We start from the raw sequence: 72,089 nt of genomic DNA on the forward strand, positions 1-72,089 counted from the left end.
CCAGCATTGTAAAGATCTGCCTTGTAGTTGACATTTTCAGACTGTAAACAGGAATCTTGTTTACAGTTTTTTGACACCATGATTTTGACATTTATGTTGTTATAGTTCCTGTTTAAAATGGCCTATAAGCCTCAATGAAGTCCAGTGTTCCTAGGTAAAATAAAAGAATCTGTGATGTCACCTGTGTTAAAGCAGAAAATACATGAGCTTTGATCAGCCATGATGTTGGGGCTCTTTTGGAAGTAAAATCAATTTTATTGAAAACACTGAAGATCTGTGAAGATGATTCCATGAACAGGCATTTTTTTATGAGGAAATATGAAGGTCTGAGTTTGAATTCCTAACAACCACATAAGGGTCAGCACCAAAACAATCACTGGAACTCACTGGCCAGCCAGTCTAGAAAACCAGTGTGTTCTGGTTCTGAGAGAAACATTGTTTCAAAAGGAAAATAAATGGACAGTGGTATAGTATGATAACTGATACCAAGATCTAGCCTGCATGCCTCTGGCCTTTAAAGGCACCTGCAGAACACACCTGCCCACCCATATACCTACACCCCCCCACAAGACTACGCACTCACACATCACACAAAAAGAAAAGGAATGAAATAAATGTTAATGAACCATTGCTATAGATAAAATAGATCCTCCTTAATCATCACTGTGTATAAAGCAAGGCTATTTATGAATCAGCAAATTAATATGCTATAACAAGAAACATAGAGAAACTTATTGAATTATTAGGGAATTTTCTAATTCAATATTCTATAGGTCTTCTGCAGAACAAAAACCTAGCAGGAATAATGAGAAAAATTGTTACAACAGTGATAGATTATAACTTGATAAGTAAAATATGAATCTTTTAATGTATGAAATAAAATTAATTGAAAGCTTGAAGGAAAGACTGCTGTACTTCCTCAATCTTAGAGTGGGTTCCTATCAGTTTTCACTAACTGAGAGCACATGCTGCTTTTTATGATGCAATAAGAATATGAGCTCTTATCTGTGATGATCCTATAACATGTAGTGATGAAATGCCAGGTGGCCTAGAAAGCCTCAAGTTTACAAAAGGTAGAGAATAAACCATACAAATTGCCCTATCTGGATCATATTGAAACTGAAACAAACACTTTTTGAGTAAGCAATACCAAAGTATGGCCTGAGGAACATGGCAGTACTTTCCTGGTTTGAACATCAGACTTTGTGTCTTCATTGCAGTTACATCGAGGTGTTTGTGTATAGGAGAATTCAGTTAATCATTTTCTTCTCTCAAATACTTCAGAAGAAATGGATTGTTTATATTATACTTCTAACTGTGCTTTAAGCTTGAGATGTTTTAAAAAATAAATTGTTATACTAGAACATGAATGGTTTCATGTCTAAACACATCAAATTATGTATTGTATACTGTTTATGCATTAATTTTAAGACAATGAAGTTATTAAAATACATGCCTATTGGTTTAGGTCCAAAATAGGTACATGCCATGCTTTCTACAACAAAAGAATCAAATGCACTGGCATTATCCCTTTGTCTTGAATGGTCAGTCGGAATTTTGTGTCCTGATAAATCCCATATGATTTTGTAAGGCTCTTTTGATTATATTATCATTCTGAAAATTTTTGTAACATACCCAGCGATTTGGGGCATTAGCTATTATTCTATGACCCCCCAGTTTCTTGTGGACATTTCTGAAACTATTCTTTTAACTTTGAGCTTTCTTGTGATTCACTAGTTTTCAATATCCTACTTCCACGGTTCATTTCAAAGGAAGTTTGATATAAACATTCCTATGTATATCATTGCTTCATGACATGGGAGACATTCAGTCATTCCCAGACACAAAGATCCTGATAGCATCTCCTAAACACTCTTTTTTTCAGGTTGTACCTATGAATAATAAATTCATAGTTTTTCCTATCAAATTTCTTAGCTCTCTGCAATCTTCACTGGACAAAACAGTATGAAATGCTCAGGCAACTTTCTGTATGCTCTGTGTAGTACCAACTGCATTTTCTTGGACATGTGGGCTTTGCTCCTTGGGGTCACTTAAAAAAAGGATCTGCAGAAATATAAAAACATTCACATCACCTAGGTTATTGTTAGTGCTCCATTCTGAAATGAGAATCTTGTGCTAATTTATTTGAGAAGGCTTCCATCCCCTAAACATTTGTTCAACTGCATTCCCCAATGAATTCTTTTTAGGAACCAGGAAATATAAATGACATTTGAATTAAATGTAATCATAGCATCTCTGCCAGTTGGGCATAAAAATTTAAACTTGAAAAATGCCATTGACTGATGTTGAGAATGACATTTTTCTCGGGTCTTTTTAGTTCTTCACATTCTTCTGTTGAGTAGATTTACCTCCATCTATTCAATTTTTATGATAGAAAAGCAATTTCCAAATCTTTTTTTTTCTTTATCATGCATAATGATTATTACTCTTAGTCTCTGAGGTATTTTGATAGTTGCTCCTTTTCAATAAATTTAGTATTTATTACAATATTTTATTTATTTTAGTTTTTATAAAACAAAACATATAACATTACATATTGAAAACTAAAGAATTAAAGTGAATCATTTATCATAGACCTTGCTTACTTTACTTTAACAGCATGTGTATAAGTTATGATGGTCAAGATTTGTGTTTCCAGTTTGAACTACAACTAAAACTTTCTTGGTATGCCTGCCCAACTCACAATAATCTCTTGTTGTGGGAGTCATGGAGCTGTGTATGATTGCTTGTCATACACTGAGTCAGGAGAGCAACTTGTACCCCAAATGAGCCATAACTGTCATACTTCTAGAAATTTAGAATTGCAATTAAGAAAAATAATATCATTCTTATCAGGATACATCAACAGGAGGGAATATGAACACATTTGACTTGGATTGAGCATGAAAACATTAAGGTATGGATTGAACATGAAAATATTTAAGCATGGAAAAATAAATCTGATATGCAATAAGAAGTTGACACAAATGAAGGGTTGACAGAGATTCCTGGGTTCCTGATAAAATTGTTGTCCTTGAAGCATATGAGATTTCCTACCTGCTCCTCTCTGCAGCTAAAGCCATCTCAAAATATTTTTCTTCCATTTTAAAGATAGAGTTATTACAATATGAAATTGTTTATAACACTTGAATCTCGACCTAAGGATGTCAGAAAAAAGGAAACTGAGAAAATAAGACTCATCCTCACCCAAGTTCCTGGCAACACTTATCCATGAAGTCAGATACAATGCTAAGAGAGAGGATGTAGGAAGAGTAGGATTGCAGAGAAAAATGATGTAAATATAAGCACAGTATGTAGGGTTAAGCCAGCCCCTTTAGGGGGCGGGTTTGCCTCAGGCGAATGCATATGGATAAATTGGGTGCACGCGGGAGGCGGCTCATCCCTTTTTCCTGCCTCCTGTGAAATGGCTTCACGGGAACCTCGGTTCTGTAAGTTTATTTAACATTAAAGCTGTATATATTCTTAAAAAAAAAAAAAAAGAACTGTGGAGAGGACCCTGCCCTGCAGTCTCCTGCGGCCCTCATTCTCACCTCCCACACCAGTAGACACCACAAGTCAAATTATTTTTTGACAAAAAGAAAGAAAAAACATTTCTGTAATGACTTTGCACATAATTCACATGTATACACAGGGTAATGTGCAATATGTCTGTGTGTTTAAACAGTTTGCATGTTGTGTATTCATGTTGTGCATATATTCATATATATATGTGTGTGTGTGTGTGTGTGTGTGTATATATAAATTAAATGTGTCCTCATGCACTTCTCTAATAATATTTACAAATACCAGTATATGCATGTGCCTGGAACAACTGCAAAAAATGCTCAACGAACTCAGAAAGTATTAATGTTAAGTGATAAATGTTCTTGTTTCCCAAGTCTACACTGCATTAAGTTATGACAATATAATATAGTACTAAATTCTTAAACTGTAAATTTAAAACAAAAATAAATCATCAGACCTGCATATTATGAATTTTCTGACCTCTACATTTTAAGAACCGAAATGTCTCTGATTTTGCCCCGCTCTTGCCTGATCTTATTGCGTCTTGTTTTGTTATGCTCGACTGTCATCTCTTGGAGGCCTGCTCTTTTCTAAAGAATGAACAGACGGGAGAGGATCTGGGGAGAGAGAAAGTGGTGGTGACCTAGGAGGACTTGAGGGAAAGGAATTTGTGGTCTGGATATGTTGTATGAGTGAAGAATTTATTTTTAACTTTAAAAATGTACTACAATATCCTTCATACAGTCCACAAAAAACTTTAAAAATCAAAACTTAATTCTATCCAGGTATAAAATATGTTTGTATTGTTTTGAAATGTTATTTAAAAATAAGATTTTTTGATGATTGAAATTGTCAAATTCTCATATTTCGTGAAGTCACAGGCTCTTTCCCAATAAAATGGTCTCTTTTTTAAAAAAAAAATCACAGACTACATATAAAGCTACTTATCTGATGAGATACATAAATTTGATTCATAAATTACATATAAAGTTACTTATTTGATGAGATACATGAGTTTCAGATCTCAATTTAATGGCCAGAACCTATGAAGATCTCCTTTCATTTTTCTGAGAAAAAGATTTCACAAAAATTTCAACAGAATATTTTCAACCTAAACAGTGAAAGAACACTGATCTATTTCAGCAACAATACACTGACATATAAAACATAATAGCAGAAAGAAAAAAAACAGTAGGAATTGTTTACCAAGTTTAAAATCTAGAAAAATAAACAACTGAACGTGGCATGGTACAAAACAAGTCTTTATCAAAGTTTACATGGATATATGTAGTACAAAAAATATGGCAGCTCATGAACTTAATTTAGTCAGGGACTTAATCAATACCCAATTTTCAAACAGCATCTGAACTTTAGTTCATTTCAGATCTAGTCAAGCTGACAACTACAAATAGCCATTGCAGTGTGATACTACTACACCCTTAGGGATATTGTGCCAACCTGGTTGCTGATGAGATTCATAGGGGTCATGGCTGGGTAGAGCTATTGATTCTTCCTTCCTTTGAAAGCTTACATGATGCCTTCTAGTGCCATAGAGTTAGTCCTACAGAAGGAGACTTCCAGGTCATCCATCTCTGGTCCAGTGGTCCCTGTGTGCTACATGTATAGTATCTTCATAAATAGAGACTTAATTTCTACTTCATAAAGGCAATCAAAGTCATTATCAAAAGCCTATAATGTCTTTGGATTCTTTTGGATAACCCCAACCAACAACTCAAAAGAGACCTTCTCATATCTGATGTTGTGGTTTTTCTTAGATGGTCTTTGGCTCTTGGCAGAGTGTTTTCAGCCCAGATGAGAAAATGTCATTTAAATTATATATGTATACACTGAATTACATGTATTATAGGTATTTTAATTAGGTAGTTAATAACGTGATTCTTTATGATTTTTTGACCTTTTATCTTTTTTCTATATTAATTTTTGTATTTATGTTGATCACCATCTCTAATTAGAGTCCTACCCTATTTTTTACATTTTCCCCTTCTGACCCTTATGCTCTGCTATTCCCCTGTCTATTGCCACACCCAAACACACACACACACACACACACACACACACACACACACAAATGGTTCTTTATTACTTTCCTTGTTTCTATAGTTACTATAGGTTATATACTCACATCTGAAGAACTAGATCTAGGAACCTCAGAATCTCCATAAAGAACATGTGATATTGGTCATTCTGGGTCAGAGTTACTTCTTCAATTCTAATTGCTTACAACTAGTATATAAAAATCACATCAGCTCCCATATTATAATGGTTATTGGTCTGGACTCTGAATCCAAAGAACCGAATTTGAATCTCAGTGGGACCTGCTCCTTCAGGAAGAGACCTGGTCAGTCATCCTCACCACCTCAAACGATGAAACCCAATAGAAATGGGCTGCTCATGCACGCGTTAGCACTGCCGGGGCATGTTTCCCTTTTGTGTCAGTGCATAAAATCTGTTTACTTTAGTTTTGATACGTGAAAAGTAGATTTTGCAAACACACCAGTTTGTGATTCGTGCTTTGATAGTTTTCACCTGTCCCATTTCCAATAGAAAGCAGGGGACAGCAGGTGGAATAATGATTTTCAGATCTTGTGCTGTTTGACAGCAGAAAACAACCCTGGAGGAAGCCAATGTGAGCAACAACATTGCTTGGCTGACCTCCAGGGAGGAACTTCGGGGAAACACCGTAGATAAAGAAGAATAAAACAGATTTTACAGCATTTATTACTTTATGGAAACCAGTCAATTTGGTGAGAAGTTGGATGGAATCTGTGCAGAAGACTCCCAGAGAGGTAGGAAAGTAAAAGAAAGATTTGAAGATTAAAACAGGGAGATCTTTAAGTCACTAACACTGATCCATGCCAAGTACCATGAAATGGCACAGGACTGCACAGAACAAGGTTGAATACTTCGTTCTTCTATCTAAGTATCTGAAGGGTTCTCCTGGGATAAAGACTGCCTTATGATGGCAAAGTCAAAACAGACCACCCTAATACAGAGAACTCTGGGTGGAGTCCAGAGCTTTGAAAGTACATGCTAATTAGCCTTTGAATAAAAACCTCTGTTGATTCAACAATCAAAAAGGAAAAAGAAAGAAAGAAAGAAAGAAAAGAAAGAAAGAAAGAAAAGAAAGAAAGAGAGAAAAAAGAAAATGCAGACATATCAACCTAATTCTAAGAAGTGTCCCGGAGCAAAATATAACCTCAACATTGTTAGGTTTACCAAACAAGGGGTAAATTTATAGTATTTTGAAAGCCATAATTAGCACTAGACATGTAAAGTAGAAAAACAAGGTTCAAAAAGGAAGAAAAGCAAACATACTCAGAAATATGGTAAAATTAACAAGGGTATTAGAAATATATTTATTATAAATATGCTTCTATTCCAAGAAGATAAAGAGAATATGAACGTGATAGGAGAGAAATGAACGAGTCCCAGCTGATATGCAATACACAGTGGAAGACAGAGTACCTTAGTTCAAGGTAGAGACTGGGTCTGGGCTGTTGCCTAGAGCCAGGTCTTCGTTGGAGGCCCTGAAGCAGCAGTAGGGGCCTGTGTTGATGTCTGTGGCTCCTGTTGCCACTGAGGGCCATGTGGAAACCTGTGGTTCAAGCCCCCAACTGGGGCCATGTTTGTGTCTGAGGGATATGGTGCTGCGAGAGCCATGCCAATCTGGGTGTCCTGCACTGCCACCCAGGACCATGGTGGCATTCTGCCTCCGGCTGCTGCTGAGGACACATCTGGGTCCATGGTCCTACCACAGCCAGGGTCTGAGTTAAAGACCCTGAACCGTGATGCCACCAAAGGCCACATGGAAACCCAGGGTCTAGGCTGCTATCTGTGACCATGTTTGTTTTTGCTGCTGCCAGGGCCAAGCTGATTTGAGTGGCCAGTGCTATCACCTGGGGCAATGGTATCATGTAGACCAGGGCTGCTGCCGAAGACCATATATGGTCTGTGGTCCTGTCGCAGCTAGGGTCTGTGTTAATGTCCGTAGCTCCTGAGACCATCAAAGGCCATGCCAATGCCAGGGATCTGGAATGTATCCTGTGGCCATGAGGGGGTCTGAGGATCATGGTGTCCTCAGGGCCAGCACTGCTGCCGAGGGCCGTGTCTGGGTCCATGGCCCCGTAGCAGCCAGGATCTGAGTTGATATCCCTGACTCCTGTTACACAATGGGTAGTAAAAATGACCTGGGTCTGGTCAGCCACTTGAAACTATGATGAGTGTCTGAGGTCCATGTTGCTGCCAGGTCCATACTGATCTAAGTGACTGATGCTGCCACCTTGGGCCATGGAGATATCTTGGCCAGGGCTGCTGCCAAGTGCCATGCCTAGATCCATGGTCTTACTACAGCTGGAGTCTACAATGATGTCGTGGACCATGTGTGGGGGGGAGGGGATCATTGGAACCATGCTGTGCTGAGCTAGCTCTGCACTTCACTGACCCAGAGATCACTGTCCCCCTGCCCCTTGCTGTATGCTGCAACAGTAGAGCTTCCTCCTGGGCCCCTGTACTCTGTAAAGATGACCCAACCCCTCACCACAGGTGTGCAGCTCACCTTGGCAGCACTCTAGAACTGACCCTGTGATACAGAAGACGGGTGAGCAGACCTTGGAGGCAAGAAAGCAGGATAGCCGACCATGTCCTCCCCCTCATATGCCTTGGGTGCATAGGTGAGGGAAAAATTCCTTTGCTACATGCCAGAGCTGGCCCCAGGATCATGAAAGTGAGAGAGCAAGCCCTGTCCCTCAGCAGCAGCAGCACACAGGAGACACGACCCTGCACCCCACCTGGACAGCACAGTATAGCTGATCTTGTTGTGGGGTAAACAGGTGAGCAAGGCCTGAAGGCTTGAGAGTGGGAGAGTTGACCCCACCCTCCCTACTCTATGACCTCTACAACAATGGAGAAAAAGGGCTCTGCACCTGGCCTGGGCAAAACAGTAGAGCTGGCCCTGGAGTTGGAAATGTGGGTGAGCCAGATCTGCAAACCTTAGAGCTGGAGAACTGGCCAGCTCCTTGCTGCCTGCTACATTGGGAGAGCAAGGAGAGGCAATGCTGGAGAGCTTGCTCAGGTAGTAATGATGAGGAAAAGCTGGTGGGCTGACCAACCCAGCCACCTCTCACGCCCGTTACAAGGGCTATGAGTTGTCCTACCCCAAATGCAATGAATCTGTGAACAGTTGGAGCAGGTGAAGGGGAGAAACCTACAGATCCAAAACAGCAGGATCTCTATGACACAGGACAATAACAGGGCATTTAAGAGGAGCTCCAGTGGGAGACCATTAGGTGGTATACCAGAAGCCAGAGTGCTCAAGCCAGACTAATGAGTTGTGCAATGAACACTTGCAAGAAAACATGAGAGGAACAAGGGTAAAGTCGTGACTCGATGGGTCACACTGCAGCTTCCACAGCAAGGTGCTTTTCTGGTTCTCTCTTTTGAGCTTGTTTTGTTTCTTTGTTTGGTTTTGGGGTTTTCTTTTCAATTTGATTTTGTTTGGGAGGGGGAGTTGGCAACGGCAAAGGGTGGATGCCAGGGGACAGGGAGATGAGTAGGATGGGAATGCATGATGTGAAGACCATAAAAGTTTTTTTTTTTTAAGTCCTTTTCAAGTATTAGGTCACTGCATTTCTCTAAGAGCAGTAAACTTTATGTGTACAAGGAAACATTTCAAATCACAATCATCATCATGTTTGAAATCTGAGCCAAGGTGTTTTGTTTCACGCAAGTTGGTTGCTAGTACGTGGTGTCATCATGCACAGAACATGGTGTGTAGATCCTGTGTTCGGAACCGGTGCTACTGTGAAATCACAGTGCGGTGGACAGAAAAGAGTTCTGCCAGAAACACCTCAGATTTATTGCTTGTTTGATTTTTGAGTTATTAGCAGTCTTGCACATTCAGAAATGTTAAACTGTGGCCAAACTCTTCATGGCTCCCACATTCAGTTATGAGATGCTACATGGGTTCACAGCTCGCACTTAAAAGGGCTATAATCTAGATCATGTGCTCCACCAGTGAGCCTAGATGCGCATGGACACAGAGGACAAAGGACAAAGCAAAATCAGTGGTTTGGGTGAGGCAGCCAGCATTTCATTATTACATTGCAAACATTTTGCCATCTTTTTTTTTCCTTTTTGTTTTTCTGAGACAGGGTTTCTCTGTAGGTTTGGAGCCTGTCCTGGAACTAGCTCTAGTAGACCAGGCTGATCATTGAACTCACAGAGATCTGCATGGCCCTGCCTCCTGAGTGCTGGGATTAAAGACATGTGCCACCACTGCCCGGCTTCATTTTTCCATCTTTAAGTAAAGAAGAACACAGATACAATATAGACTATACTTCATGAGTTACTATAATGTTTTGGAAACTTTGTTTTAGTTTGAAAGAATAAAAAATTGTAGTACGAGGCAGAGCGGGCGGCTTGCCGCTGCCCGGCTAGCTTAAACCCTGAAATAGCCACACAGAAATTGTATTAATTAAATCACTGCCTGCCCCATTATTTCTAGCCTCTTATTGGCTAACTCACACATATTTGTTTAACCCATCTCCATTAACGTGGTTTACCGGCATGAGTCTAACCAGCATCTTTCTCAGGAGGGGGAATCATGGCATCTGCCACACTTCCCTTCTTCCCAGCATTCTGTTCTGTCTATTTGCCCACCTAAGGGCTGCCCTATCAAAAGTACAAGGCAATTTCTTTATTCAACCAATGAAAGCAACACATAGACAGAAGAACCTCCATACATCAAAAAATAAATCCAAAAAGATCATAAAACAGTGTCTCAGGAAAAGAATATATCAAAGATTTGAAGGTTGATTATTTTTAATATTATCCTAGCCATGTCATTATAAAATGTATTAAAGAAAGATATTAGCCCACCTCCCAATGTACAGATAAATAGCTATGATATACTTATATAGCCAGTCCAAATTCGTGGAGAAAACAAATTAGTATAGCATGAATTATCAGCTCAGATGTTCACTATTTGGGCTATGAACACTTTAAAATATTGTCAGTTTTATGTAAATGACAAATACAAATCATAATTTAGGTTAGTTCAGTTACATCCCAAATAATGTTTCAATATTTTTCTAAATGATTGAAGGTTGGCAACCATTAATTAGAGTATATGATAGAAATTTATTTGTAAAGGTTAATTTCCAGTACATGTTAATCATTGCCTATAAATTATCATGTGCAAACAGCTATGCCTTGAGCAGTTTCCTGAAAGCCTATTTTAGCAAGTTAAGATTAAATTCTTTTTTCCACTTTCCTCTAGTCTGTGATCTCTCCTACTATTCCTTCCCCCTTCCCTCCACCCTACACACACAAACAAACACACACACACACACACACACAGACAAACACACCTACACCCACATACATACACACAAGCATAAATTCTGGCCATTACACTTCCACTGTCTCAAAAAAAAATAAACAGAAAACCTATATCATTAGTAATTCTACTCTGTTATAATATTTATCATCCTATCAAATAACCAAGATTAATCCATATAATATTCTAAATGTACCAAACCTAGCTCCATGCTAGGTACTGCTAACATAGTACATTACTATTATTGTACTTAATGACAGATTTTTATATAAATTTCATAACTCTTTCTTTAATCTAGCAGTCAAGGAGCAATAAACCAACTTATGTGAAATACTTAGCCCAACTTTTGTTAAGTAAATACTTAAGTATTTGCTTGTGGTTTATCTTTGAGTATTGTATACAATGTATTTTGATTATATTACTCCCTTCCCCCAACTCCTTTCATATCTACCTGCACTGAATTCCTGCACAACTCACCCAACTGTGTGTCCCCTTATTTTTTCATCCATCAGGTCCAATTTCTGTTGCCAATATATTCATAAGTATGTGAGCAAGTTGCCAAGGGCAACGCTCTTAGAGAAAACAAGCTATCCTTCTCCCGGAGAGCTATCAATTGGCAGCAGCTCATAAGGTAGTGATGAGACTCCATGTTCACCTCCCCTCTCCATGTTGGGACTTGGACTGTCTTGAACTTGCCCAGATCTTGTGCATGCTGTCACAGCCACCACAACAGGACTTGTCCTGTTCTACCCAGAAGACATTGTTTCCTTGTAGGCATACACCAGCACTGGTTCTGACCCTCTTTCCACACCCTCTGCCAGGAGCACACAGAAAGGACTGGTTATGTACGACATGCATATCCCACATAAGGCTGGGTGCTCTACAATCTCCTATCACTGCCTTAATCCCCATCTAATGAGAAAAGAAGCTTCTGTGATAAGCATTAAGAGATGCGCTAATCTATGGGCACAGCCACTCCTAATGACTTTGTCATTATTTTCTATTTTAAGTATTTTAAGTACATATATGATACTTACATTATAACTGAATAAATTTAAAAATCTAGAATAATCTTTTCAAGCAAAAATTCATTAAATAAGAAGCTCTGCTATCTTTTTTATTTGAAGATGCTGCCTTTTTGTTTTGTTTGTGCTTTTTTTCTTTTCTTTTCTTTTCTTTTCACAAAACTTGTTTCCCACTCTACCCATCAGGAATTCAGGCTATCCTTGCTTTGGAATTTCAGGGTGGGAGGTATTCCATAAGGTCTTTATTTGCAGCTATATGAAATACAATAGATAAATCTCAATTGTATTCAAGACAAAATTTGGGTGATTATAAGAGTCTGAGAATTGATATTGTTGGTCTATAATCAGCATTTTCAGAGTGAATGTCTACTGATCTTTAGAATGATTCGATCCGTCCTACTGCTCCATTTGACTTGTAAGAAGAGCTGAAAATTGCACAGGATGAAATGTTTTGCACGGTGCCAAAGACTTTATAACCGTAAGGAAGATTAAAGAGCTGTTTCTTTCTGGAGGATCAACCTAAACAAACCCCTGAACTATTTTCCTGCTTCTCTGACCTCAGACAGAGCTGGGTAGCTCAACCTCCTACTGAGCCAGTGGTTCCCACTCCTTACTGAGGGGCAGAATTAATTAGTGCCTCTGAAGCTTTTCCAAACTACTGTCCAAAGGACATAGATAACAGTGGCCCCTCAAGCATAATCATCCTGTCAACCTTTCCCACCCGGCGGTGCATTTTTTCAGAACTGATGTTTTAGCACGCATAGTCCTGCAGTAAATTTAACACAGCAGTGTGAAAAGTGCTATTTCTCTCTAGGGAGGGAATATTTAATAATTTTTTTCTTTTGCAGATTAGTAGCCCTAGATTTATTCTTTCGATCCAGCTACTGAGAATAGCCTTGTATTTTGGCACGTAACCTGAACCGAACTGTTTGCCTCGGCCTTTGAAACACCAGCAGAACAGTTTCTAAGCAAGGGCACCCAAATGGACGCCTGACGGGAGAGAAGATCATAGCTGCAAAGGGATTGAAGACCACAGCTTGCACACTATTCATCATGTTGCTGTCTGTGGCTCAGACTGGGCAGTTTGTCGCCCCTGCTGCTCCCGGGAGTAAGAGCCTATCAATCTAAGCGTTTCAGCAGTGTCTGTTGGGCCTTTCCCTCTCCACTCGCTTGCAGATCTGCAGCTTTTCTGCAGATGATCCCTGCCCTTCCATCTGCTTTAGCATCTGTGCTAGGAGCAAGAGTAGAGCTTCACAGCTGTGGTTGCCTTGGCCCAGACTCCAAGACCAGCTCTGCAGATGCTCTAAGTGCAATATAATTGGGGTAGTCTTTCAACCGCTGCTCACATGTTCCTTTTGAGTTATGCAGAGGAGAAAATAAAACCCATCCATCAGAAGTGATCCAGCAAAAGGAAGACTATTTTTTCCTCTTTACACAGAGAGCCACAGCAAATTACCTAGGTAAATGATTAATCAAGATTTCTGCCAAAGATGAGTCAAGTCATTGATGGTCTGTAGTGAGAAAAGTGTGAAAACCGTGTGGGACTAAAAGTAAACAGGAATCAAGTCTATTTGGTTTATAAATTTGTAATTTTATAATGTGTTTGTCTGTTCATTGGTTTTTAAGATTGTATAACACAACACCATAGCCTGCGTAATTTGGAAAGAGCAGAAATTTATTTCTCATACACCCAGAGGCTGGAAAGTTCAAGGTCACGGAACCAGGGTCTGGTGAAGGCCAGTGTGCAGAATGAAATCGAGAGCAAACACACATAGACATAACGACAATACTAATTCATTCTTGAGGACAGAACCCTTGTGACCTTGCCCTTCCCAGCACTGTAAAAGGATCAAAGGATAACAGTTTAAGCAGCTTATTTAGCTCACAGCTAAAGATGCTCAAGAAAATGAAGCTGTTGTCAGCTCAGCTTCAGTAAGGACTTAACTGAGGATGGCAACGTGATCGTTGTAATGCATATGAAAAGAAGCAGTCTCATAGTGAGACAGGAAGCCATTCAACACTCTCTCTCACTCTTTGTATCTCTTTTCTGTGGGAATTATTCAATGTCCTATTTGCCTCCCACGTAGGCTCTTACACAGGTCTCACCACCTTTTAAAATGACTGCAAGACCCCTACCTTCCAACATATCAACTCTTAACAGAGAAGTTACAACTAAAAATAACATTTGGTATGGCAGGTAGGGAACCAATAGCTCCAAATACATTTGATCTACACAGTACCCAAGAGATCATCAGAGATCCATGAGAGGATCTCAAGGTTCATTCCATTGGCGGCAAACTCTGACTACCATCTGCATTCTTCTAGAAGATGCTCATTGATCTTTTGCTTAAATAGATTCTGATAAGCCTATGGAGTCTAATATATCCCAGAATTCAACCAACAGAAACCCACATCAATTTTTCTTTTATCAAAAAAAGTGAAGATATATTGATCCGAATATTTGCATGTTCCAACACTACTTCTCCAAAACTTAGACTACTCTTCTCTTATCTAGCTCTTCCTTAGAAAAGTCAGAGCGATCATGGGTGTCCACTAGACTCTCAGAGCTGTGTGTGTTCTCTACTTTGTTTTCTAGGCTTCTATCTCTAAATTCCCAAACACCTAAATATTACCATTTCCTGTGACACATTCTTCCACTAAATGATATTTGCAGATGACTTTTAAAAACTGGCTTTGACTTCTCCCGAACAACACACTCACCATATCACAAAAGCTGTGATTTATTAAATTGAAAACAAAATCTTACACACACTCTAGCAATACAAATGTTTTTACATTGCTGTGAGAGTGGCTAAGAGTTGGCTACAATTATTGAGCCATCTCAGTCAGTGTGATGTAAGTAAGCAAAGATCACTTCTAATATTGAAATGCATACAATAGTTACTCAGTATCTATGAAACTGGTAAATTGTTAAAGCTGATAGGAATTAGTCTTTCATTTTCTTCTGAGAAAGTGTGTTTGGAATTGAAGAAATGCTTCATCAGCAATGACATACCCAGCTTACAGTGCTCTGGCAATCTTGGATTTTAGGCTTCAAAAAGAATCAACCTTAAAAATATATTATTTTTTTGTTGATTTCAACTCCATTTATTGTTTCTGTTAATAGGTATTTATCACACACACAGCCAAATGCAGCCAAAAAATTATAAACCATTAATTTATTAAATAATTTTTTCATAAGAATGGTTTTTGGATATTTACATTAAAGATGAAGTAGAAGAAATACTTGAAGAATATTTTTAAATAGAAGATTTTATTATTAAAACATTTATCTTTCCAGGAACAAATAAAACATTAGTGCCAAGCATAGTAGAAGTGCCTCCCACATGGCAGCTTCCCAACTCTCTCCTGTTGTGGAATTCATAACATGTCCAAGGGGTAGCATGATTCTGGTTTTGAGTTGTGATGCTTTCTAGACATTGTGAATATTAGTCTCCTTAATTTTTCTCAGTACTCACTCACGCCAAACAGGACTTTCTTGGCTGGGAATTATCTAGTTTTCTGGAAGAGACATACGGTCATGCTAAGTTCAAAGAGAAAGGGGCTGGTTACTAGAAGGTTATTGGGAAATTACAAGAAATGCCAATGAAGCCCATGAAACGGTACCTGGATTTTCATGCTCATTTCCCCTTGCTTTTCTATAAATGTCTCTGATTTATTTACTTTTATTTTTCTATGGAAACCATCTTTGCTGTCCCCGGATTGACCTAATACAGATTAAATATCCTAATAAGAATGCTTCATAAACTCAGATCAAATTACTGGGAGACTGAACCTGATTAGGTGCTTGAAAGCCAGAAGGTAAATTCCTGTGATCAGGACATCTGTCATTGAATGATGTTGTTGATCTTTCTAGGGTTATGGAGGTCGTTTGAGTCATGAGTGCTTCTCTTAGGATCTGTACTTTCCACTACAGGATGGAGCTGTCATTAGCACTGTTATTGGACATAAAGATCTCATCCAACTTCCTCTGTGCGCATTGATTACGATGTAAATCCTCTGTGCCCTTCCCGTTCATTCTCTTGTATTAGTCAACTATCCCTCACTGTGACAACGTAACTGATACTATCTATTTCAAAAACAAGAGAAAAAATTTATTTTATCTCATGGCACTGGAACTTTTGGGCCGTAGTTTCTTGGTACCATTGTTTTTTGTTTTGTTTTTTTGTTTTTTGTTTTTTGTTTTTGTTTTTGTTTTTGTTTTTGTTTTTTTTTTTTGGTTTTTCGAGACAGGGTTTCTCTGTGGTTTTGGAGCCTGTCCTGGAACTAGCTCTTGTAGACCAGGCTGGTCTCGAACTCACAGAGATCCGCCTGCCTCTGCCTCCCGAGTGCTGGGATTAAAGGCATGCGCCACCACCGCCCGGCGGTACCATTGTTTTTGACCTGTAGCAACTTCATACATCATTCCTGGAAGCAAGCACATAGTGAGGAAATGCTGGCAGCCAGGAAACACAGAGAGGAAGAGGAGGATCCTAAAATCCCAAAGTCTTTGTATTTAAAGTTATGTCTTAATTGTCTAAATACAAAGAGTGAATGTTACCTAAAACCAATAAAAGAAAGTATTTACTAAGGAACTTAGTACAACTATCGCATTATATACAATGTACATTTTCTCAGTACAAGAAAATGAGATGAGAATCTTATATTCATGATATAAAAACACCTCAAAATTTGGCCAAGATTGTGGTTTTTATAAACACTAAGGGTGGTGTTCTATTCTTAATAGCTAGTAATCATGATGGTGAAGACAAATAAAAGCAATAAGCCTGTTTTGTAGAGCTTTTCAGCTTCTGAGCTATAAACTATTCATCTCCCCAAGAACAATTTCAAGCTACCAATAACCATGATGACTGAAGACAGAATAAGAAACTGACATCCCAAATCTCCTCTCAGGACAGCATAGGGTAAGGCCATGATTCAGAAGCAGAACAAGTCCGCAGCCCACTGTAGTATAGTGTCTGAACTCAGACTTGACTGTAAAGGGGGAGGGAAATTGTTTAAATGTATTTAAGAGAGGAAGCCTTAAAAAAATAAAAGCTAAGATGAGAGACTGCCCCAACACTACATGCACAGAAAGGTCCAATAATAACTGAACATTTTTACTCCAAATTTCATCAGTTATTTGTGAAAAGGAATGAAAATTAAAGCAAAATTTTATGTGATATTTTACACATATATATTTTATATACATTTGTGCATATAAATACAGATAAATATAAACATGTTTTAGATATGTGTGTATATGACAATGATTGTTATATTTTATAAGAATGGTTTGGGCTAAAGATTTAAAAAGAGATCCACATATTTTTTATTATGTGTTACATTGTACTATGGGTTATATTACACTACATATTGCACATGTAATAGACATGAAATTCTTTGAAATGCCTTCCAACCAAACTACAGTGGCTGTCCTCATATGTCACCTTGACTTGATAACATATAATTTAATTCTGGATGTTTTATGAGTTGCTTTGGGTGAGATTGATATTTGAGTCTATGGAACCAATGGGAATTCTTCACACTGGCCAAGCTGCCTCTAGTACAGCCTTTTCTGAGTCAGGGACTTGTTGACTTAAAATTCCCTGAACTCTCAGACCTTTGCTTTTGACTATCAATTAACTTTTCTTCATACCATTTACTTGTAGCCACTAGCTTTGCCATCAAGTGAGTTACCCAATCAGCAATGTCATCTAAAATTTTTTTCTCTAATTTTTTTTCAAAATTGCATTACTTTAAAAGTGATAAGAAGTAGTAGAAATATTTATTAGACTTTTGCTTGAAAATCAGACACATCTGGAGCCAAAAGAGCAGCAGGAATTGATCAAGGTGAGCCTTTAGACAAGCTAAGATCATGCATCTTGGGACTGTATTACAAGGGAGCAACAGTGTAGATTTGTCCTGCTGATGATCTCTGAAGCCTGGCCTGTAGTCATACCTAACTGCTAAACTTTGCTGCTGTTTCAGATGAAATCTTAGTTCCTTCCTGCCATCTGCTCTTTTTGCTGTTTCCAAACAGCTAAGAATTTATTCTATTGATTAGTAGCATAAAGATTACCATGACACAAGTTAATTGTCAGATGAAGAAATGGATATTATATTCAGGCAATACATGAAATCTGCCTGAGGATAAGCCTTATGATAGACACAACAGATGGATGGAAGAGCCAGGCTTACAGTCTTAGTATAGAGTGCAGTATGGAAATCAACCAGTTCTTACAAATAAATTTCTCCCCCTGGAAAACATCTACCTATGTCCGTTTCTAATATATTTGCATGGCAATTATCTGACAGCTACTGTCCATTCAGAATAAATTTCTTCATTTTCAATGCTATTAACAGGTTGTGCTATTATAGCAGATCTAATTAAGAAGATAGCTCTGGACCAGAGTGTAAGCCACTTCACAGAGATCAGCCTTCTAGTATAGATGCATACAAACAAGGTAGAATGGGAAATTGCAGGTAAATGATAAGAGAAATGTAATTTTGTAGATAGAAACAAAATTGTCAAAGTGGCTATTTCTTTGTTTTAGACATTTTTGTGAATTTTTTAAAACTCATTACCCTCAAGATAAAGAGGATTTGGAACCAATATTCTAAAAAAGATTGAAAGAAAAACTGCATAATGCAAACGAACCCTTGGGTACAGAATAGAGTACTCATCTCTGGAGTTTCAGATCCTAACCATCAGGAGAGCTGGGGACTTTCTTATGTGCCACTTTCTTCACCCCTGACTGAATTCAACACTTAATTATGAACCTCCAACCATCTACAAAGGAGATGTTGATTTCTCTAATTGATAGAACCAGAGAATTTTAGGCATATCTTTAACGGTTTTAGATATATCTTTAAACTATTTTTATTGAAAACTTTTTCCATGAACTATAATATGATGAAGTTTTTCCCTCCTCCAATTCTGATACTCCCTACTTCCCTACCAACCCAACCTCTCTCTCTCTCTCTCTCTCTCTCTCTCTCTCTCTCTCTCTCTCACACACACACACACACACACACACACACACACACACACACCTGTCTCTCTTTACATCAAATAAAAATAATTTAAGAAGAACATAGAAATCAAAATAAACAAGCAAAAGACTAGTAAAATATGAGCTGAAATTTCAAAAGAAAGTTAATTAGGAAGAAGAAGTGTTTATGTTCACCTGATAATTCTTCCTAGGATCAGTAGTTAGGGTCACAACAATACTGAAATGACCTTACAGATTTTGCTCCAACTTTTTTAATAAGATGAATGAGGCTGGCAACCTACAGCAGAACTTCTTCCCATGTCTTTTTCTTGTCATTGATCAGGTTCCATTTCACACTGTTCTTATCATTAGACTTCAGAAGCCTTAAAAATCATTGAAGAAAGTATTTGCTTCTCTACCCATAAATCTCTTGTTTTGATTTTCTTTCTCTCTCTCATTTCCCAAAATTTCCCAACATTGAAGATTTTTTTTTATAAATATTAGTCCTGACCACAGGATAAGACAAATGTTAATCTCAGAGAGCTCAACGTGCCCACCATCTTAGATCTAGAAAAACGCCTGGATAGAGGAAACAGGTTCAATTTCACACTATTAGTTTCTTCCACAAATGGGAAAAAAAAAAACTCCTAGAAGGTTTTAAAGCACATCTGACTGACAGACTTGCAGTTATCATCGCCCCCCTCCCAATGTAGTTTATGCCTTCCTTTTGTGTATCTGTGGTTTTCTGTCCTTTAGTCTAAACTAAAGTAAAATGTCTACAAGTAGAATAAGCAGAAGTTGTCATTTGGCACCATGAACATCACCCCCCTTCACATTGATTCTTCAAATGAATTGATCTCAATACAGAATACAGAAGAAACTTTGCATGCTGAATGTGAGGGACGTGGGCTTCTGTGTTAAAGTCCCTATCTGGTAGCCTTCTACTGTTTCTTCATTCTATCTCACACATAAATGGCTTTTGAACTGGAGTGTAGAAGTTGTTTTTCTACAATTTTCTAATCTTTCAAAAACACTCTGAACACTAGTTGTACTTGTCATCAATGTTGCCTTGGTCTAAGTTAAATATAATGGGTTAGTGACTTGGATGGTGCTTACTACTCTGAAGACCACACGTAATGGAGCCCAAGTGATATTTCACTGTTGGCAGTCATCCTAGAATTAAATACTGGCAGCTACTGAGCATGACATCACAGAGGAATTAACAGGCAGGGTATCAGCATCACCATTAAAAGGCAAGTACAATGATAATGTGCACTCTTAACTCATACAGTGGGCAGTAAAGGGTCATAGGATAAGTGCTGAGGTAGCAGTCTGAACTAGGTTCACAAGGTTGAATTTTTTCCTCTGGGTCTGCTGCTTGGAAAATATTGGAAGTGGCAGCTTACTGAACATCCAAGACAAAAGTTCTTTTCTTTTTTGTCTGACTTGTTTCTTTCTTGTAGTTGATCCCTGCCTGGTGGCACTGAGGAAAATAAGACCTGCCCCACCAAATGGTAGTTATTTTTTTTCTGCAATCCTGTTTATGTTCAAATTGATAATAGTCAAGAGTTTCAGAATAAAGGATTACAATTACAATTCCCAGAGAGAAGAATCAAGATGGAAAATGGCTAAAAGTCAAGGATATTCTGTGCCTGGTGCGGAGTGAAGAAAGTGAGAGAGAAATATAATTCAAATCATTGAAGTCTTGCTGACTCCATGGTATGCTGCATGTGGGCTATAACTCAAGGAACACAGAGGATATGCCCCTTCCCTTTCAATGCATGTATTTGTCTGAGATGATAAGCACTTTTGATAGGTAGAACACATGTACCTTCACACACACACAGAGAGAGGCCACAGCTGCACAATAGTAATAATAAATTAAATGGTACTTACTGAAAATGACATTTGAGATACACTAACAATGAAGATAATGGCAGCAAAACCATTTTCTTTTAGGGTCAAAAATAATAATCAGAAAATAAAATGATTTGAATTTTTTTCTCATTTTCAGAAACTTAATGTTAGTTGCATTAATTCAAAACTTACAATAATCAACAGATGGAGTCATATTTAAATGTTGGGAGGTAATGAACTCAGTAAAAATGTCATTAGGTCCATGCCTTAAAGAGTATCTCTTGGGTCTAGTTCTTTCGTCTTTTTCTGCTTCCTGGCTGCCAGTATGTGAGCAATTTTGCTGTCACCCTATGTTATGCCTTACCACAGATCCACATACAGTGGCGCCAGACAGCATTGCTGAAACCTTACAACCACAAGTTTAGAAACACCCTTCCTTTTAAATTGTTTTCTCACATTGTTAAAAGTATCCGATGATTGCATAGTCCCAATTCTTCAACAGTAGAATTCTAGATGTAAGATTGTAGACAGGCTCTAATCAGAAGTGATGTTGCTCCTGCTATGTTAGCTTAGACTAACAAACACTGAGGTTCTCATAGACAGTTCTATTTACCCAAAAGGAAAGAAAAATCAAATACTTTGAGAAACACATAGCAAAGGATGAACTAATCAATGTTCCAAGTATACTTTCTGCTTTCTCCTTGCATTATCTATTAACATATATACAACAGACTTAAGTAAACTGGAGAAGTTATACATAGATAATAATGTTAAAAATCATAATTTACTTAATGCAACCATTTATCAAGTTTAGTGCTGCATATTTTGCATAAACTTCATTATTTCTCAAAGGCTAATTTGGGGTTAAAGTCTCTTAGGTTTTGTATCTTTGAGATGCAGACATCTAATCTGCAGGAAAGTATCATGTTCAGAAGACAGTCAATAAGAAGACAGAATAGTCCACTTTGAGCACAACAATATATTCTTTTACCTTCCCCCGTGCCTATTTTAGTAAAACTGAACAACTGCAGTTTTACCTTTGTTTATCCCTCCATCTCTTTGCTGCAGGGATAAGCAGGAGAAAGTCTACACAAAAACTAGATCGTGCCAAACTAAAAAAGATAAAGGAGCTGATTTTGCTCATAAAGTAATCTTTCAACCCAAGGAGTGAGAAAACCTACTCACTTCTATCTCTCTGTTAAAACTGAGTCAGACATGGAGAAAGGAAGCAGAATGCTGCTCCCGTAGTACTGACTGTCAGGCAGTAGAACCCTTTCCTTCTGTGTACCCTAAGTACATGCCAGCAATGTTATCTGCCTTTAAGAAAAATGCATCAGAAATTCCTGATGACTCACTCAATATTATCTTTTGGTATAGACTCCATAAGAGAATATTTTAAAGCTATACTCTGTAAGGACATTTCAAAGCAATAATTTGAGCTCAAACATGACAATGTTGAGTTCAGACAGAGAGAACAAAAACAGCAAAGAACATATGTGCATTTAATTAAAATTGGGAGAGGCAGCACAGTGGGTGGATATGCCATTTTGTCAAGAAGGAGAATCAGGCATATCATGTTCTGTGTGATATGACATTCCTAGAGCCAAACGCTAAGACCCATGGGTACTTTACTCTCTCATGTTAAAGATCACTTAAAATGTCTTGAAAGAACTGAACAAATTTATATATTTTAATTTGCCTGTCCCTCTTTCTCTTTTGAATATCATTTAAAAGCTTGACATAGTAGAAAATGATCAATCTAATTCACAATCTAAAAATCAGACTATTTGCACACTCTTTATGTAATTTCATGACTGTCCTAGTTGGTGTTTTATTGATGTGAAAATACCCCATGACCATGACGGCTCTTATTAAAAAAAAATTTAACTGGGACTTGCTTACAGTTTCAGAAGTTTAGCCCATTGTCATGGTGGGAGATTGGTGGCAAACAGGCAGACATGGTACCAGAGAAGTAACTGAGGTCTCTACATCCAGATTCACAAGCAGGAGGGAGAGAGAGACACTGGGTATGACTTGTTCTTCTGAAACCTCAAAGACATACTTTTTCTAGGGCTACTCCTTGCTCCAAAATGGCCACACCTCCTAAAATTTATAAATAGTAGCACTCTTTATGAGCCTGTAGAGTCCATTTTAATTCAAATCACCATAAGTACAAAGTACAGAGTAAACTTCTGTCTTTCCAAATTCTTCAGGACTTTGCTTCAGCGTGCAGAATCAGCTCTATATGTTCTTTAAGCCAAGGAAGACAAGGTAGCCAGCATTTAAGAATCTTCAGAAACACTAGGCAGAGGAAGCCTCTATGTCTTACTCTGGGTTCTACTGTGAGTGACATTATTATATTCAAAGGCTGTGTGTGATAACCCTGAATCCAACTCAACCTAGCTCAATGTCTGAACTCTAGCTTAGTACCTATTCTTCCCTTTCTACTCCATGAAGAGTTCATAAATTATGACTGTGCCTCTAAGTCTCTTAAGATCTTGCTGCTGTAGACTGACCAGCCATGATGTAGCTCCCACCTTCCACTTAGGGTATAACAGATAAAACACATTTTGATAACATACCCTCTCTCTTATATTTGACTTTCTTATGTATCTCACACCTGAGTCAATTCATTCCTCACTGACCATTGCTCTGCCAGTACACTTTAGTATGTTTTTATCTTATCAAAAGCTGAATCACCCTCTTTTACCTTCTTTTATCTTTTTCCCCTACAATGCCGGCATATCCTATGTTGCAATCCATGTAGTCTATGACAACTGAATGTTGTGAGCCTGCACTCTCCATGTATTTAACAAAAAAGTTAGAAAGCAAAGAAAACTCTGTTTTTACATTTCAAAATCCATGTACAACCAAGTGATAAAATTTCTAAAGAAGTTTTAGAATCACAGAATAAATGTCATCAAAAGTTTTTTTTGTTTTACATTTTTTTCATCCAAGCTCTGCTATTTTTAGTTATCACTCTAAAATATTTGCAGTTAGAGCCATTGTTCATCTTTGCACCTTGACAGCTCTTCTTTTTCTAACATCAATCTTTTCTCAGTGGCTAGAGTAACGCCTTGCATCTAAGAAGCACTTAAAGTTTATCCTATTAAATTGAAGGGATTTTCTTTAGGCTGAGAATTGCATAACAATGCTTTGAAGGGAAGAACTTGAAGCTATTGAAACTCTGTAGGACTGAGAAGATGATGAAAGATCATAAAGAGCAATCAAAACTCAAAAATGCAGAAAGATTTGCTGAGAGATTAAATATAAGATAAGGCAGAAGAAAGTGTAAATGCCTTTAGATTGTCTTTGAGTTCTTCTGTTGTCAAGAGAACATGGTGGCATGTCCCTTGTGATCAGATGCTCTTTCTTTCTGGTCCAATGAGTGAAAGCTCATCCTGGACTGAGCAGCTAATTACTGATTGCCCTCAAGAGCTCCCTTTTGTCTCCATCAGCACAGAGATGAACCATATTTGAGATAGTGACTACTACACCAAAGGATAAATGGACCTATGGCACTCATGGTAAATAAGTAATGTGGGAGGGGAAGGTAGGGAAAACAGAGAGGACTCTGACTTTAGAGAACTGAGATTTGAAATTGATTCTTATACCAAATTAACATGGGCTTGCATACTATGTTTTTTTAAAGGTTCACTATAGAGTTCTGCTATAGTCAAACCCAGAATGAATCATTAAACCTGTTCTATGTGAATGGAAGGATGTAATACAGTAAGATAGAAAGATGAAAGCCTATATCAAGCTTGGCACACACATACATGATTTAAAAGAAAGGTGTGACATGCACAGACTATTTAGAGCTGATCACTACATACAGCCTCTTGTTCTCTGCATGTTAACCAGTTGAACGTCTCGGCGATTATTGCCATTTACTACTAGGAGAAGCATCTCTGATGAGGACTGAGAATATGCTGCATAACAACAAATAGTTAGGAGTCATTTTACTACTATGTTCATTTAGTAAGATAATATTATTAAGTTTTCCCCTAAAACCCATAGCTAAATCCATTTGCATATTCTTGGCTCATAGTTCAGGTTCCATCCAATAGTTTTAGCCTTAGATCCAATCAGAAAGTGGTTGATTATTCCTATTGCATGCACACCAGTATTTCACCAGTGACACTAACTTGTCCAGGAAGTTATCATTATGGGGACCACTGCTATGCGAGACTGATGGTTCCTTTTCTCCCAATGTAGCATGCAGTGCACTTTCCAGCACTACAAAAGCTATTCAGGAAGGGTAAAGCTTCCAGCAGAGTACCAGCTTGATTTCTCCATGTTGTTTAGCATGAAGCATAGACATTTATGACAACAGAGACTACCAAGAGTATTAGCCATAGCCCGAAATTGCTGGAGTTTTATGGGACCCATTGTCCAACAATTCAAAAGGAGGTAATCTATTCCTGATACTGGGGTTTTATTTGCTATTGTTCTGGTATTGTACCCTCATTGTAGGGTAACTCCATTAAAATTCTCTTGATATATTTATTTATTTTAGAAAAATTCTCTGGTGCTAGGTTCTCAAATGGTTTTTTCGGAAGTCCTAAATGCTAACTATCCCTTCCTATATTCTCATCTCTATACTGCCCTACTCTTCCCCACCCCAATTAAACCAATCCTGCTCTATCATTTTTCTTTAACTCTTTAGAGCACTGTGTTATATCTTGTCTCCCTTGAAAGTAACTTCATTCATGGGCCCTCTCTAAATCCCTAACCTCACTAGGTATTCCATATGAAACATATATCTGAAGAATCAGAGCTATCGTTCACATACAAGGGAACATATGCAATGTTTGTCTTTTGTGTCTGGGTTTTCTGCTCAGAATGATCATTTCTAGGTCCATACATCTACCTGAAAATTTCATAAGTTATTTATTTCACAACTAAATTATACTCTATTGTAAAAATTCTACATTTTCATTATCCATTCATCAGTTGAGCGCAATCTAGGCTATTCTCTTTCCTGAGTATTATTAAGTGAGTACTGATGCAGATGGAAGAGGAAGTATCTCTGTAGCGAGGGGTATAGTCATTTGACTAGATGTCCAACAGTAGTACAGCTAGATTGTGTAGGAGATTTATTTCCAGCATTTTGGAGAGCATCCTCGGTGACTTCTGGAGTGGTTTAGACACCTACAAGTAATGAATATGTGCTTGTCTTTACACTATTCAAGCATTTTCTGTCATTTGTCGTTGTTTGGTTTTATTTGATTGTTTTTAAATCTTGGTCATTCTGACTCAGGTAAAGTGAAATCTCAATGTTGTTTTAATTTGTACTTCCCCTATAGCTAAAGATCTTGAACATTAAAAAGATCTCAGATATCTGCATTTCATCTTTTGAGAGCTCTGTTTAGACTTATGCCCTGTTTTCAATTGTGTTTTTTTTTAATTTTGGTTGTGCTTATGTGCTACATACTAATCCTCTATCTGATGTGTAGATAGTAAAGGTTTTAACTCTTGTCTTGTAGGCTGCCTTTTCATTTGACTCATGCAGTCCTTTGTTTTACAGAAACATTTTAGTTTCAGATGGTTCTATTAGTCAATTTCTGGTCTTCATGCCTGTCTACTTACTGTCCTCCTCTATTCTTTACCTAGTCCTGTAAATCATGAGTGTTCCTGACTTTTCCCTTTGTCATACTCAGAGTATCTCAGTTTATGTCAAGATCCTTGATATATTTGAAGTTGAGTTTTGGCAGGTTGAGAGATAGCTGTCCAGTTTTAATCTTCTGCATGCAGCTGTCCAGTTTGACTAAGCCCATTTATTGAAGATGATGTCACTTCTCTCATGATTATTTGTGGCTCTTTGTCAAAAACCAGGTGGTTATGAATGTGAGTCCTCAGTTCTGGAATTATACCAGTTCCATACTATTTTTATTATTGAGCTCTGTACTATAACTTAAAACCAGGCTTAAGGATACATCCAGATGCTTTTCTGATGTTGAAGATAATTTTGACTATGGTGGGTTTGTGTATTCCCAAGAGAAATTTGACATTATTTTGGTCAATTTCTTTGAAGAATTTGCTATAATTTTAATAGGACTTGTATGTAGTGTATAGATTAGTTTGGTAAAATATGATCATTTACCAACAGATAAGAGGTCTTTCTTTATTCTGCTATCTTCTTCAATGTCCTTCTTAAGCATCTTAAAATTTTATTATATGTCTCTCATTTCATTAGATTTATTTGAAAACTCTTTTAGGTTACTGTGAATAGGAATGTTTCCTTGCTTTCTTTCTTTGTTATCTTTGTCATTGGTATATTGGTATATATCTGTGTTCTTTTTATCCAACTATATTGATGAATTTTTAAAAGCTGTGGGGGCTTTCTAATAAAGTGTTGAGAATCTTTTACAATTAGAATTACAGCATCTGAAAATAGGAAAGTTTGACTTCTTTTCTCTTGCATGCTTTTTATCTTCTTCATTTTGCTTGTTGCTCTAGCTAAGACTTCAAGTACTACATTGGCTATGAATGGAAATAGTGGACATCTAGGGCATATTATTGATTTTAGTGGAAATGCTTTGAGCTTTTCTCCGTTCATCATGATTCTTCCTTTTGTATTGCCTTTACCTTTATTTTTATTGAAAATAGATTCTTTTTTCCTCCCATAATATATCACAATTACAATTTTCCTTCCCTCTATTTCCAGTTCCTCCCCACCTCCTCTCCCTTGTGAATTCAACCCCTTTCTGCTTCTCTTTAGAAAACAAACAGGCTTCTAAGGGATAATAATAATAATAAATACATTAAAATATAAAAATAGAATAAAATAATATAAAACAAAAACTAATAAGTCAGAATAGAACAAAACAAACAAACAAAAGTGTAGCAAGAATAATAGAAACCCAGAGACAGATATTGGGGTTCACGCTGAAAGGTCAGAGAAGCAAAGCAGACAAGTCACTAGAGAGCTCTTACCTTCGCGAAAACTTCAGACTGAAAAGCGAGTGAGTTCCTGTCTTATCCTGCCTTATATTCCTTCTAGTGCTGGTATTAAAGACATACACCACCCCTTCATTTAGCTCCTGAATTTCTGGATTGTTGAGAGTAGGATATTGAATTCATTTACTGTAAGTATGTGAGGGTCATTATGTGGTTCTAGGCATAGCAGGTGCTCTATAGATTTGGCAATGAAACTGGGGTATGGAATTTAGAGGAGCGATGGAGAAGTGAAGATCTTCAGTTAGGCTCTTGCTTCCCCTGGCAGGGTAGCCTGTAGGTTCCATGGTGGAGTTGGGCTCTGGGATAAAGCATGAGGTGGGAGAAGGAAGTTAGAAAGTTTTGAGAGGAAGGTCTGTGGGTGGTTCACTGGAGATGGGGCAGTAGCTGAAGGGAGGCCAGAGCAGGGGATGCACTGCAGATCAGAGGATGAGACTTGGGGATAGGATTTGGAGAAATAGAGGATGAAGTGAAGATCTGTAGTTAGCCTACCTGCTTCCCTGGCTGGAGTGACCTATGGATTCCGAGGGATATAGTCTTTATTATGTTGATGCTTGGACTTTGTATTCCTAGTCTCTCTCTGGAACTTTTATCATGAAGAAGTGTTATATCTTGTCAAAAGCCTTTTCTGCATCTAGTGAGGTGATTATGCTATTTCTTTCTTTGAATCTGTTTTATTTTTATATAAAGGATTACATCTATTGATTTAGATATTTTGAAGTGTCTCTACATCTCTGAGGCAAAGCTGTCTTTATTAAGGTGGATAATCTTTTGGTGTGTTCTTGAACTCAGTTTGCAAGTAATTTATTGATAAAAAAGATTATTATTAGAGATAGGCCAATAATATCCTTTTTTACATTGGAATCTTGTCTGGTTTGGTTATCAGGGTAATACTGATTTTATAAAAAGAATTCCAAAGTGTTCCTTCCTTTTCTGTCTTATAGAATCATTTGAAGACTATTTGTACTAGTAATTTTTGGAATGTCATATAGCATGTGTAATGTGTCCACATGTGGTCCTAGGCTTTCTTTTAGTTGCAAGGTTTTTTAAAATTGCATCTATCTCACTGGTTTTCATGGATCAGTTTAAATTATTTAATTTATATTGATTTAATTTTGATATGCCATGTATACACAGAAATTTATGCACTTCTTTAGATTTTCCAGTTTAGTGGTGTATAAATTTTTCCCCAATATTTATTAACTCTGAGAATTTCATACATTTATACAGGGTACTTTGACTATATTCATCCACCACCACATTCCTCCAACTCCCCTTAGTTCCACCCAGTCTCATCACCTTCATGCCCTCTTTTTCCTCTTACACTTTTTGTGACCTCTTTTTCTTTAATTATTATTGCTACACACAAAAAACCACATCTATAATAATCAATGAATCAATATAAAATACTCTGTCACGAGTCCTTGTAATATTGTTCATATGTTTCTATTTTCAGGCCTGACCACTGGTATTGGGTAAACAATTACAGGTTTCATCACTGGGAAAGACTGATTCTGCATCTCTCGGCAGACATTAGCTACAGCTCTTTATCTAGGGATGGATCCTTGTAACAGTTCCCCCATCCATGTTAATTTGTCCTTAATTCCAACTAAACTGTTGTTGGTTACACCAAAAATATAGGTGCTACTACCAGTGAACTTTGAGGATGTTTTGCTGTGCTGGCCATTGCCGTGGTTCATAAACACTGGAGCTAGGTAAGGCTATTGATTACTTTCCCCCTTGGTAACCTGCATAGCACATTTCGGTAATACAGAATCTAGTTCTCAGGGAGGCTGCTTTCAGGTCAAAACAGGCTTGGTTTTCCCAAGCCCCGTGTCAGAAGTAGGTGGTATTTTTAGTGATGGGGTTTTTGCTATGAAAAAAGCAAGGTCAATAGTAACACCCTATATTGTTTTTGGAATCCCTTGACTGCTCCTGAACAACAATCCAAAAGCTTTCTCATGCCTAATCTTAGAATTTTGTTAGATAAGTTATGGCTCTTAAGAGGAACATTATCACTACAAGTGATAATTTATTATTATAAATAAAACTTCATTTATTCTACATATATATTTATACGTATATACTTATAAATGACATTTAATTTTAGATAAACATAAAATGTGTTATTCATTTCTTCTCTCTCCATCTCCCTCTCCCTCTCCCATATTTTTACTCCTTCCTTCGGAAGCAACATTGAAAGCACACTTGTCAATATGAGCCCCTTTCTTTCGTATCTATTGTAATGTCTCCCTTTTGTATCTCTGATTTTATTAATACAGCAATTTTTTCCTGTCAGGTTGGCTAAAGGTTGGTCCGTTTTGATAATTTCTCTTAAAAATTGTCTGCACATTTCATTGATTAATTCTATTGGGTTTTTTTCATTTTTATTTCATTTATTTCAACATGATCTTCATTATCTCTTCATTCACTCCTTGGGTCTACTTTTTCTTGTTTGGTCAAAGTCTATTCAAAGTGTAAGATTAAATTATTAATATAAGACATATTCAGTTATTTTTAAATTTTTTATGATTTTTATTTTATGAAAATACTTTATGAAATATTTTTATTTTAAAATAACCTTTTACCAATAGATATGTAAGTACACTGCATGTTTGTCTGGTGCCTCCAAAGGCCAGAAGAGGGCACCAGATCCCTGAGACTGAAGTTGCAGGTTATTAACCAACATGTGGTTGCTGACACCTGAACTCAGGACCTTTGCAAAAGCAGCAAGTGCTCTTAAACTCTGAGCTATCTCTCAAGCCCCTCTTTCCAGTTATTGCTACAAACTTTCCTTCAGTTATTGCTACAAACTTTCCTCTCAGGACTCTCTTCATATTCTGACATAAACTTTGGCATGTCATGCTTCATTTTTTTTCCATGTTAGGAACTTCTAAACTTTATTTCTTGATATGTTCCTTGTCCTAAATCAGCAGTATGTTGATTATCATAATTCAATGTATGTTGTTTATCATCTATGATTTTGTATACTTTCTATAATTTTTACTATTGTTGGTACCTAGTTTTACATCAAGCATTATGGGATTTCAGTTTTCCTAAACCTGTTGAGACTTGCTTTTGTGTCCTAATATGTAGCCAATTTTGGAGTCGTTTTCATAGATGATGAGAAGGGCATATCCTTAGTGTTTTGGTATAATGTTCTGTAGATATGTCAGCTACATCTGATTTATAGCATCATTTATCTTCAGACTTCCCTATTTAGTTTTTGTCTGAGAACACATCTACTGGTGATAATGAATTTTTGAAGTTACTCACTCTATTGGGGTCAATTCATAATTTTTATTCCTGATGAGATTTCTTTTGAGAAACTGGGTGACAATGTGCTTCATTCATAAATGTTTAGAATATTTACATCTTCTCTGTGAATTTTACTTCTTAATGAATACCTCTTCTGATTACTTTTGATGTGAAATTTATCTTCTCAGAGAGTAGAATAGCTACACTTGCTTGTTTCTTTGTTCATTTACTCATCCTTCATCCTTAGGTATTGTCAATTGTTGATGGTGAGATAACTTTGTTAGAGGCAGAAAATAACATGTATTCTGTTTTCTAGCTCATTCTTTTTGTTTATGTTTTTATTTATGCTTTTTAACGTTGAGAGTTACTATTAAATAATGCTTATAAATTTCTGTTATTTTGCTTCAGTGGTTTGTTTTATTAGCCTATTTAAATTAGCACTTTTGATATGGTATATATCTTATAACCTCTTGTTTTAGTCAGGGTTACTACTGGGGTGATAAAATAGCATGATCAAAGAAACTTGGGCAAGAAAGGGCTTAATTGGTTTATACTTCTACATTACAATTCATCCTCAAAGGAAGTCAGGACAGGAACTCACACAGGGCAGGAACCTGGAGGCAGGAGCTGAAGGAACTGAAGAAATTCCAAATAAAAATCATGGAGGAATTCTGCTTACTGGCTTGCTTCTCCTGGCTTTCTCAGACTCCTTTTAAGAGAACCCAGGACCAACAGCCCAGCAATGGTTCCATCCACAATCGACTCAGTCATGCTACATCAATCATTAAGAAAACACTTCTCTACAGCCCAGTCTTATGGAGGTATTTTCTCATTTGAGGTTCCCTCTTCTCAGATCTCAGATGATTTTAACTTGTGTCAAGTTACATAAAACTAGCCGGCACACCTGTTGTGTGTATTTAATCTTCTCTTCAGAATGAGCCATTGCTTCTGTTATCCACTGTAGAGTGGTCTTTGAAGGCATACATTCTTAAATCTGTGTTTATAATGGACATTTTTCTTTCTTCTTAGATTATGACTGATAGTTTTGTTGGGTATGGTGGTTTGTATTGACATCTATGTGTGGTATTTTAGAACTTGTAGAATATCAGTTTAGGCCCTTCTGGATTGCAAAGTTTCCATTGTTAAAGTCAGGTGATTTTCTGTTAGGCTTGCCTTTATATGTGGCTTGGTCTTTCTCTCTTGCCACTTTAAGTATCCTTTTGTTGTTGCTATTGTTGTTCTGCACATTTAGTGTTTTAATTATTATGGGATATGATAAGTATCCTTTCTAGTCCTGTCTGTTTAGTATTCCGTATGTTGGTTTCTTTTCTAGTCCTGTCTATTTAGTATTCTATATGTTTCTTGTATCTTTACAATTATCTCATTTCTTGGTTTAGGAGATTTTCTTCTATAATTTTGTTTAAAATAGTATATTTACCTATCCCCTGGGTTGCTGTGAGACAATTATCCTGTACCCTATAAAGATGTATCAGTTGTATTGCTTTAATAAAATGCTTATTGGCCAGTAACCAGATAGGAAGTATAGACAGGGCAACCAGGCAGGAAGTAGAGACAGAGTGACAAGAACAGGAGATTTCTGGGAAGAGAAAAGGAGTCAGTCTGCAGTTGCCACCCAGATGCAGAGGTAGCAAGATGAGAATACCTCACTGATAAAGGTACCAGGTCACATGACTAAACAGACAAGAATTATGGGATAATGTAGGATGTAAGAGTTAACAAGAAGCTTGAGCTAATAGGCCAACCAGTTTATAATTAATGTAGACCTCTTAGTGTTACTTTGAGATGGAATGGCCGCACGATCAGGCGGGACAGAAAGCTCAGTCAAGACTGGGCTTCTTCTCTTGGTTGTATACTTATTACTCATTGATTCAGTTCTTTTATAGCATTCCAAATTTACTTCGTGTTCCATTTCTGGTTGTTTTTGCTTCTGTTTTTTTTTTTTATATTTAACATCTGCTTTGACAAAGTGATCCATTTCCTCTACCTGGTCTTCAAGATCTAATCTCTCTTCTGTCTGATCTAATCCATTGATGATACTTTCCTCTGATTATTTTACTTAACTTTCTGCATTTTCATTTCCACCTTTATTTTATTTTGGCTTTTCTTCAGGGATTCTATCTCTTTAATAAACCCAATTGTTTTTATTATTTCATTCAACTGTTTGTTTTTTTTTCTTTCTGTGGTTTTCATTCAAGATTTGTTCACATCCTCTTTGAGTTCTCCAAATATATTTATAATTGATATTTTGAAATTATTGTTTCATACTGTAGCTAAGTTGCTTTTCTCAGAAAACATTATTAAAGAGGTGCTAATTTCTAGAGAAGACATACTTCTTGTTTAGTCACATTTGTGCTTTCTTGAATTGCTCTAAGCATCTGGGATTACATTGTTGATGGTGATTCTTTGTAGGGCTATCTAGTCTCACATTTGCTAGTGATTAATTGAATATTTGTTTGTCAGCTTAGAAGATTCTCTATAGCAATCTTCAGAAATTTTTTGAAGACTCAATGGGTTTTGAAAGTGGTCCTCGAACTCAAAGTTGCTGGTGCCAAGCAGGGTGATGAGTAGGTTGAAGCCACATAAGTTAATTTTTGTTGTTGTTATAAGTAACTTGCACTCATGTAAATTTTTAATATTTCTTAAAAAGTGATGTTAAGTTGTTTAGTCAAAATAAGTGAAGGTTTTAGTTTCTTAAAATTTCTTTTTACTTTTATTGAAATTTATTTCATACTTATTGTGAATTGAATATTCCTTTCAATGAGAACAAGCCTCAGTGTAAACATACACATCATAGTGTCTGTACCTACTGTTCAAGAAACGTGAAGCAAGAAGTGAATAGGAAGATTATAAAAGCTAGAGTACCAGGAAATCTGCTATGAAACAATTCCTCCTAGAAATGGATGCATAGACAATAAAAGAACAATAACATAAATCAATGAACATGTTGATGTGGAAGGGGGAGATTTCTTGGAAACCCACACCCAAACAAAGAGCTGCAAGTAACTAATGAATGCTGGAAGGGGAATTAATCACTCCCATGCCTAGGCTAAGCCATTGATTGCCTGTTCAGCAGTGAATAAAAATCCCTGAAACCATATACATGTAAACAAAAAGGAACTAAGCAGACAGTAGGTTTTTTTTAGTTTTTAATTTTTCCATTTATTATACATACCAACTACAGTTTCCCTTCCCTCCTCTTCTTTCATTCTCTCTCCCATCTCCCATCTTCCCTTCTTCCCATTCAATTCTCCTCTAGCAGACCATATGTATCTCTCTCTCTCTCTCTCTCTCTCTGTGTGTGTGTGTGTGTGTTTGTGTGAAAGGATAATAATAAAAGCAACAGGGGCCATCAACTTGAGAGGGAGCAATGGAAGGGTTGAGAAGAAGAGATGTGGGAGGGCCTAGAGGAGGAAAGAGAAAAAGAAAGTGATAGAATTCTATTTCAATTAAAATTATATTTTTAAAGAAAAATAAAATAAGATATAAAACTGTCCAGTATCCCTGACAAGTGAAGATAGCCATGTATTTGTTTGCTTTATCAGGAAATGAAATTGTGAGTCAGTCAGCGATTTTACTGTGTTCTATTTGGAATAGTCGCAGGTTCCGACTCACAGCTAATCTGTTTTCTCTCCACGGTACCTAGCATCAAGATTTAAAATATAGCGTCAACTCACACGAAATTAAAGAAATATACAGAAGCGGAGATTGCAGATATTTTTTGTACTTGCGATTGTGAATTTATTTCAATAAATATCATTACTGAGAGGAAAGAGACTTCAACTTCAAAGCCTGAAGCCCTTTGAGGCAGCTGCTTTATGAATCCTTTAGAACAATGTTGCCTAACACTCCATCTCTTAAGCTAGTGGAAAGTGACAGCACGTCTTCTCATTCCCTAGGGCATACTTCACATTCTGGTTTTGAAGATCTCACTCTGCAACCTAAACCATGGTAGATCCAGAAGTCAGCAGTGTGGGTAACAACAATTGCCCCTGCTGCTCAGTGGAGTTTCAGGTAAACAGGCAGAGACTGACTCACCTTCCGATCACTGCTCTGGGCACAGGCAAGATGGCTTCAGACATGAGAGAAGACAGATGGTCTACTTTGGAGTTCTGTTTCAATTTGGTGGTTGTGTACTGTTGGACAGCATAAAATAGTTTTTGTTGTTTAGAAATTACTGTTAAAACCCAAAGTTTGGGTTTTCTAAATTTATTCTCAACTGGCAAAAGGAATGTTTTCATTTTTTCAACAAGATTTAACATGCTCAAACAGTTGTAGACAACTCTTGGAAGGAACATTTTAATGAGTCAAATGTAAATATATGTAAATAAATTAAACCCACACAAATTAACTTTCCATATAAGCACTTGTAATTAAGAGGTAAAAAAAAAAAGTGCCTGACAGTAGAAATTTAGGTTTTCTTGGCTTTAGACAGAGAAGAGAAACAAATCATATTCAAGACTGTTCTGAATCCAGTACACAGGAATGTAGAACCTTACTGAGTTTCTTGCATTTCTTCTGGTAGTGCAGCTCCCAGGAAATGAAGACAAGTCCAACTGGCAGTGGCAACTGGTCACTGCCATGCTTTCTTATTCTCAAATCAGTGCAGCAGCCAATGGTAGCATAGCTTCATTCAAGGCAAATATAACCATAGTGATAAAGTTTGCATAGAACCATCTCTCCTATAAGAATCTACTACATATTTCTAACATTTGTATCTAAGGCTTAGGAAAATTCATATCAGTGCACAGTACAACTAGTATCAATCTGTTTTATTTCTATATTAACTCAAATAATTATTTAATTTAATTAATACTTTTTGTATTTATTTTTTAGGGAGGCATACATATGTGAATATCTAAAGAAAACCTTCAGGAATAAATTTTCTCCTTCTACTATGTGGATACCAAGGATGGAACTCAGGTCTACAGAACATGAGAAACTGTCTTTACCTAGTGAGTAATCAAACTAGTTCCCTGATGCCCTGATGTGTGTGTGTGTGTGTGTGTGTGTGTGTGTGTGTTTGTGTGTGTGTCGCTGTTGTAGTTGTTTGGATTGGGAATTTTAATCCATTTATTTATTTATTTATTTATTTATTTATTTATTTATTTATTTATTTTTAGGTGCAGTGCTCGGGCCAGACGAGAGAATCAGATGCCCTGGAAGTGGGGTTATATTTGATTGTGAGCAACTGTGTGGACCATCTGGGAAATGGGGGTCAAATTCTGGAAAAACAGCCAGAGTGCTTAACTGGAACAAACTTTCCACTCTACCCTGTTTGATTTTATGTGAATCTTTAACATCCTTCCTATGCACTATCTCAGTTTACTTTACCCAGTCTCTTAGGAAGTCCCTGGGAACTCCTTGCTTATTTTTAACTGACTGAAGACCACATTAAAAAATTCTTAGACTAGGGAGTTGCTCAATGATGTAGGACTTATACAGCAAATATAAAACTCCGAGTTTGATCCTAACAGCTCAAGAAGCAAGCACAAACAAAATCCACAATAAACAACTATTTAGATAGAATTTACATTGCGGGAAGTATTCTAAGTAATGCAGTTAGAGATGACATGAAGGATATAGCTTGTAATCAAACACCACTCAGGAGGTTGGAGCAAGAAGACTGTTGCAAGTTCAAGCCCAGCCTAGGCTACAAAGTGAGTCCCTAACTCAAAACGCTCTCCTTTCCACCTAGATGCATGCAGCTCTTCTCCATGAATAACAGCCCCTCACAGTGGTTAATGTCTTCATGAACAAAGCAACAACTAAGAAACAAAACTAGAATTTCTTAATACCAAGAACTCTAGGTCCCTTCAGCATCAAGAACCCTGTAACAGTTTCCAAACAGGAATGGTGGGATCAGCAGTTCAACAGGTAAATGCTTTTACTGCCAATCCTGATGACCAAGTTACCTTCCCAGAGCCCATTTGGTAGAAGCAGAGAATTAGCTCTTACAAGTTGTTTTCTGACCTCCACCTTAGATTCCCTCCATACACATACCAAAATAAATAAAAGGTAATTGTTAAAAAATATAGGAATGATGACACTTAGCAGCTAGTCAGTCCATCTGTTTGCTGGTTAACAACTATGGCTCTTCTTCACACTGGGTAGCGTAAGCTAGCTCTACAGAATCTAGTCTTGGCAATGTATGACTTCATGAATCAAAGTCAGCTCTTTTTCTTTGGAAAGCTTCTTCCATTGTACCTGGTGCTCTCAGCCCTTTCCTCAGATTTTCCTTGGAATGTAAATCAGGATAAAACCAGAACCCAACCCCTAACATGCTGTACTTTCCATTGAGAGTATATGCTTCCACAAAAAAAAAAAAAAAAAAAAAAAAAAAAAAAAAAAAAAAAAAAAAAAAAGCTTCTCTGTCGGATTGATTGTGGCTGACATCACTATGTTCACTTTGTACTTTAAAGTACAGTTTTCTAAGTTATTTTCATAAACATCACCTGAACCAACATCCCTCTTGAGGCAAGATCTCTAGCTACAGTATCCTATATGTTTCATGTCTATAATAACTCCCTTTGTCCTTTTTGCTCTCTGTTATTCCATACTTGTAGCAAAGTTATTACTTTTCTACAAGTGTCTCTTAGTGACTTGTTTTAGGAAACAGGGATTAATAACACAGACAGTATCATATAGACTCAAAATCCCCTTGTAATTATGTCAGTCTAGATGTTTTTAATCTTCATTTTTACCATCAGAAGAATGATTTACATATACAAACACCTATTTAATCAAGTATCAGCTATATTAATTTTTGAGTTCTCAAAATCTTGACAACGCTGAGTGGGAGGTACAGATAAAGTTGTTAAGTTTCTACCAGCTTTCGTTTATTTTACAGTGGGTTTTCAATATGTGGTCTGTTTTTGCCAATTCTTTATGCAAAACAAATAATCACCAGAATTAAAGATTACATCTCTTATGTGTTATGCTTCATTTAGATTGCTGCAAGCTAGAATGCAAATATATGTACACCTGTATGCAGTTCCAAAGTTATCCACTATAATGCGTATTGCCTTGGTCTAGTACACAGTAGGTACTTCATAAGCAATTTAGAATAATAGATGAATAAATAAAGTCTAGTGAAAGTAAAGATATCATTTTGCTTTATTGAGGCTGATTTTAACTTAAGGACTTTATAAAAAGATGTGTTTACTTTTTATTCAAAAAAATTCTAGAAAACATACATTCCTACACAATTTCAGAGACATATATTGAAAGATCATTTTTTTCTGGTTTTTCAGTGATCTCAGAAATTGTTCTCAAATTTTACTGTGTTCCAACCTTCTGCTTTTGATAAATGGATTGCCAACTACCTCAAAACATTAGCTTTAAAGTGGATAAGATGCTGCCTGACTCATAGGCTGGCTGAGCTGCAGAAGTGGAAAGGCAATGTAAGACCTCAGATAAATCTACAGACTTAAGGGGAAAAAAATCATCACTTAATTTATAAGATCTGACCTAGATGAAAGCCCCATGAGCCAGGTTCTTACTTGAGAATGCACATCAGTATCTTCAAACTCGATTACTGTGAGTTTCCAAGACATAACCACAGCTCACAGCAGAGAATCCATCCACTGGAAAAACAGTCAGTCATACTAGGCTTCATAAGCTGAATGCAAGCCCCTAAAGTGCATTACAAAGGCACAGAGAAAACAATTAGAAAAGCAGAGGGACAGCTTTCATCTTTAAATATGACTCCCACTCCCAATTTATACCCAGTCTTCTTTATCCTGTAGATTCCATACCGGCAGTGAATAATGGATGTATCATACTTGTAAATCTCCTTTGGAGATTTCCTTTGACAAGGTAAGAGGCAAACATAGACAAAAAACTAAGCAGGAGATTTCTTCTCATCTTGGTGTAAAATGCCTGGAAGTGTATTTTCTCACAGGTAAATGAATTTAGTGACTTGATGTCTTGTCAAAAATCGCACAGCCCAATGAAAGACTGGCTCTCAAACTAAAGGCTCTTAACTCTGCTCAGAGCTTTAATTGCTCTATCTTGAAGGTCCTAGGATACATGAAACACTGCTAAAAAAAGGGGGGGGGGTAAATTTCCTGCTGTCAGTGGGAATCTAGCTCAAATGTGCATTCTTAGATACCAAAGGATTTGTACAGACAATGTACCCCAGACACTTGATATTTTATAGATAAAGAAACTAAGGCCATATAGATTAAAGACACTAAGGAAGGGGTTATTAAAGCATACAGAGCCATGAGGTCTGGCTGAAGTAGGTTGTTGTTCAAAGGTCTTAGTTTGTTTCACTGTGGTGAGTTATCTGGGTTATGACAAGGTTGGGCTGGCTCTAGTTAGAACCACGAGAAGCATAGGAATTATGAGTGATACTGGGCAATACTGCTCAATAAGTATTTGTATCATGAATGACAGAAAGACTGGGAAGTGTCCTGTGTGAATGATGCAGGCATGTCTAACAGCTGGAGTATGCTATCACAGTGAGGTTTAACCAAATGGGCACATCTGAAGAAATGCATGAAGGGCCTCACTTGGAAGCATAGTGGGAGTGAAAAGGGGACCAGGGAGCATGAACAGAAAACAAGTATGATTGTACTGCATTGTAAAAGGTGTGACAATGTCAAAATAAAATCCATTGTCTTTTATTATAAATATACACATTTTTTTAAAAAAAAAAAAGATGTCCAGAATAATTACATGAGTACCTCTGGCTTTTAACCATCTTTCTTTTCTTATCCCCCTTTCCTTATGAATAAGAGAGATTTCAGTCACAAAGAACTGAAAACAAAGATGTCAGAGGATCATTGGCGTAGACTTCCCTTGCAGAAGATGTTCCACATCTTGTCTTGGGCATGCTGCAAATTCCTTGAGAGAACAGACAAACTAGATCTCCTCTTTCAGTCTCTGCCAGCCTCCCTCTACACATGCACATTGAGAGAGAGAGAGAGAGAGAGAGAGAGAGAGAGAGAGAGAGAGAGAGAGAGAAATACAACTCTAAAGCAGTGATAGCCACATGTTACTTCTTTCTTCAGCCAAACCACCCCAAACCTTTGCTTCACTCAGATATGTGAACAACTGAAACAGACCAGACTTCATTAGTGTACACCCCGGAATTATAAATATTTAATATTCAAAAAGAACTTGCCTGTGGGAAAATATATTTTATAGGAAGCATGGTGAGTAGTTTTATGTCAACTTGACACAAGCTAGAGACATACGGAGGAGGAAATTCCAATTGAGAAAGTACCTGGGTAAGATTGGGCTGTAGGCAGATATGTAGGGCATTTTTTTAATTAGTGACTGATGGGGTAGATCTCATCCCATCGTGAGTAGTGCCAAGCCTGAGCCTATGGTCCTGGATTCTATAGGAGTCTATAAGGAAACGGGCTGAGCAAGCCATGAGGATCAAGTCAGTAAGAACTTCTCAGTGATCTCTGCATCAGCCCCTGCCTCCAGGTAGCTGTCCTGCTTAATCTCCTACCCTGAGTTCTCTCAGTGGTGAACTGTGATATGAACATGTTAGTGAAATAAACCATTTCCTCCTCAAGATGTTTTTTTTTATCATGGTGTTTCATGACAGCAGTAGAAACTCTAAGAATGAAAATTAAATTCAGACCCTTCTAGTCTAAAAGGCAATGGTAGAATCAAGCATCCTGATTCTGAGCTAACTCCCAGAAGTTCCACTGCTGACATTGTCGGCTGTGATGCAGTCAAATCATTTGATATAGATGGTGAAAGTTTTTGTTTGTTTCTTGTTTGCTGTTAAAAGACTAAACATGCTAAAATTGATAGCGCTTTGGAAAATGGGGTCTTCTCATTAATATTACGACTGAATATCCTGATTTGCCTTACCTAGCAGGGAAAAAAATAGGGTGTTTTTGAGGTAGTTATCACTATGAAGCCCAGGCATTCTCCAGTAGAAAGTGCATTAATAATATTGCCCTTTTACTCTAAAAATCACCCCATTTTCATAAAAATGACCATCTCATGAATAGGTTCTTTCCTGACCTACAAAATGGTGTTGACTGAGACACTAATACTCTTCATTAGAAAGTATTCTGGTAACTGTACATTGCCCATGAATCAGGCTGATTACCATAAATTGTAAACCAGACTAAACTAATCAGTTATAGGTTAACCTGGGCTACAGAGTAAAACTTTTGTCTCAAGCAAAAAGTAGATAAATAATACAGCCTTAGTTACTTATTCTGTCTGATGTCCAGACATTTGGAGTCATTTCAGGAGTAGCTAAACTGACGGGCTCTTGTCATCTGCTTATCTGTAATAAAAAAATGAATAAGACAAAAAAATAAGAGTAGCAGCGGAGCACTATGCCTAGAGTGTAACCAAAGGAAATTTCCCTAAGGGAAGTAAAAAAGGAAAACATAGGAGACTGACACATCTTGATCCGATACACTTGAACATTGTGTTACAGAGACTGAGGCAAATTATCCTCTGTCAAAGCAGATCATAGAAATGTTATATTGTCGCTTCCAAATCCAGATTTCCAATGGCATTGATTTCTTTAATCTTATGTTTACTAAATTAAAAAAGGCAAAACCAAATATGGACACGTATGTGGGCTCATTATTCTATGTGTATTAGTGTTAAACTGAAAAAAATAAAATAATTTACAAAGAGCTTTTTTTTCAATTACTTGGAAAATCAAAAATAGGCACATCCCATGAATGCCTATACCCTCTACAGAGATAGTTATATACATGCATGAATGAAACAATAATCAATGAAAAAGGGCAGGAGTTTGAAAAAGAGCAAAGAAGGATATATGGGGAGGTCAAGGGAGGAGAAAATGATATAATTATTTTATAATCTCAAAAAACAAAAGTAGCATAAAATAAGTGAATTCAAAGGAAATTAAGTAATTTGCTTGTGTTAAATTACAAAGACTAATTCATAGTAAAGTTGGGAGTAAAACCAAGATAAACCAGGTCTAAATATAAGGCACTCATACTTTTATTGCTAATGGGAAAGTAAATTTTTACTAAACACTTACAACTACAAATGATGGGTACTCATTGAACCTGAGCATATAAACGAAGGACGGCACTTGAAGTGATTACACTGGGAAAAGAAACTAACAGTGTGAAAGAGAACACCTGTGCACATGGATGAGTACATTCAACATTCAATGTCATTTTTGCATTGAGCGGAATGCCACACTAAAATACCCACATCTGTCCCTGATTGGTGACATTCATTGTAGATTATGTTGAGAGTTGCTGTTCTCCAGCAAACTTCAATATAGAACTTTGAAATTGAAGTTTATTGCAATTGCAATGCTTGGTCATTTTCAACCTGTACAGGAAAGTTTAAAGCATGACAAACAAATACATCAGTGCAAATAATTAGAAAGCTTTTGGTTCCGGTAAATAGCCACTGATTTTGATGGAAGCTATGCATTTGGACACCCAGGATAATCTATTCTATTTTAATTATCTTGCCATTTTATCTTTCAACTCATTTTAATTCAAGTTTCTATCCTAGTCTTCACTCATACGTGATTATAATTCATATACATTTATGAAAACATAGTCCCATAATGAATGGTTTTAAACAAAATGACAGTGAGGAATTCTAGTCCAGCTGATAAATGATTTTACATTGAGCAGTTGACAAGTCTAATATTTCTAATATGCCATCATGCTAACTATGCAGACATAAATCTACAACTAATAGTGCAATCTTACAGTTTATTTTATCGTGTAAAAACGGAAGACAGTTTACCAGAAAAGACTAAGAGAAGGGGAATAAAGCAAAAATAGAATATGCATGGCTTTAATAAGAACCAGTGGAGAGAAAAAGCAAGACCTAAGTGTAAGGCAGTAGCCATCTGCAAAGAGAAAAGATGCCTAAAGTCACTGGAACTTGAATCCTTTCAGTAGATGAGGCTACAGTTCAGCAAAATGCAGAGGCAGAGAGAGAGAGAGAGAGAGAGAGAGAGAGAGAGAGAGAGAGAGAGCAGATTTTAAAAAAAAAAAGCTGCAAAGGAAGAAAATTCCAGGAACAACCATAAAGCATCAAATATAAAAACAGAATTCATTTTCTCTACCACTAATAACAGATAGATTACGTTCACTTGTTGTAATATCACAAAGCAGAAAATGTCTTCCTTGTGCTTGGTCCTGGCCCTCTATCTAGATTGTGAGCCCTCTCTGGCACTAAGATTAAGAGCTGTGCCAGGACTAATAAGGCTATAGATTCTTTACTGCACATTATTTTCCTTTTAACGTATGCATCAACCTATTGGTACTTAATGAGCCAAATATCTTTAAGACATTTACAAATTAGCATTAGTGAGAATTGCTATCTTTTGCTGTGCTATATACAACACAAATAAATTAATGTTCTCTGATATTATGAATCATTTATTCAGTCACCAAATTTTTGTATTGGTTTCCTAAGCATTTATTTATTGGAGTGTGTGTGTGTGTGTGTGTGTGTGTGTGTGTGTGTGTATGCGTGCAGCAAGTGACATGGTGTGAGTGTGGTCTATATAGGAAGATACTGTTCAGTGGGTTAAGAGACAGACACTATGGTTTCTATTTACAGCACAGAGCTGCCAATAGTTATTTGGGAGGACAATTCTCTTGTTTTCTTCACGATGATAAAGCAGAGTCCAGCCTTGCTCTAACTTTACTTTTCTTTATCCAAGTTGAAAATGGAGGAAAAACAAAGGAACTTCTCATGTTCTGCTGGCTCTGCAAGTGAAGCTAAGGATTACACACACTGAGCTATCTCTTTCCTGATGCAGGACCAATTGTAGACTCTGAAGTTCTTGCAAATAATAAGCAGAAGACAGTTGGTAGAAGTTACTCCCAGCTTTTGAGATGGGCATCTGATTAAAAAGCTTATGTTTGGTTTCTTGTGTCAGATGCATCTTCCACAAATATGACAGGAGTGTCTTTCAAATTTAGTTCCTAATTCAGCTTAATTTTTAGAAGACATGCTATCTACCAAACTTGTGACACATAGCGACTCCTGGGTGGGTATGATCTCAAGGGACCTGCATACTTAAGTCTTCCTTCTTTTATCCAACTATTTCATCACTTCTTTTCCTTGATTCCTTTTTAAGATGAATTTAAATTCCAGTACTGGCAAGACCTAGTAAACAATGTGCTCCCCATCCTTTCTCTAACATTGTGTCAGTAAGAAAAACACAAAAACAATCTATAGAGCATCTCAACCTGGCCCCACATCAGAAGGGGGACTTCTTTCTTTCTTTTTTGTTCCAGCCTGAACTCCAAGGAAGCACAAATGCTGCACACACACCAGGTAAAGATAGCAGTCCTAAGACAAGCCTGTCTTTGATTTCTTTCTTTTATTCCATGCTCCCAGACAGTGATGACAATAGCAATATCTTTTTCAATGAGGTCCTAAAAATTACAAAGAGTGGAAAACTTTTTCATAGGTCACTGAATTGCAACACAAAATGACGTAAGAAAGAAAAGCATCTTAATTCTTCCCATTTTCCTAGCTCACATACAAGGGCAGCCTCAGGTGTTTGGCAAACCAGCTGAACTAAAATCATCACTTTCTTCCAGAAATGCAGGTCAAGTACCTGAGAAGTAGAAATTCTGGCGATATTGGGTCAATGGGAACTTCAAACAGCGATTCCATTAAGCAATGTGTGAACTCCTGAGCTGAGCCTGAAACCGTTCAAATGGATCTGACCATATGCAGCACACCAAATGTTCTAAGAACTAACTACTGGACTAAAACGTTTCTAAAATCTGAGACTAGACACTGAATTACACACGTTAAAATATTTGGAAAAATCCATAAAAACTTAACACATGGTTAAAGCAGCAACTTGTGAAATATTCCTAACTGGATCTGTTTCATTTTAAACTAAAAACAAAAACAAACTATTTCTTCCCATAGGATGTAAACAAGACTTAGATTCTGAAAATTCAAAATATTTAGAACACAATCTAAAATTATTAATTAAATAATTTAAAATAGAATCTCTTTCAAAAGAGAAGAAGATCAACACATACCATCCCGAGACAATATAGATGTAACAATTATGGCAACTTTAAAGCACACATAAACATTATCTGATAATTGAAGATGACCAGTTTCCTATTTAAACACCATAGAAATGTGAAATTTAAAGAAAACACAATAGAAACTTCATATCTGAAATCTACAGTGATCAAGCCTTGTTAGCTTAGTAAAATTCAGAGACAACACAGTGAAAGACATATTAAAACTTGCTGTCTTTAGCTAAAGGCTAACATATAGATTCAATAGACTCAACAAACACCAACAGGATAAATTAAAATAAATACACACCAAAGTCATTTTATTCAAGATGATAAGAAAATAAAGGAGGAAAAGTCAGATATATGTAATATATATTCATCTAAAAGAAAGCTTATACATATATGAGGCAAAATCTGAAAATCTTTAAGAAGATATGAAAATAATTATATTTAGAAATTTCACCACTGTTTTATACAAAATAAAAACAAATAGAAATTATAAAAAAGCACTGAAAATGTGAATGCCTAATTATATATAAGAAATGTTCAAGATATATTCTATGGCTGGTAAAATAACTCAGGTAATAAAGGTGTTTGCCTGGAACTTTGATTACTGGCAGTCTATCCCCAGGCCCTACATGATGCAAAGAAAACAAAGCTACTCCAAATTTTTGTCTGACCTCAACACACCTACTACTGTATGTCTATGGCCACAAAAATATGCAGGTGTAGACAAACACTCATTTACACAGGCACACACACATACGCATAATAAATGATGATTTAAAATATATTTTCTAGCCAATAGTAGCCTAATATAAATTATTTTCCATACCATACAAAACTAAACAGACCAAATAATCAGGGTTCATAGCATCTCAATACATTTTAATTAAAAACACATTCTCATGCCGAGAAGAGGCTAGATATAATGGGCTAAGCAGTGTTTAAATGAATACAGTTTGTGTGTTGGTATTTCTGGTGTAAAGCTAGCCGTGCGGGAGTAGGGCGGGACGAAAAGCAGGCCCGCAGCTCCTACAACATAAATGAACTCAGCTCACCAATAAAAAGAACAGGCTAGCAGAATGGATATGCAAACAGGATCCATCCTTATGCTGCATACAAGATATACACCTGGGCCGGGTGGTGGTGGCGCACGCCTGTAATCCCAGCACTCGGGAGGCAGAGGCAGGCGGATCTCTGTGAGTTCGAGACCAGCCTGGTCTACAGAGCTAGTTCCAGGACAGGATCCAAAACCACAGAGAAACCTTGTCTCGAAAAAACCAAAAAAAAAAAAAAAAGATATACACCTCAACCTCAAAGACAGGCGTTACCTCAGAGTAAAGGATTGGGAAAAGATTTTTCAATCAAATGGACCAGAGAAACAAATGAGTGTAGCTGTCCTAATATCTAACAAAATAGACTTCAATCTAAAATCAATCAAATGAGATGGAGAAAAACACTTCATATTCATCACAGGAAAAAAAAATACATCAAGATCCTGAACATCTAAGCCCCTAATACAAGGGTACCCACATTTGTAAAAGAAACGTTACTAAAGCTTAAATTACATATCAAACCCCATATATAGGAGGAGACTTCATCACTCCATTCTCACCAATGGACAGATCTGTCAGACGGAAACCTAATAGACATATTAGAGAACTAACAGATGTCATGACTCAAATGTAATTAATAGTTTTATAGAACATTTCATTCAGGCACCCAAGAATAAGCCTTCTTCTCAGCACTTCATGGAATCTTCTATAAAATTGACCACATACTTGGTAACAAAGCAAACTTCAACAGATACAAAAAAAAAAAATCTGGAATAACACCCTGTATCTTGTTAGATAACCATGGCTTAAACTTACAATTCAATAACAACACTAATTGCAGAAAGCCTACAAACTCATGGAAATTGAACAATGCTCAGTTGAATAAACCCTGGGTCAAGGAAGAAATAAAGAAAGAACTTAACGATTTCCTAAAGTTCAATGGAAATGAAGTAACAATATACCAAAATCAATGGGACACTCTGAAATCAGTACTAAGAAGTAAGTTCATAGCACTAAGTGCCAACATAAAGAAAGTGGAGAAATCTCACACTATCTACTTAACAGCACATTTGCGATCTCTAGAACAAAAAGAAGAAGGCTCACCCAGAATGAGTAGAAGGCAGGAAATAATCAAATTGACGGCTCAATAAAATAGAAATAAAGAAAACAATACAAAGGATCAATGGATTGAAGAGCTGGTTCTTTGAGAAAATCAGCAAAATAAACAAGCCCATTAAAAAAAACTAACCAAAAGGCAGATATAGAATGTAAAATTAACATATCATGAATGAAAAGGGGAACATAACAACAGATACTGAGGAAATCTAGAGAATCTTTAGGTCATACTTTCAAAACCTGTACTCCACAAAAATCTAAAAGAAATGGAGTATTTTCTAGATAGGTATCACATACCAAAATTAAATCAAGACCAGACAAACAACATAAATAGATCCATAACCCCTAAAGAAATAGAAGTATCCAAACATATTAGATTCCCTTCTGTATGCTATAAATATGTTTTACTACCATTAGTTAATAAAGAAGCTACTTTGGCTGAAAATCCAAGTAGAAATAGAGCATGAAAGAAGGTAGAATCAGGCAGATACCATGTAAATGCTGAAGGAGAAAGATACCAGAATCTTACTGGTAATACACAGCCTCATAGAAATGCACAGATTAATATAAATATGTTAATTTCAGATGTAAGAGTTAGCTAGTAATAAGCCTATGCCATTAGCCAAACAGTGTTATAATTAATATAGTTTCTGTGTGATTATTTGGGTCTGGGAAGTAAGGAAATAAAACTGCACTCTCTATTTACATAATGGTGCCCAATGTCTAGTATTATACTTCCACATAAAGCCTGAGGGGTAAAAAAAGAGGCTTTTAGACCAACAAAAAAAAAAGAGTCAATTGGAGTTTCTTGGTATCTGCTTATTTTCAGATAGGCTCTGATTGCTGGCGACGAGCATAGGCAGAGCTCTTTTAAAACAAGGCTTTTTAACACAGCATTAGTAGCAAAATCTGCGCAGCTCCTTTAAGAGACAGATTCCTGGTTCATGTTGGTGGTACAAATGGCTCTGGATCTTTCAAGGGGTCCTGTAAAAGAGTACATGAGTGGGGTTTGTGTGCAGCATGTAGCAAGTTATTTGGTGGTGGCCTGGGCAAACTGCTTCCTAGAGTCAGGGTGGTAAGCATGGCTCCCAGAGTGGGTTGTAAATGGACCTATGCCATGTTGGAAAGCCAGGCAGGTTAAAACCAACAGCTAAAGGGTCATTATGGTTCCAGCCAAGCCCACTTAACAGTTTACAGCAGTGATCAAAAAAAAAAAAAAAAGATTATAGATACACAATAAAGACAGATTCAGCCCATCCCATCAAAATTCTTCACAGATCTGGAGAAGACAATAATCAACTTTATATGGAAAAACAAAAAACCCAGGATAGCCAAAACAATCCTATACAATAAAGGATCTTCTGGAGGCATTACCATCCCTGACTTCAAACTCTATTACAGAGCTATAGTAATGAAAACAGTGTGGTACTGGCATAAAAACAGAGAAGTCGACCAATGGAATCGTATAGAAGACCCGGATTTTATCCCACAAACCTATGAACACCTCATTTTCGATAAAGGAGCTAAAAGTATGCAATGGAAGAAAGAAAGCATCTTCAACAAATGGTGCTGGCACAACTGGATGTCATCCTGTAGAAGAATGAAAATAGACCCATATCTCTCACCGTGCACAAAACTCAAGTCCAAATGGATTAAAGACCTCAATATCAGTCCGAACACACTGAACCTGATAGAAGAGAAAGTGGGAAATACCCTACAACAGATGGGCACAGGAGATCGCTTCCTATGTATAACCCCAGAAGCACAGACATTAAGGGCAACATTGAATAAATGGGACCTACTTAAACTGAGAAGCTTCTGTAAAGCAAAGGACACTGTCACTAAGACACAAAGGCAACCTACTGACTGGGAGAAGATCTTCACCAACCCCGCAACAGACAAAGGTCTGATCTCCAAAATATATAGAGAACTCAAGAAACTAGACTTTAAAATGCTAATTAACCCAATTAAATGGGGCACTGAACTGAACAGAGAATTCTCAACAGAAGAAGTTCAAATGGCCAAAAGACACTTAAGGTCGTGCTCAACTTCCTTAGCAATCAGGGAAATGCAAATCAAAACAACTTTGAGATATCATCTTACACCTGTCAGAATGGCTAAAGTCAAAAACACCAAGGATAACCTTTGCTGGAGAGGCTGTGGAAGAACGGGTACCCTCATCCATTGCTGGTGGGAATGCAATCTTGTGCAACCACTGTGGAAGTCAGTGTTTCGGTTTCTCAGGAAATTCGGGATCAACTTACCCCTGGACCCAGCAATACCACTCTTGGGAATATACCCAAGAGATGCTCTATCAAATGACAAAAGCATTTGTTCAACTATGTTCATAGCACTATTATTTGTAATAGCCAGAACCTGGAAACAACCTAGATGCCCTTCAATGGAAGAATGGATGAAGAAAGTATGGAATATATACACGCTAGAGTACTACGCTGCGGTAAAAAACAATAACTTCTCGAATTTTGCATGCAAATGGATGGAAATAGAAAACACTATCCTGAGTGAGGTGTCCCAGACCCAAAAAGATGAATATGGGATGTACTCACTCATAATTGGTTTCTAGCCATAAATAAGGACCAAGGAGTCTACAATAGGTGAACCTAAAGAAGCTAAGGAAGAAGGTGAACCGAAGGAAAAACATATAGTTGTCCCCTTCGCTAAGGGAAGTAGACCAAATTTCCGGGGAGAAAATGGGATCTTGGGGGGGGGGGGATGGGGGTAAGGGGAGATGGGGAGAGAAAAGGTAGAAGGGAAGGAGGGGGGACCTGGGAAACGGGAGAATTGGGATAAAGGTAAGGTGGATAGGGGAGCACGGAACCACAATTCTTAGTTAAGGGAGCCACTTTAGGGTGGGCAAGCGACTTGACCCTAGAGGGGCTCCCTAGTGCCCAAGATGAGGTTCCCAGTTAGTTCCTTGGGCAGCTGAGGATTGGGAACCTGAAATGACCCTATCCTAGAGCAATACTGACGAATATCTTGCATATCATCATAGAATCTTCATCTGGTGATGGATAGAGATCGAGACAGTGACCCACATAGGAGCACTGGACTGAGCTCCCAAGGTCCCAAGGAGGAGCAGAAGGAGGGAGAACATGAGCAAAGAATTCGGGACCACGAGGCGTGCATCCACCCACTGAGACAGAGGAGCTGATCTACGGGGAGCTCACCAAGGCCAGCTGGACTGTGACCGAAAAAGCATGGGATAAAACCGGACTCTCTGAACATGGCGAACAATGAGGGCTGATGAGACACCAAGGACAATGGCAGGGGGTTTTGATCCTACTTAATGTGCTGGCTTTGTGGGAGCCTAGCCAGTTTGGATGTTCACCTTCCTAGATATGGACGGAGAGGACCTAGGACTTAACACAGGGCAGGGAACCCGGACTGCTCTGTGGACTGGAGAGGGAGAGGGAGAGGAGTGGGGGGAGGGGAAGAAGGGTGGGAGGAGGGGAAGGGGAAATGGGAGGCTGGGAGGAGGTGGAAACTTGTTTTTTGTTTATGTTTTTTTTTCTTCTTTTCGCAATAAAAAAAAGACAGATTCAGAAAAAAATAATCCTCTCAATGAGTCATAATGTGTTTTTAAAATGTATGTACATTTAAGAAAAAAAAAAGAAAATGGGTATAGGCAGTTATAGAAAGATATAGTTTTAAAAAATAAAACAAAGTCTTTAAAGATGCAGTAAAGGTAATATAAAAAAGTCATGTAAAGATGGGAAATTCATAAAGAGTATGGATTATGTATATTATTGTGTTTTCTTTGAATGTCTTGACTACAGAGAGATATTTGAATCTGGGAGCTGTTAAGCTAAGCGAACACATATATTTTTAAATTATCTTGACTTCAAAATTTAAGTTTAAGGATATATTACTTTGGAAAAAAAGGTTCTGATCTTGTTCCCACAAAAGATGAGAACCTGTAGATTCCTTTCAAGCTAATGTGATTTAATGAAACAAGACCCCTTGAAAGGTCTTCATGAACCCTAAAAATACTTCACCCCCCAAAAAAACAGCAGGAAACAGTTTGAAGAAAACTACACCTCATTTCCCAAAGTGATTGTTTATAAATGTTTATTTTCATTCCAAAAGGGTTGGTTATAAATAATTAATGATCACAGTCAAGTTGTAAAAAAAATTAAATAAGGAGGATATGATATAAGATGAACACTTTGCATTGGTATGGATCTTAGTCTATTGATACAAATTTAAGATGAATTTTATTACATTGTGCCCATGTATTTCTGCTCTTGGTTAAGGTATTGAATTTGTTCAGCTCATTTAAAAATGTAATATATAGTTAAGAAATACAAATTAATGGATAGTCATCTATAATAATCAAATTTTTAATTACATTACATTAGCTAGGTTTTCTACATATACAGAGATATATTTCAGTTAGATAATCTTCATTTCAAAACCTGCAGAATATGGCATTTAAAATGTTTGAAGAACTTAGACTTTTCTCCAAAGTGAGACATGTCTTCTTCTGGAAGCACTAATTACTTCTGAGAAATTGATGGGCATTGAAGAAACTCATTATGGAAATTGTCTTCAATGTGACAAGGCTAGACAAATGGCAAGAATCTGGAGTGCTTGATGCTATGCTGTATGAACTGGACATGCAGAGCCCACAGAAAAAATGACTGCTAAACTTGCCTAAAGGCGAGATTGTCCTTCAGGGTTCCTGCTTCATAAAAGAGTCTGCCAGACATTCTACAGGACTCAGAAGAAAGCAACTTATGGACTTTGCCATTACAAGGCAGAACAGATATTCAGATTTCCTGCTTCATGAAAAAGTCTGCTGAATATTATGGGCCTGTAGGCTGAAGATGGATGCCCGAATGTTACAGAAGAACTTTGAATGACTGTCCAGGCAGCAAGATGTCTCTGTCAATTCTAGAGTTTTGCAAGTTGCTTACAATGCACTTCCTATTAACTTAGGTAATATTATATCCTTCTGGGGTCTTTGATTGAGTTGAAAACAGATAGTTATAGTTTTACTTAATTGTGATAAAAGAAAAATTAGATAGGAAACTTTAGACTCCCAAAAACAATTGTAAGTCTATTTTTTTCTTGATATCTGCTTTTTATATGTAATTCTACTCTGTCAAGCTTAAAACCAGCATTTTTAAGCGTCTTTTTTATTTATTAAAGAGAATTATAGGCCAATCTCACTCATGAACATCGATGCAAAAATCCTCAACAAAATACTGGCAAACCGAATCAAAGAACACATTAGGAAAATTATCCATTATGATCAAGTCGGCTTCATCCCAGAGATGCAGGGCTGGTTCAACATACGAAAATCTATCAATGTAATCCATCATATAAATAAACTAAAAGAAAAAAAACAATATGATCATTTCATTAGATGCTGAAAAAGCATTTGACAAAATTCAACATCCCTTTATGATAAAAGTATTGGAGAGATTAGGGATACAAGGGTCATACCTAAATATAATAAAAGCTATATACAGCAAGCTGACAGCTAACATCAAATTAAATGGAGAGAAACTCAAAGCCATCCCACTAAACTCAGGAACACGACAAGGCTGTCCACTCTCACCATACCTCTTCAATATAGTGCTTGAAGTTCAAGCAATAGCAATAAGACAACATAAGGGGATCAAGGGGATTCGAATTGGAAAGGAAGAAGTTAAACTTTCGTTATTTGCAGATGATATGATAGTGTATATAAGCGACCCCCAAAACTCCACCAAAGAACTTTTACAGCTGATAAACAGCTTTAGTAATGTGGCAGGATACAAGATCAACTCCAAAATATCAGTCGCCCTCTTATACACAAAGGATATGGAAGCAGAGAGGGAAATCAGAGAAGCTTCACCTTTCACGATAGCCACAAACAGCATAAAATATCTTGGGGTAACTATAACCAAGGAATTGAAAGATCTATTTGAAAAGAACTTTAAGGCATTGAAGAAAGAAATTGAAGAGGACACCAGAAAATGGAAGGATTTCCCTTGCTCTTGAATTGGGAGGATCAACATAGTAAAAATGGCAATTCTACCAAAGGCAATTTATAGATTCAATGCAATCCCCATCAAGGTCCCATCAAAATTCTTCACAGATCTTGAGAGGACGATAATCAACTTTATATGGAAAAACAAAAAACTCAGGATAAGCAAAACAATCCTATACAATAAAGGATCTTCTGGAGGCATTACCATCCCGGACTTCAAACTCTATTACAGAGCTACAGTAATGAAAACAGTGTGGTACTGGCATAAAAACAGAGAAGTCGACCAATGGAATCGTATAGAAGACCCGAATTTTAACCCACAAACCTATGATCACCTCATTTTGGATAAAGGAGCTAAAAGTATACAATGGAAGAAAGAAAGCATCTTCAACAAATGGTGCTGGCATAACTGGATGTCAACCTGTAGAAGAATGAAAATAGACCCATATCTATCACCATGAACAAAACTCAAGTCCAAATGGATTAAAGACCTCAATATCAGTCCGAACACATTGAACCTGATAGAAGAGAAAGTGGGAAGTACCCTACAACAGATGGGCACAGGAGATCGCTTCCTAGGTATAACCCTAGCAGCACAGACATTAAGGGCAACATTGAATAAATGGGACCTCCTGAAACTGAGAAGCTTCTGTAAAGCAAAGAACACTGTCACTAAGACAAAAAGGCAACCTACTGACTGGGAGAAGATCTTCACCAACCCTGCAACAGACAAAGGTCTGATCTCCAAAATATATAGAGAACTCAGGAAACTAGACTTTAAAATGCTAATTAACCCAATTAAAAAATGGGGCACTGAACTGAACAGAGAATTCTCAACAGAAGAAGTTCAAATGGCTAAAAGACACTTAAGGTCATGCTCAACCTCCATAGCAATCAGGGAAATGCAAATCAAAACAACTTTGAGATATCATCTTACACCTGTCAGAATGGCTAACATAAAAAAACTCCAATGATAGTCTTTGCTGGAGAGACTGTGGAGGAAGGGGTACCCTCATCCATTGCTGGTGGGAATGCAATCTTGTGCAACCACTTTGGAAATCAGTGTTTCGGTTTCTCAGGAAATTCGGGATCAACCTACCCCTGGACCCAGCAATACCACTCCCAGGAATATACCCAAGAGATGCCCTATCATATGGCATGAGCATTTGTTCAAATATGTTCATAGCAGTATTATTTGTAATAGCCAGAACCTGGAAACAACCTAGATGCCCTTCCATGGAAGAATGGATGAAGAAAGTGTGGAATATATACATACTAGAGTACTACTCAGCGGTAAAAAAAAACAATGACTTCTCGAATTTTGCATGTAAATGGATGGAAATAGAAAGCACTATACTGAGTGAGGTAACCCAGACCCAAAAAGATGAATATGGGATGTGCTCACTCATAATTGTTTTCTAGCCATAAATAAGGGTTACAGAGTCTACAACTGGTGAACCTAAAGAAGCTAAGTAAGAAAGTGAACCCAAGGAAAAACATATAGATATCCTCTTGGCTATGGGAAGTAGACAAAATAGCCAGGGAGAAAATTGGGATCTTGGGGGTGGGGTGGGATGGGGGTAAGGGGAGATGGGGAGAGAAAAGTGAGAAGGGGAGGATGGGGGAACTTGGGGAAAAAGGAGGATTGGGATAAAGGAAGGTTGGATAGGGGAGCACGGAAGCACAATTCTTAGTTAAGGGAGCCACCTTAGGGTTGGCAAGAGACTTGAACCTAGAGTGGCTCCCAGGAGCCCAAGGCGATGTCCCCAGTTAGTTCCTTGGGCAGCTGAGGATAGGGAACCTGAAATGACCCTATCCTATAGCAATACTGACGAATATCTTGCATATCACCATAGAACCTTCGTCTGGTGATGGATGGAGATAGAGACAGAGACCCACACTGAAGCACTGGACTGAGCTCCCAAGGTCCCAATAAGGAGCAGAAGGAGGGAGAACATGAACAAAGAAGTCGGGACCACGAGGGGTGCACCCACCCACTGAGACAGTGAGGCTGATCTATTGGGAGCTCACCAAGGCCAGCTGGATTGTGACTGAAAAAGCATAGGATAAAACCAGACTCTCTGAACATGGCGAACACTGAGGGCTGATGAGAAGCCAAGGACAATGGCAAGGGGTTTTGATCCTACTTAATGTGCTGGCTTTGTGGGAGCCTAGCCAGTTTGGATGTTCACCTTCCTAGATATGGACGGAGGTGGGAGGACCTTGGACTTTCCACAGGGCAGGGAACCCTGACTGCTCTTTGGACTGGAGAGGGAGGGGATGAGGAGTAGGGGGAGGATGAGAAGGGTGGGAGGAGGGGGAGAAGGGTGGGAGAAGGGGGAGGGAAGGAGGAGGCGGAAACTTTTTTTTCCTTTTCTCAATAAAAAAGAAAAAGAAAAAAAAGATTTCTGCCTCCTCCCCGCCACTGCCTCCCATTTCCCTCCCCCTCTCCCTCCCCTGATCAAGTCCCCCTCCCTTGTCAGCCCGAAGAGCAATCAGGATTCCCTGTCCTGTGGGAAGTCCAAGGACCACCCACCTCCATCCAGGTCTAGTAAGGTGAGCATCCAAACTGCCTAGGCTTCCACAAAGGCAGTACGTGCAGTAGGATCAAAACCCAGTGCCATTGTTCTTGAGTTCTCATCATTTTTATTTAGACAGAAAAGGGGCGATGATATAGGATTCCCCTCTGTATGCTGTGAGTATATTTTATTACCACTGACTAATAAAGAAGCTGTTTTGCCCTGTGGTAGTGTAGAATATAGAAAGGTGGCAAATCCGAGCAGAGACAAAGGAGGAACAAAGGTGAAGTCAGGCATATACCATGTACCTGCAGAAGAAGAAAGACTCCAGAATCATACCAGTAAGCCATAGCCTCGTGGTGATAAACAGATTAATAGAAATGGGTTAATTTAAGATGTAAAAGCTAGTTAGGAATACACCTAAGTCATTGGTCAAACAGTATTGTGATTAATATAGTTTCTGTGTGACTATTTGGGTCTGGGATACCTGGAAACAAAAGTGTAGTCTCAATTTATTGACCCAATGGTTTCAGTGCAGAATTCTACCAGAACTTCAAAGAAGAGGTAAATACTTATACTCCTTAAATTGTTCCACACAATAGAAACAGATAGAAAATTGCCAAACTCTTTTTACAAGGCTACAACTACCATGCTATACAAACCATATAAAGACTCAACTAAGAAAGAGAATTACAGACCAATCTCCCACATGAACATTGATGCAAAAATACTCAATAAAATACTGGCAAATTGAACCCATGGACACATAAAAAAAGTCATCCACCATGATCCATTGGCTTTATCCCAGAGACTGAGGGAAGGTTCAACATACAAAAATCTGTCAATGTAATCCACTATATGAATAAACTGAATGAAAAACACCATATAATCATCTCAATAGATGTGGAAAAAGCCTTCAACAAAGTCCAACACCCCTTCATGGTAAAGGTCTTAGAAAAATCAGGGATACAAGTAACATATCTAAACATAATAAAAGCAATATACAGCAAGCTAACAACCAACATTAAATTACATAGGCAGAAATTCAAAGCGATTCCACTAAAATTAGGAACAAGACAAGGCTGTCCAATCTTTTCATATCTATTCAATATAGTACTCAAAGTTCTAACTAGAGTAACAAGACAACTACCTTAATTGTCATCATAGAAATTTCATCCAGCAACTGAAGGAAGCAGATGCAGAGTTCCGCAGATAGCACTAGGCTGATCTTTGAGAGTCCAGTTGAAGAGAGGGAGGAGCTATAATATGAAAACGGGGTCAAGACCATAACAGGGATACCCACTGAAACAGCTTACCTAAGCTAGTGGGAGCTCTTTGACTCTGTGCTGACAGAGTGGAAACTAGCATAGGACCAAACTAGGCCCTCTGAATGTGGGTGACAGTTGTATGACTGGGGCAGTCTGTGGGACCACTGGCAGTGGGACCAGGATTTATCCCTAGTGCTCTTTGGCGGGGTACTTTTCTCAGCTTAGATCTAGTGGGGAGGGCCTTGATCCTGTCTCAAAGTGATGTGTCAGACTTTGTTGACTCCCCATGGGAAATCTTACCCTCTCTGAGGAATGGATGGAGGGTGGTGTGGGGGAAGGTGAGGTGAGTGGAAGGATGGGAAAAAGAGGGAACTTGGATTGGTATGTAAAAAGAGAAAAGACTGTCTTAAAAAATAAAGAAAGAAAAAAGATAAGTAATGAAAATATCAAGACTACCAAGATGCAATTCTTGTTAAGCATATACAGAGGGGAAATGCTCAAAAACCAGATATGAGTACTAGGAGGTCACATTGAACTTTTAAAGAAAATATACAATAATTAGATGTGATTGCTTCCAGAAAACAAACAAAAATCTATTTCCCCAGATTTTATGAGACATTAATGAAAAAAGACAATGCCAGTTCTCTCTCTCTCTCTCTCTCTCTCTCTCTCTTTCTCCCTCTCTTCCTCCCTCTCCCTCTCTCTCATGCGCAAACACACACACACACACACACACACACACACACACACACACACACACATATGCGAGGGAGAGAGTTCCAAGTAGACAGAGACATAAAGAGACAATACAAATCAATATCACCAGTGAATGTAGAGAAAAGTTCCTCACTAAAATGCCAGGATCTCAATCCTAGCATTAATTAATTAAATGCAAAAACACTGGTTAGCACTACAGTTACTCGCACAGCTTAATTTTCTGCCAAAGCATAAGGAAAAGATAAAGATGTCCATCAACATAGTTTCTCCTTTATAGCATGCTGAGGATACAAACAAATGCAGTGGAGGAAATAATTTAAATAAAGACAGTAAAAATATGCTCAGACATCAGAAATAAAAAAGTATCTATATATATTTTCTCCAGTGTTCTAATCATCTGCAAAAAAAATTAGAAAGAGCAATCAGGATAGTAACACCACAGAATACATGATGAGCATAAAAAGAAGATACTATTGTTACATTTTTAGAATGTGGAAGCAAGACAATTTAAATTAAAACATATTTTAGAAGATGAAAACACTGGCATATAAATCTAAGGAAAGAAACAAGAGACGTAAGTGCTGAAAAGTTTATGATGACATGAACCCAGAGGGTTTGAATGGAGAAGGAAGCATCTCATTTTCATGACCTGGAAAAGTCAGCAAGCACAGGAGAATGTATAAATGTCCTCACAAACAAGCCAAGTTGTTTGCTAGTAAATGAACAAGAGTAACAGATGGGCTGCTGAGAGTCTTTTAAATAAATGTTGGTATAAACACCGTCCATGAGAAATAAATGGAAACTGAGCAAGTGCACTGAAGCCTCACAAATTAACACAAATATTAACTCAACATAGATCTTAAAGATAATTTTAAACATGACACTCTAGAGCACGGAGCAGAAAATCAGATTATGCTTGTGATTTTAGATCAGTCAGACAAAGGAGGTGGGGAAAATTGTGAGACAAAATGATACAAAGAGGAACTGATAAAATCAACTTATCCCCCTGAAGGAACTGAAACGATTCCCCTAAAATATGTGCTGAGCAATCAAAAACTAAGCAGGAAAAACAAACCACCAACCCTGAGAAAAAGAGAACAAAGGCTTGGATTATATCTTCATTAAAAAAGTTATATGGCAGACAATAAACACACTACATCATTAGCCAGCAATGTTACTCCATTGTATAGATGCATTGTAGTTTATACACTCACCTCCTTAGTTTATACACTCACCTTCTTGAATGACTAATTTCATAAACTACGGTGCATCTATACAATGGAATGCTATTGTACAATAAAAACTTAAAAATACTTATGAGTGCAACAATGTGAACACATCTCAAAAGCAACAACAGAGTCAATGAAACCAGTATGCAGAATGCATATCTTCTAAAATTCAAATTATAAAAACTTGTGGAAAGATGAAACTCCAAGGATGAAGGAAGATCCATAAGTTTTCAGAGAATGTGATAATAAAGATTCTGATGGGCTACTTTGTATCTTGTTTTTGATGATGGTCAATGGATCAATTTCTACACACATCTCTTAAAATTAGAGGTCAACAAAGAAGAGTTTCATATATGTAAAGCCAATAGCATCAACAATAAATGTGTAATTATATAAAGCAAAATCAAGTCATTTTAGAAAATCCAGTACACTAGATAATTCAGTTATAGGACATAGGGAAGAATTTAAACCTTGACCCAAGTGAAAAACAACACCCTATGAAAGGGAAAAATACCAGGCCAGCATGATTCAGCCAAGACTTTAGAAGGACCTCATTTTTGTTACTATGTGATGAGGATGGAAAACAGATGTTGCAGACAGTAAGACAAGTGGAAAGAATATAGCAATGGCTAATAAAGTAACTCCAATGTTGTCTTAATATCAGGTGAAATTAGTAACAATAAAATAGGACTGGCAAGAGCTTGTGGGAGTAGGACGGTGGAGATGGAGGAAGGGCGGATATAGAAGCAGGGAAGAAGATACGTACATTAAGGGATCCATTTTAGGGTTGACAAGAGACTTGGCTCTAGAGGGAATCCCAGGTGTCCACGGGGATGTCCTCAATAGGTTTTTGGGCAGCAGAGGAGAGGGTACCTGAACTGGCCTTGCCCCACTATCACACTGATGATTATCTCCAATATCACCATAGAATCGTCGTTCAGCGACGGATGGAGATAGAGACAGAGACCCTCATCAGAACAACTGACTGAGCTCCCAAGGTCCAATTGAAAGGCAGAAGGAGGGGAGAAGACGAGCAAGGAAGTCAGGACCGCTAGGGGTTGGTCCACCAACTGAGGCAGGGTGCCTGTCTTATGGGAGCTCACCAAATCCAGCTGGACCAGGTCTGAATGAGCATGTGATCAAACCGGACTCTCTGATTGAGGCTGACAATGGAGGCTAACTGAGAAGCCATTGATAAACAAGGCACTGGGAATTGTTTTTCTGACATGTTCTGGCTTTTGGGACCCTGGTCTATATGGATGTACAGCTCCCTAAGCCTGGATGTAGGGGGTAGGGCCTTGGATGTAGGGTTCCCTGCCCTCTCTCAAGCAGGGAGGGAGAGGGAGGAGGGGGTGTGGGGAAGTGGGAGGGATTGTGAGGAGGGAAGGAAGTGTAAATATTTGAATGGAAAAATAAAAAAACAAAAACAAAGCCCACTAGAGTGGTAGGCATGGTTGTCAGTCCCTGAGTGATTCAGTCACACCTTCTAATCCCTACTGCTTGGAAGACTGTGTTTTACAGGTTTGATTGACATGATTTATTTAGATTTTAGTTTATTTGTTCTTATATATTCAAAAAATAATACATCTTAACAGAAACTAAACATTTTCTTATTTAAAATAAAATATAGACATTTTCTTAATTCTTAGACTTTATAGCAGTAATTTTATACATAAAATAAAATACATAATTTAAAATAAAAAAGCAGAAATAGAAAATTTTTTAAAAAATACAATGATTCGAATTCAGACACAGGCTTGTTAAAATGCACATCACTGCAGACAGAGCATCACTCTGAATGAAGCTGTTGTTATTAGGGGCAGCTCTCTGTGACCCAGGCGCATGTCTTTCCCAGCTCTATTGCCTTTCAGATCCAGTCCTGCCAAGGTCTATGGCAGCGTATTCAACATGGTGCCAATCCCTCCGTGCTGTCCATTTTCACACATTCCAGTTCTTTCTTTAGCCCTCATAATCGCTTTCAAATCGATTTATTTATTTCTGCATTGTCCCTGTGTCAATCCGTCCTGTTAAACTTTAACAAATACATAATTATAAGCCAATGCTTCTGCTGTTTTAAGATAGAAAGAATTCATAGCTTTTCAGTGTTTGATAACTCAAGAAATAGTAACAGCTGCTCATTACCACTTCCCTCTTCAACTCACTCTGAAGCTTTGATATTTGACAGAGATATATTCAGTGGCACACGGCTTCTCTCATGCATCTGAGGCCTTGATTTCAATTCCCTACACCAGAATAAACAACAATAAGAAGAAACAGGTAATGAATTATCAAAAATCATCAAGATAGAAAGTGGCAGATGGGGCATTTAAAGCCTGTTAGTGTAAATCAAATTGTGTATACTGAGCACATGAGTTTCAATAAGGAAAGCAGATCAACTGTCATATCATTCATAGACAGAAAGATATATATATATATATATATATATATATATATATATCACATATACATAGATATGGATGATATACCTATCAATAAAAATTGAATATAATGCATTACTTTCTTTTCTTCACTTTCCTTCTGATAACTTCTCTCGTGTACCCATGTATCATGGCCTCTTTTTCTATATTTGTTGGTGTGTGTGTGTATGTGTGTGTCTTCCTAAATAAGTCTGTATAATGTTACTTGTATGTGTGGATTCATGGCTAACCATTTTGTACTGGATAACCAATTGGTATGCTCTTTCCTGAACAAGACTATTCCTCGGTCTTTCTTTGATGCCTATAAAGTTGCAGATCCTAGCCCCAGCAGATCTACAGCCAAACTGCTGCACCTAAGGCTCAGGGAAACAAAGGAATACAATACAAACTCTGGAAATGCTAAAATGATCCAAGCTCTAGTGAGACTTTCTGTTCTTAAGAGAGTAAGAATGTTCCTTTCTGAGATTTTCAAGATAGAAAGCAAGTTATTTGGAATTACATTTGTTTTTACATTTAACTTTCTCTCCCTTGGGAATCTCTCTGGCACTTACTGCCCTGTTTCTCTAGGAAACAAAGCAGAGTAAATTCACTAGGTAATGGGAAAATATTTTTAAGCAACAGTAAAGCAAACCATTATTGGGGACCAAAGGTCTTCTTTAGCTTAACATTTGATATCTTAATATTATGTGTTCATAGATATTGTTTTTGAAGAATAAAATTAACCCATATAATGGTTAAGTTTGTAACTTTACATCTCTTTATATGAATGTTCTTTTTCGTGACACTTTAAATCATGCCCTCAGACAGGCATAGTAAACATACACAGTACTGCTGCTCCTCCTCTCCTTTCTCTTTACATTCATACCATACCTGTGGAAAAATTTAATTCACTTTTTAATGCTCCATGGCACCTCTGGATGACACCAGCAAATCTCACTGGAGCCTGTTCATTTTATATAATATATTTATGTATATATAAATAAAAACATTATATAATATACATTTATGTATAAATATATGTGTGTCTACAATTATATTATTCTACTTTATATACATACTTCCTTAAATACATTTGAATACACATGGGTGTCATGTGTGTATGTACCCTCTGAATAATATATGTATATCTACACATAATTTGTATATATGTATGTCTGTGTGTTTCTTCCCTCAAAGTCAGATAACCAGCTATCTGTTCAAAGATGAATTAATTTTGTTCAACCCAATAAACCTAGAGTAGTTTTATTGAGCTTTCTTTACTCAAAATATTTCATGGACATAAGTTGGTTTTAAATACTGAATCTATTAAAATGGAACTTGATATACCCCACTGAAGTAATAAGGGCGGCTGCGGGGCTGCGTCCCCAACACCCCAGCCACCTGCCCGGCTAGCTTATGCCCCGAAATAATTACACGGACACTGTATTCTTTTAATCACTGCTTGGCCCATTCTCTTCTAGGTTAATTCTCACATATTAATTTAGCCCATTTCTAATCATCTGTGTATGGCACCCCAAGGTGCGCTTACCGGGAAGATTCTAGCCTATGTCCATCCTGGGTCAGACCTTCATCGCGTGTGTCTGCCAGGGAGCAGGGCATGGCGTCTCTGCTGAGGCGTCTGCTCCGGAGAGCAGAGCTGTGGAGTCTCTGAGCTCACTTCCTCTTCCTCCCAGCATTTTGTTCTGTTTACTCCTCCCACCTATCCTCTAACCAATAAAATGGGCCAGGGCAGTGCCTTTATTAGCCAATGACCTTCCTCCATCATTTCCCCTTTTTCGGTTTAAACAAAAAAAAAAGACTTTAACATAGCAAAATTACATATAACAAAACAGTTATCAAGTAAAAGTTACAATAATCTTTATCATAACTAAGGAAAACTATAACTACAACTAACTATTCTTAACTCCATCAAAGACTCCAGAAAGATATAATATTACCTAAGTAAACAAGAACTAATACTTCAAACTCTAGAAATGACAAAGACATCTCGCTGCCTGGACAGTCACCCAAAGTTCTTTTGTATCGTTGGGGCATCCATCTTCAGCCTTCAGGCCCATGGTATCCAGCAGACATTTCCATAAAGCAGGAAAATTCAAAGTCAGTTCAGTCACTATCTGTTGTGTCCTGCAGAATGTCTCGCAGACTCTTTCAAAATGAATCAGGAACCCCGAAAGATCATCTCACCTTAGGCAAGTTCAGTAGTCCTCTCTCTGCGGGTTCTCTGTGTCCAGTTTATGCAATAGTCCAGGCAAGAGCAGTTTCTTGCCCAAATGGCTATCAAAACTCCATAACGAGCCTCTTCGATGCCCATCTTCCTCTTGAAGTAGATTGGTGCTGCCAGGAGCAGAGTGTCTCATTGTCATGAAAAGTCCTCAGTTATTAAAACATTAAATGTCCTATTCTATAATCTTTGAAAGACATGAAGAATGTCTATCTAAAATATATCTCTATATATCTAGAAAATCTAACTAACATGACTACAAGCTTTACTATTATCGATGATTATCCATTAACAACCTATATTTCTTAATTATACAGTACATATTTAAATGAACTACACAATCACAATACCTTAATCAAAATCAGAAACACTTATACATATAACAAAATTGACCGTAAATCTCTATCAATAAAGCAAAATCTATACTAATGCAAATTATTCATACCTATATCATATCCCCCTTTAAATGTAAAAGAACGTTTATAAACCATATTTGGGAACATGGGCGCAGTTTTTTCTCTCCAAACTGCTTCCTGCTGAATGGGGGCGTCGTTAATTAGGTCTTTCACAGTATAACCTGTGTGTTAGCTTCATCTCAGTTGGCAGTTGAGCGAAGCAATTTTTTGAAGGCGTTCACACCAACCCTTCAGGAGGGCGTGGTCCATCATACCAAATTGGAATAGAAGAAATGAACAGCGTCTCATCCTCTGTGAAAACAAAATAAGAAACTCCTTTCCAAAGCATCATGTCCTTAGGTCCAAATTTCAAATTCAAGGCATCAAAATATCTATGTTGGATTAGATCAGCAGCATTTATAAATAAATATCTTTTAGTAGCTTTTGCTCTTTCCTCAGCATTCAAACAATTCAAAGAGAGCATAATAGCATACAGTATCAAAATTCTCTGTGTATTTTCCATCTTTGTGCAGCTTTGTTTAAACCTCTATTTAGTTTATTTTTACTTTTAACTTTTTGCTTTTTGAGATAGGTTCTCTGTATCTTTGACCTGAAGTAACTCTGTAGACCAGGCTGTCTTTGAACTCTCAGAGATCTGCCTGTCTCTGCCTCCCAGGCATTGGGATTAAAGGTGTAAGCTACTACACCTTGAACTCACAGAGATCTGTTTGTCTCTGCCTTCTAGGCACTGGGAATAAAGGCGTGTGCTACCACACACAACAACTCTCTTCCTTTTTTTTTTTACTTTAAGAACTTTAAATTTTAGTCTGCATATATTTTTAACACACTTCAAACCATTTAGAAATTTTCTTTGTCTTTGAATCTCTCTTTACTGTATATCTCTCTTTTTCTGACCACACGAGTCTTTAAATTACTGAGCAATATGGGTAGGATTAAAGGCGTGGCTTTGCCAGCTAGATCCAGTCCATTCCTTAGCTTTCCAGCCTCATGGCTGAGGTACTGGCTGTAGCCACGTTTACTGCGACAACTCTACGGCATTTCAAGGTTCCTGCCAGCAAGCGAGCTTCAGCAGCCTGTGCTTGCAAACCGCATGAACTGCCTGCGTAAAAGAGTCAGAGTTTGCCCTGGCAGGACAGCCCAGAAAGCCGGCATTTTTAAATGGCGCAGCTTTTTTCCTGCTATGGCTGAGAACCGAAAAGCTTTTCGTCAACACCATTTAAGTGTTTCGTGGCAGGACCTCTTAATGAGCTGCAGGGTTTTGCAGCTAAAGCTGAGTCAGGAAGCTTTTCTCAGATAAGGCGCTTGCTTGCCTCTAGCAAGCAGAGCAGACCCGAGAACACAGCGAGTCTAGTTGCCATCAAACAAATCGTAGCACTTTACTCCAAATGCTCTATTCAAAAGCTCTGTCTCCTGCAGGGATCGCAATGGCGGCACAGCCCCAGGAAGTCGCGCTTTAAAATGACACAGCATTTTTTCTGCTACTGTTGCCGAATCAGGAAATCTCTCTACAGCACGCCACCAACAAACAGCAAAAATCTGTGTTAAACTCTCTCTCCCTTATTTTTAAGCCTTCTCAGGTTTTTTAAATGGGTTTAGTTGTCCACACGTCTGGGCGCCAACTGAAGTAATAAGGGCAGCTGCGGGGCTGCGTCCCCAACACCCCAGCCACCTGCCCGGCTAGCTTATGCCCCGAAATAATTACACGGACACTGTATTCTTTTAATCACTGCTTGGCCCATTCTCTTCTAGGTTAATTCTCACATATTAATTTAGCCCATTTCTAATCATCTGTGTATGGCACCCCAAGGTGCGCTTACCGGGAAGATTCTAGCCTATGTCCATCCTGGGTCGGACCTTCATCGCATGTGTCTGCCAGGGAGCAGGGCATGGCGTCTCTGCTGAGGTGTCTGCTCCGGAGAGCAGAGCTGTGGAGTCTCTGAGCTCACTTCCTCTTCCTCCCAGCATTTTGTTCTGTTTACTCCTCCCACCTATCCTCTAACCAATAAAATGGGCCAGGGCAGTGCCTTTATTAGCCAATGACCTTCCTCCATCACCCCACAGTTTATATATAAATATAATTATAATAACTTGAGGTGAAATAGGATTGAATTCTTTTTCTAATACTCAAACAGTTAAAGCAATTTTCAAAAAATTTCACAGAACTTGATGGCAATTTCACATCTTATATATTTCATCCATGTGAAAACAACAGTGTGAACAAATCTGGGGTCTTGACTTAGTAATTACCTACATGCATATATCAATTATTACATGATTCATCACCCAAGACAGTATGAGCTACTAAGTATGCATTAATGATCAGCAGGAATATGCCGTTCTTTAAAAGATTTGGTGGAGATTCTTAATCTGTCTCTGGCTCTCAACAGAGGGTATTGGCAATATGAAGAAATGTTTCCATGATGGTTTAGGAGAGGGCTAAGAAGAAAGGGAGGAAGAATGGGAGGAGTGCTAAGAAATAAATACTTAAAATCAGGAAAGAACTTTTAAAACCTAGATAATTCAATACAAAAAGATAGTGGTTCCTTAAAATGTTAACTCATTAATGTGCAAAAAATTCTTAATTTTACATAAAAGCATCAAGAAGAGCTTGAGGGCATGCTGAGCTGGAATAATATTTTTTTTTGTCATAACTTTTCATGTCCACATATTCAACCTAGAGTGGTATGGAAAGTCCTTCTGCATGTGTTGCTGGTATTGGTTGATGTATAAAGCTACTTTCGACCAATGGCTTAAAAGAGTAAAACCAGGCAGGAAATTCAAACAGAGATATTGAGAGAGAGTATGCAGAGTCAGGGAAACGCCATATAGCTACCTCTGAAGGAGACAGATGCCACAGAACTTTACCAATAAACCACAAGCCTCAAGGTAAAATATAAAATAATAGAAACTGATTAATTTATGATATAAGAGCTAGCTAACGATACACTTAAATGATTTTCCAAGCAATGATTTAATTAATACAGTTTCTGTGTAATTATTTCTAATCTGAGCAGCCGGGAACAAACAACAGCCTCTGCCTACACCATAGGGGGAAAAAAGTGAAAACAGAACACACATTATGGGCTTTCCTAAAAGATTTAAATTAGAAATCCCACATCCTTTGTCATTTTCTCAGACTGCATATTCTTTTTATAGAGTTTTGTCACCTATGAGAAAAGTTAGCAGTAATAAGGTCTACATTGTTCTTCTAAAATGTGGCTTAAACTGCTTAATATAAAGTCATTCATAACAAATATTGGTGTCTGCCATTGTTGTTGACATTTATTTTTTATTAATAAAATTTATTGCATCAAATATGGATAGTTACCTGCCCAATGACCATTTACCCATTCCTTACATAAAAGCAACTATAATTATATATTTTTTAAAGATTTATTTATTATGTATACAACTTTCTGCCTCCATTTATACCCACACGCCAGAGGAGGGCGCCAGATCTCTTTACAGATGGTTTGGAGCCACCATGTGGTTGCTGGGAATTGAACTAAGGACCTCTGGAAGAGCAGACAGTGCTCTTAACCACTGAGCCATCTCTTCAGCCCCTATAATTATATTTTATAAAACAAATCATGCAACTAAAAGTATCCTACTGCATGCTGCATTTAGATTCTGACACCAAAACCTCATCCTGGACAATGTAGTGAAATTGGAAGTATCACGGTACTTTTTGCAATTACTAAGTTACTGGCATCTAATTTATTGCCAACACTATAATATTTAAAACTTTGTAAGCATTAAAAAATCACCGGCCAGGGACTGGAGAGATGGCTCAGTGGTTAAGAGCATTGCCTGCTCTTCCAAAGGTCCTGAGTTCAATTCCCAGCAACCGCATGGTGGCTCACAACCATCTGTAAAGAGGTCTGGCACCCTCTTCTGGCCTTCAGGCATACACACAGACAGAATATTGTATACATAATAAATATTTAAAAAAAAAAACCTGCCAAACAGGAATACTGAAGAGTAAAATAAATTGGTGACTCTATCTTTATATTGATGGCACTTTAAATTTCAGATTATGATATATAAAAAATAAAACTTTACTCACAACACTTAAAGAACATTTCTATGGAACAAGTAAAATAACACTTATAAGATTATATGCTTCATTTCAACTCAGCTTAATCTTTACTGGTCACTCTGGATACACAAGCCAGCCTTGCTTTCCAAAAGAAAGAACGACTCATTGTAAACATCTACCAATAAAATGACCATTACAAGATCTATAATAGGCTTATTATCAATTTTCTCCAAGTATGTGCATCAGCAATTTTTAAAATCTTTTGCTGGAATAATCTTATGGTTTTCAAGACTGAATAAATTCATTTTTTGTAATAGGCAACATTACTCTTCATGAAAAGATATGTTAGAAAATTACAACCAAGGAAAAGATATGACAATGGAGAAAATATTTAATAACTTAATTTTATAATCAAAATTTCCTTCTCTACTACTCTAGTATTTTCTTCTGGCCTTCCTGTTACACTTCTATTCTAGAAAATAGTCTAAAGACACATGTGATATAATGAAAGCATTATATTCTGAAAAATGTCAATTATACAGCTTCACAATTACATAATTGTATGTGTACATCATAGGCTACTTTATGCAAGCCTAGTTAATATAACTTACTACTCACCTAGGCTATGCAATATCCTATTTTTCTGAGGGTTCAAACCTTATTACTCTACAACATACTGATTGGTTATGAGTGTAAACAATCTAAACATACTTAAACACACAAAGGGCACAATAAAACCACAATCAACAGAAACTTTCCAGATTTTATTATTATATAATTTTATTTATTATAGAAACATAATTGCATATTTGATGGGTTATTGCCTAAAAGGTTGTTATAGAACATAAGATTGTTTAAAGAATTAGTTAGAATATATCATTCTAATCCTCATAAAGTTTATGTTTTAGAGCAAGGAAAAGAGTTATGTACTTATTTATTTAGCTAACAATGTTAATACCCTTATAGTAATGACTAAACTAAAAAGCAGTAACATCAAAATATATGACTGAAGGTAACAAAGCCCTGGGTCAGAGACAAATCTGATGTTCAAATTACAAAAGATGTCAGGTGACACTGGTGGGGAGATACGGAATTTAAATCAATAAAATGCTTGAACCCAGTGATATGGAAAGGAAAACCGTGGGACTAAGAATTCAATTAGCCAATAGGTAAATTTCATGAAGAAAATAAAATGAGGGTTTAAAATTTGACCATGATCAACACTTCAGTGTATTATAGACGGTCACATAAAAGTATAGGATAAGACGCCTTTAATCCCAGCACTTGGGAGGCAGAGGCTGGTGGATCTTTGTGAGTTCGAGACCAGCCTGGTCTATAAGAGCTAGTTCCAGGACAGGCTCCAAAGCCACAGAGAAACCCTGTGTCAAGAAACCAAAAAAAAAAAAAATTATGATAAGTAACAAATATTTCCAACAGATACTAATTTATTAGACTTAGAACATTTCTTTTATTGCCTCTATAGTTAACATTAGTTAACCTTGGGCTTCCACTCCTGCTCACCTTCTGATGACTGACTCGAGTCAGAGACTGGACAGGGTATTTTTAAATGTTGGCCCAAATTGGAGACCACCACACCCATTCATCTTGTGGAGAAAAAGAAAAAAAGAAAACATCATGCTCCATAAGACCCGAAGGCAGACAGCTAGAAATTCTTAGTGAGCAGCCCTAGTGATGATATTATTGCACTTTGATTTTTTTTATTCATCAGTGTCAACGCAAAAGATTAGAGAAGATATGAAGACACTAAATCTTGAAGTAACCCAAAATACTAATAATAAATACATATTTCTGAAATAACAATATTGTAGAGGGACCTGTGGGCCGCATTCCTGCCACCCAGCTCCCTGCCGCCTGGATAGCTTATGCCCCGAAATAACAACATACATATTGTATTCTTTTAAACACTGCTTGGCCCATTATATCTAGCTTCTTCTGGGCTAACTCTCACACCTGGACTAGCCCATTTCTAATAATGTGTGTAGCACCCCAAGGTGTGCTTACTGGGAAGATTCTAGCCTATGTCCATCCTGGGTTGGAGCTTCATTGCATCTGCTCCAGAGAGCAGAGCTATCGAGTCTCTCTGAGGTGTATTATCTCACTTCCTCTTCCTCCCAGCATTCTTTTCTGTTTACTCCACCCACCTAGGTTCTAACCTATCAGGGCCAAGCAGTTTCTTTATTAAGTGATCAATGACCTTCCTTCATCATTTCCCCTTTTTCTGTTTAAACAAAAAAAGGAAGGCTTTAAAATAGCAAAATTACATATAACAAAACAGTTATCAAGTAAAAATTACAGTTATAATATTGACATCTACTTTATCTTTTATCATAACAAAGGAAAACAACTATAAATATCTATCTATGCTTCAACTCCAGAAGAATATAATATTACCTAAGTAAACAAGAAATCCAAAACTCTAGAAATGACAGACATATCTCGCTGCCTGAATAGTCACCCAAAGTTCCTCTGTACCATCGGGGCATCCATCTTTGGCCTACAGACCCATAGTATCCAGAGACGTTTCCATGAAGCAGGAAATTTCAAAGGCAGTTCAGTCACTATCTGCTGTGTCCTTAAGAATGTCTCGCATGAATCAGGAACCCTGAAAGATCATCTCACCTTTAGGCAAGTTCAGTAGTCCTCTCTCTGTGAGTTCTCTGTGTCCAGTTTATGCAATAGTCCAGGCAAGAGCATTTTCTTTCCCAAATGGCTATCAAACTCCATAAGGATCCTCTTCGATGCCCATCTTCCTCTTGAAGTAGATTGGTGCTGCCAGGAGCAGAATGTCTCTTTGTCATGAAAAGTCCTAAGTTATTAAAACATTTAAAAATGCCATATTCTGTCTTTGAAAGATATGAAAAATGTCTATCTAAAATATATCTATGTACATCTAGAAAATCTAACTAACATAACTACAAGCTTGACTATTGTTAATGATTATCCATTAACAATCTATATACATTACATTTTTAACTGAACTGCACAATCACAATACCTTAATCAAGATCAGAAATACATATGCATATAACAAAATTGACCTTAAAGCTCTATCAATAAAGCAAAACCTATACTAATGCAAATTATTCATATCTATATCTTTTTTTCTTTCTTTTCTTTTTTTATTGAGAAAAGGAGAAAAAAAAACAAAAACAAGTTTCCACCTCCTCCCAGCCTCCCATTTCCCTCCCCCTCCTCCCACCCTACGCCCCATCCTCTCACCCTTGTACCCCTCCCCCCACTCCTTTCCCCTTCCCTCTCCAGTCCAAAGAGCAGTAAGGGTTTTCTGCCCTGTGTTAAGACCTAGGACCTCCCACCTCCGTCCATATCTAGGAAGGTGAACATCCAAACTGGCTAGGCTCCCACAAAGCCATCACATTTTATCTTATATCCCTTTAAATGTAAAAGAACATTTATAAACAAAATTTGGGAACATGGGCGCAGTTTTTTCTCTCCAAGCTGCTTCCTGCTGAATGGGGGCGCTGTTAATCAGGTCTTTCATGGTATAACCTGTGTGCCAGGGTCATCTCAGTTGGCAGTTGAGTGAAGTAATTTTTTGAGGGTGTTCACAGCAACCTTTTAGGAGGGAGTGGTCTATCATACCATATTGGAATGGAAGCAATCCACAGGATCACATCCTCTGTGAAAACAAAAGAAGAAACTCCTTTCCAAAGCATCATGTCCTTAGATCCAAATTTTAAAGTCAAGGTATTTTCAAAATATCTATCTTGGATAAGTTCAGCAGCATTTATAAATAAATATCTTTTAGCAGATATTGCTCCTTCCTCAGCATTCAAACAATTCAAAGAGAGCATAATAGCATACAGTATCAAAATTCTCTGTTTATTTTCCATCTTTGTATGGCTTTATTTTAACTCTATTTTGTTTATTTTTACTTTTTGAGACAGGTTTTCTGTATAGCTTTGTCTTGGAATAACTCTGAAGACCAGGCTGTCCTTAAACTCTCAGAGATCCATCTGTCTCTGCCTCCCAGGCATTGGGATTAAAGGCGTGTGCTACCACACCTGGAAGTCACAGAGGTCAATCTCCCTCTGCCTTCGAAGTG

Source organism: Microtus oregoni, unplaced genomic scaffold, assembly GCF_018167655.1.
Source record: "Microtus oregoni isolate MIOR12 unplaced genomic scaffold, Mior012 000005F_ref0000423, whole genome shotgun sequence".
Taxonomy (NCBI): domain Eukaryota; kingdom Metazoa; phylum Chordata; class Mammalia; order Rodentia; family Cricetidae; genus Microtus; species Microtus oregoni.